The sequence below is a fragment of the Carcharhinus amblyrhynchos genome, chromosome 9, assembly GCF_965287045.1.
Source record: "Carcharhinus amblyrhynchos chromosome 9, sCarAmb.v2.hapA, whole genome shotgun sequence".
Lineage (NCBI taxonomy): Eukaryota > Metazoa > Chordata > Chondrichthyes > Carcharhiniformes > Carcharhinidae > Carcharhinus > Carcharhinus amblyrhynchos.
The window spans coordinates 2928358-3000446 of NC_137332.1; the positions used below are offsets into that span (position 1 = coordinate 2928358).

Consider the following 72089-nt stretch of genomic DNA (forward strand, 5'->3'; position numbering starts at 1 on the left):
ATGGAGAGGTGACAAAAGAGAAATCAGGGCTGTTTAAATTCACTCCCTCTGTCCATAACATTGTATGTTGATTGAGGGATAAGTATTGGCCAGAATTATACCCTGTTCTCCTTCAAAACTTTGCTATGAGATCTTTGATATCAACCTGAAATAGCAGATAGGGTCATGGTCTGATATCCTAAATACTAACAGAGGTGAAGGAAGAAATTGTTGAGGCTTCGGCCAAAATCTTTGTATCTTCTTTAGCCTTGAGCGGGATAGCAGAGGATTGGGAAATATCTAACATTGTTTCTCTGTTTAAGAAGGGCAGAAGAGACAAGGGAAATTACAGGCCTGTGAACTTTATATCAGTGGTGGGAAATTATTAGAGAAGATTCTTAAGGACAGGATGTACTCACATCAGGAAGAGAATAAGCTTATTAGCGATAGGCAACATGGTTTTATGAAGGGGAGGTTGTGTCTCATAAACTTGATTGAGTTCTTTGAGGAAGTGACAAGAAAAGTTGACCAGAGCAGGGCAGTGGATGTTGTATACATGGACTTTAGTAAAGCCTTCGATAAGGTTCTTCACGACAGCCTGATACAGAAGGTGAAGTCATATGGGATCCGAGGCGAGCTGGCAAGATGGATACAAAACTGGCTTGGGCATAGAAAGCAGAGTAGCAATGGAAGGGTACTTTTCTAACTGGAGGTCTGTGACAAGCCGTGTCCCACAAGGATCAGTGCTGGGGCCTCTGTAATATATATAAATAATTTGGAGGAAAATCTAGGTGGACTGATTAGTAAGTTTGCAGAGGATACAAAAATTGGGGGAGTTGCAGATAGTGAGGAGGATTGTCAGAGGATACTACAGGATATAAATTTGCTGGAGACCTGGGCCAAAAGATGGCAAATGGAATTTAACCCAGACAAATGTAAGGTGATGCAATTTGGAAGATCTACTGCAGAAGGAAAGTATACAGTAAATGGTAGAGCCCTTAAAAATATTAGCTTATAGAGGGAGCTGGGTGTGCAGATCCACAATTCCCTGAAGGTGGCAACTCAGGTGGACAAGATTGGCAAGAAGGTATATGGCATGTAGGCTTCATAGGTCAGGGAGTTGAGTAGAGGGATTAGAAAATCATGTTCCAGCTTTAAAGCTTTGGTTAGGCTGCATTTGGAGTACTGTGTACAATTCTGGTCACCACACTACTGGAAGAATGTCGATGCATTGAAAAGGATGCAGAAAAGATTTACCAGGATGTTGCCTGGTTTGGAGGATATTGACTCTGAAGAAAGGTTGAGCAAATTTGGATTGTTTTCATTGGAGGATGGGGGGGGGGTGGTGACCTGATAGATGTTTACAAGATTATGACAGGCTTGGATAGATTGGATAGTCAGAGTCTTTTTCCCAGGATCAAACGGCCAATTACTCGAGAGCATAGGTTGTAAGTGAGAGGGGGAATGTTTAGAAGAGGTGTAAGGGGCAAGTTTTTCACACAGAATGTGGTGAATGCCTGGAACGTACTACCAGAAGGAGAGTGGAAGCAGATTCTATAACAACGTTCAAGAGGCATCTGGATAGATACATGACTAGGCAGGGAATAGAGAGATATGGACCACATAGAGGCAAGAAAATATTAGATTAGAGAGGCCTCTATGTTGGCAGACTTGGTGGGCCAAAGGGCCTGTTCCTGTGCTGTATTGTTCTTTGTTTGAAAGATGGCATCTCTGATGGGTTAGCACTCTACTGCACTGGAGCATAGCCTTGATTTTTGTCCTCAATTCTAGGAGAGGGTTTTGAATCCACAAGTTCTAACGCAAGGATAAGAGTTTTATTAATTCAGTTAAATCTGGAGGTTGTGAAATTATAAAAATGCAGGCCTTACTTTTTTTTGACCATCTTCCCACTCTCACCGCCTTTAGCTCAGTGTCAATATTTGATGTTTGTAAACCTATCTTTCCACTTACCTGATGAAGGAGCAGCACTCCGAAAGCTCGTGATTCCAAATAAACCTGTTGGACTTTATCCTGGTATTGTGAGACTTCTTAACATTTGTCTTAGTACGCTCCTTAAAGAGTCTTTGAACATTTTATTATACTAGGAGCACTTTTCAATGCAAATTATCATTGCTGATGAATATAGTGAGAATGCAGGCAAGAAGGCAGAGGGTCTATCCAGGGACTGTAATGAACAACATTTCCATCTGTATTGTATATCATATTGGGTGAATCGATTTCCTCTTTACTGACAGTTTAGTGCAGTGGTTAATACTTCCATATTAAATTTGTATTATTTAATTGCAAGGATAAAATATGCTTCAACAACTGCATTAACCAATCAGCACTTTTTTCTCATTCAGTATAAATTATTTTCTCCTTGTCTTGGTATTCTTACACAGTGTCCTGATGAGTGCAGGGTGAAAAGCTTTGGCACGTCTCTTTTTATACCAATACTCAACTTCTCTACAACCAAACAACTATTCATTAAATTTAACTCATAGAGCAGAACTAGTTTAATCCCCTGCTACTTTTATTCCAGAGACTTTTAATTTTGCAAATATAGAAATATAGAAAAGGATCCATTGTGAAGCATCATGTCACAGCATATTGCTGACTTGGATAATAACTAAACATTAACCAGCACAATCAAAGCAGCTCATTGTTCTCCTTAGTGCTATCTATGGGATGGGACTGTGCAAATTAGTTCCTACAATCTGCGAGGGAAACTCTCTGGGATTTCCTTAGAAATTGAAAGGTTTTGCATCAGATCATTGAATTCCACAGCACAAAAGGGGGACATTCAGCCCATACTGTCTGTGCAGGCTCTTTGAAAGCGTCAACTAAATCTTTCCACTTCCCCTGCTCCTTCTCTAGTAACCCTGAAAATTAACCTTCAATGCAACTAATGATCAATTCCCTTTTGAAAGTTATCATTAACAGTTGCTCGATAGTGAAAAAACTTTAATATTGGTGAACAGGGAGACAAGTTGCCAAAGCTTTCCATCTTGCAGTCATCAAGACAAATGCAAAAAAGTTCTGGTGCAATGCCACCATCCCAATCATTGGCTGATCGAAACAAACAACATGTTAGGTGTTTGTAATAGGCAGAGAACTGCCCACACTCAATTAACTTGCGCTTGCAAAACACACAAAATCTACTGTTAGATTCTGCAATGGTGCAGCGTGTGATGAATAACCCTGAGTGTGCTGATAGTTACATTAATAACTAATTTAAGATAATCAGTCCAGCTTGTAGCATGGTTCATTTATGTATGCTAGAAGTGACATACATTCACATGCAGAGATTCTCGGCAAACAAAAGAAATGTGTTCAAACCTTGTACAATTTTTGCCTTACCTGGAGCTTGGGGAGGTTTAGAATTTCCCATGGCAACACTTCAGTCAGAGTCAAATTGCCAACCAATCAGCACTCTTTTCTCCTGCAGTGTACATTGTTCTGGTGCTTTGAAATTTGACATTAATGTGTTTATCCTGAAAAGTTATTGTTCAATCCATCAGCAGTTCAGGCAACATATTGCAGTTCACAAGTAACTGGAAAATATATTCTCATATTCCTCCTGGATGGTTTCTTTTATTGTATCCCAAATGGAAAAATTTGGGCAGCGCAGTGATTAGCACTGCTGCCTCACAGTGCCAGGGATCCAGGTTTGATTCCCAGCTTGAGTCACTGTCAGTGGGAGTCTGCAAATTCTCCCCGTGCCTGCATGGGTTTCCTCTGGGTGCTTTGGTTTCCTCCCACGGTCCAAAGATGTGCAGTTTAGGTGGATTGGCCATACTAAATTGCCCCTAAGTGTCAGAGGGACTAGCTAGGGTTAATGCATGGGGTTACAAGGATAGGGCCTGGGTGCGATTGTGGTTGGTGCAGACTTGATGGACCAATTGGTCTCTTTCTGCACTGTAGGATTCTTTGAAATATGGAAAAGAGAGCAGATAGATACGGATAATGTTGTTGCTGTGGTGTATATGGATTTTCCAAAGGCATTTGATACAGTGCCACTCAACAAATTTCTAGCTCACTGAATACAAGACAAAGTAGACACTTGGATAAGAAATTGGACAAGTGACTGGAGAGAGTTGAGATAACGAGTCGGTTTTTAGATTGGAGGAAGGTTTGTAATGGAGTTCCTCAGAGGTCAGTGTTGGGACCATTGTTCTTCGTGATCTATATTGATGACCTGGAGTGATACTTTTCACCATCTCCAGCAGTGGAGGTAGCTTGCCATTGGCTAGCGATGGGAACTTCTGGTCATTGTTCATTGGTTGCACTGCCAGAGAACCCATCATTCAGCTAATGGGAAGGGCCAGAAAATTCAGATTGTGATGTGCTGGAACACAGTCTCAAAACTTGCAGATGATACAAAGATTGGAAGCATTGCCAACTGCAGGTCAGTCTTGAAATCCAAAAGGACATAGAAAGATTGGTGGATTGGGCAGACAAATGGCAAATGAAGTTCAATGCAATAAAGTGTGAGGTGATTAATTTTGGCAGGAAGAATGCGGAGAGAGTTTAAAATCAAGGGACAAGCTCTAAAGGAGGTGCAAGAACAAAGGAACCTTGTTGTATATGTACAGATACCATTGACGGTGACAGGGCATGTTGAGAGGGCAGTGAATAGTATTTTAGGTTTTATTAATAGGGGCATTGAGTACAAGAGTAAAGATGTCATGTTGAACTTGTAAAAGATACTAGTTAGGCCTCATTTGGAGTATCAGTTCTGGGTGCCAGGCTTCAGAAAGATGTGAAGACATTTAAGAGAGAACAGAGGAAAGTCACAAGAATAATTCTAAAGATAAAGAATTGTAGGCATGAGGATAGATTGGAGAGGTTGGGTGGCATGGTGGCACAGTGGCTAGCACTGCTCACAGTGCCAAAATCTGGGTTCAATTCTGGCCTTGGATCCCTGTCTGTGTGAAGCTTGCGCATTCTCCCCATGTCTGCGTGAGTTTCCTCCGGGTGCTCTGGTTTCCTCCCACATTCCAAAGATGTGTGGCTTAGGCTGATTGGCCATGCCAAATTGACCCTTGTGTCAGGGGATTACCAGGGTAATATGCGGGGTTACAGGAATAGGGTCTGGATGGGATTGTAGTCAGTGCAGACTCAATGGGCCAAATTACCTCTTTCTGCATTGTAGGGATTCTATGATTCTATTTTCCTTGGAGAAAAGAAGACTAAGAGGAGATTTGATAGAGATATTTAAGATCCTGAGGGGTATGGACAGGGCAAATAGTGAGAAACTGTTTCTTCTCTGAAGAGCAGCAAGAACTAAGAACACAGATTCAAAATAATGGGCAAAAGGAGTAGAGTTTTGTGAGAAAATATTTTTTCACCCAGAGGGTGACTGGAGTCTGGAATGAACATCCTGAGAGGGAAGAGGCAGATTCCATCCAGGTGTTCAAAGGGGAATTGGATTGTAATGTGAAAAGAAAAAATATGCAAGATTATTGGGATAAGACAGGGGGCCTGGGACTAAATCAAATGGTCTTTCAGAGAGCCAGTGCAGACTGGATGGGACGAATGGCCCCTTCTGTACTGCAGATGATTGTGAAAAGTGAATGTCCATTTATTCCAAACCGGTTTTGCAAGAATTCCCTCGCTTAGAAATGAATGCGAAGGTCCTGATTTATCAAAATGAGTGAGGGTAGTTTTTAATGAGGCTGATGTTCCAGATGTTGACAGGTTTGCGGCCACATGTGGACTATTTCTCTGTAACTTGCCCATGTGTGGGTAACGGCTCCTTGATGGACATTAATGTCCCTCCTGCATTGACCTGAAGGGCAGCTGCTGTCCTGACTGACCGGCCGCCACCTGCTGCTTGACCAGCGACTCACTGACCACGCGCTGGGCACGCGCCCTTCTCCGCGCCTTCCTATTGGCTGCTTGACCAGATCCCTGTCCGCGCGGACACTGACCACACCCCCCCCCCCCCCTCCGCTGGGCACGCGGCCGTTGCCCGGGAGACCCCGGGCCGCCTGTCCGGCCGCCCTGACCGCTGCAGGCAGGACAATGCGGGCAGCCAGAATCCAGCTAAAGAAACCCCCTGGGCAAAAAGGAAGCAGCCACTCAGCAAGATGAGGAGTTGTGTAGGTTATGGTCTTGTGGCGGTTATGGTGTCGTTTAGGACGTGGTCTTGTTTGGGATGGTTAACCAGTTTTGTATCTAAAGATGCTCCAAGTGAGAATTTCCTCCCCCTGCCGCCCAACTCTATCCAGACTGGAAACTGGCACCATGAGTGTTGGAGCTTGAAAGATTGAACACTCATTCCCCAGTTCCAAACCCAGGGCCCTTCAGCGTGGAAATGTTTTATAATTTGACTTGCAAATGAATATTTCTGAATTACCTCAGTAATAAATGCCTCAAACCTCACTCCAGGAAACAGAGGCCATAGCCCAGGCTGGCACCTCTATTCCTGCTCCCTGCCAGAACCAGGATAGCATCCCCTTTGTCCTCACTTTCCATCCAACCAACCGCCAAATTCAAAGGATTATCCTCCTCTATTTCCACCACCCCACTTTCCCCTCCCCATATTCTACCCTGGCCGCCTCTTCCCTCCACGCACCTCCCCCCCCAGTACCTCACCCCCAGCACCTCACCCCCTTCCCTGACAATCAAAGGAGGGTAATGGTAATAAGAAGTCTCACAACACCAGGTTAAAGTCCAACCGGTTTATTTGGTAGCACGAGCTTTCAGAGTGCTGCTCCTTCATCAGGTGAGCCAATCAAAGGAGGTATATCACCTGTCTCTTTAACCTCCTCTCTCAGTGTCCGAAACCCCCAAACACTCCCTCAAAGTGAAGCAGAAATTTCTTTCCACTTCTTTCCATTTAGTTTACTGTGTTCGCTGCCCAGAATGAAGTTTTCTCTATTCTGAGGAGACCAGACGCATACTGGAAGACCACTTTGCAGAATACCTCTGCCCAGTCCATAAGCATTGCCCTGAGTTTCTGGTCGCTTGGCATTTTAGTTCCCACCTTGCTCTCACTCTCACAGTTCTGTTCTTGGTCTGCTGCAGCGCTCCAGGAAGCTGGAAGAACAGCACCTCACCTTCTCAATAGGCACTTCACAACCAAGTTCATGTTTTTCATACATTTGCTTTCACGTGGAGTTGTCCTTTATTCTGCTATTCACATTCACTCTGAACAAATGTTTTGTTTCTTTACCTACAACCGTCACCACTCATTTGCCTTTGTTCCATGGTATCTTTGTCATTTAATCCCTCCTGCACTCTAACCTTTTCCAGGCCTTTCCTTACATTGTTCCTTCCCTCCCTGTCTCAACTGAATAAAACCCAATACAATTCTACTTTCCTTCAGTTCCAAACAAGAATCAGTTTGATTCAAATTGTTAACTCTGCTCTCTCTGTAGTTTCTGCCAGACTGACTGAGTACTTTCAGCACTTTGTTTTTATCTCTTAGTTCTGAGGGAGTGCCGCACTGTTAGAGGGTCAGTACTGAGGGAGTACCGCACTGTCAGAGGGTCAGTACTGAGGGAATGCCGCACTGTCAGAGGGTCAGTACTGAGGGAGTACCGCACTGTCAGGGGATCAGTACTGAGGGAGTGCCGCACTGTCAGAGGGTTAGTACTGAGGGAGTGCCGCACTGTCAGAGGGTCAGTACTGAGGGAGTGTTGCACTGTCAGAGGGTCAGTGCTGATGGAGTGCCGCACTGTCAGAGGGTCAGTGCTGATGGAGTGCCGCACTGTCAGAGGGTTAGTACTGAGGGAGTGCCTCACTTCAGAGGGTCAGTACTGAGGGAGTGCCGCACTGTTAGAGGGTCAGTACTGAGGGAGTGCTGCACTGTCAGAGGGTCAGTACTGATGGAGTGCTGCACTGTCAGAGGGTCAGTACTGAGGGGGTGTTGCACTGTCAGAGGGTCAGTGCTGAGGAAGTGCCGCACTGTCAGAGGGTCAGTACTGAGGGAGCGCCGCACTGTCAGAGGGTCAGTACTGAGGGAGTGCCGCAGTGTCAGAGGGTCAGTAGTGACGGAATGCTGCATTGTCACATGGTCAGTACTGAGGAGTACTACACTGCCAGAGGGTCAGTACTGAGGGAGTGCTGCACTATAAGAGGGTCAACACTGATTGGTGCTGCACTGTCAAAGGTGCTGTCTTACAGATGAGATATTGAATCAAGGTCCTGTCTGGTCTCCCAGATGGATGAATGTTGGGACTCTACAGCACTCTTGCAAACAAGAGCCGATGAGCTCTTTGTCCCAGGGGCAACATTACTGACACAAATCAACTGAGCAGCATCACATTGCTGTTTGTGGGACTTTGAACATCAGAAATGTGTCAGCCAAAAGTAAATACTTCATTTCATGAGCAATTCATCAGCTGTGAAGCACTTTGTGACATTCTGAGGTCACGAAAGTTACTGTGTGAATGCAAGTCTTTATTTTCTTTAACATCATGAAACACATTTGCAAATTGGTAAATGACTTCATATTGTGGACCTGTGCTGAATTTTAAGGGTTTAATTACTTGAATGAACCACTTTCACTGCACGCGTTAACAATTAGCCTAAATTTCTGTCTGTACATTGTTTTTAACTCAAACCTTGACTGTTTAAAATGAACAGTTTAACCTCTATATCAAGTTTAGCTTGGTCAGAGATTCTTGCCAAAGGTTAACTAACCACAAATGCATACAGAGGAAGCAAATGCACTGCTCTTTGCATCCAGACCTTTCAAGCAGTTTGTTGAAAATCCAGGGAACTCTAAGCCAGATTGTCTGAGAAATCCTGGGAAGGCTGAGGAACCCATACTGACAAAGTTTGGGATGTTGGCTGCAGTGACTGAGGTAGAAAGAGCACTCTCTGATGAAGATTAAGGAGTGTTGTGAAATATTTATACAATTTCTTCAATAGCAGTTTTTAACTATCTTGGTGTCAAGACATGAGAGTAATTTCTATTCCAATATAGATCTGGCTATCTTGCATTCTGTCTTCTTGTTTATATAATATTCATTTGCTATTATTTACAGTTATGGAGCAAAGCACACAGGAACTTGAGAAGCAAAGACTACAGTACTGGCTGAGGACCACGCAGATGTGGATCGAAAGTGCTACGGGGCCACTACTGGACAGTGAGTGAAATTACCATGTGACATGTTTATATAGGAATTTATGATAGAAAAAAAATTAACAGAAGCGTAACAGAAAGATTTAGAAAGAGGGAGAATGAAAGAGACTTAGCTGTAGAATGTGTCCCATTAGACAGTCCTTTGATTACATAAAAAAGTCAACTAAACAAAGATAAAATGTAAAGAAAGTTATTTACATAAGAAAAGCAAGAAATTTAACTAAAGTTAAAGTTTATTTATTAGTCACAAGTACAGCTTACATTCGCACTGCAATGGTGAAAATCCCCAAGTCACCACACTCTAGCGTCTGTTCAGGTACATTGAGGGAGAATTTAGCATGGCCAGTGCACCTGACCTGCACACTTTTGGACTGTGGGAGGAAACTGGAGTACCTGAAGGAAACCCATGCCGACATAGGGAGAATGTGCAAACTCCACACAGACAGTGACCCAAGCCAGGAATTGAGCCCAGATCTCTGGTGCTGTGAGGCAGCAGTGCTAAGCACTTGCCACCATGCTGCCCCAGAAAGGAGAAAGGTGGAATTTGAACCTCCATAGATTCTCCCTCTGTAATATCAACACAACTGATTCAAAAGTGTTGACAATGAGAATGAAATGAATGCAAAGATATAGTGATGAAGGAAAAGCTATAAATTTAAGTCTTTCATTACATTTCAGAATGCTTTGTAATGAGTTACTTTGAAACTCAGTGACTGGGTTATGTCAACAAATTAGCAGCCGTTATGTGCACAAGGTGCTCCCACAGTGATGTGATGAATCAAAAATCCAACCTCTTCTGTTTTTGTTTCAGATTCCAGTATCTGCAGTGTTTTAGTTTTATTTTAGTGATGTGACGAATGACTGATCAACTGGTTTGATTTGAGTTGTGAGCTTTTTGGTGATAAGCCTTTAGTTTCAAGCAATTTTCTGGTCTAGAAACATCTAAGACTCTAGGGATGGACAATAAATGCTGGTCAGCCAGTGACACCCATGTCCCATGAATGAATAATAAAAAGATGTTAGAATTGCCATTATTCAAGAACCCTTCACCCCTGCTGGATTGCGGTAGACCCTATCCTCTTTGCAACACCTCAAGGTATTTGATCTCCTGTTAACGATTACAATCCAACCCATCCAGCCATCTTGATATTATCATCGTCATTTTACTCCCATAAATATGTATATCAATTCCTGCAACAACCCTGCCTGATATTTGATCTGCAACTCTCCATGGAGTACCTGTAGGTCACAATCTTTCTACACAAGAAATAATTGAAAATAATTTGCAGTTCAACACTACTGTTCATCGCCTCAGATCATCCCAAGGTACCCTAGAACCAAGTGTAGTCATCATTATAATGTAGGAAAAGCAGAAACTAACTTCCCACAGCAAGATCATGCATCAGTAATCTGATACTGACCAGATAATCTGTTTGTGGGACTTTGATTGAAGCGTACATAATTTCCAGCACACTAGAAAAACCAACCTGTTCCACTTCAAAATAGAACCATTGGATTTACATTCACCGAGGGGTTAGACCGGTTCAGTTAACAAAAATCACAGTACAGCACCCCCAGAGCTGACCCGCTGACAGTGCGGCACTCCCCCAGCACTGACCCTCTGACAGTGCGGCGCTCCCTCAGTACTGACCCTCTGGCAGTGCGGCACTCCCTCAGTACTGACCCACTGACAGTGCGGCACTCCCTCAGTACTGACCCTCTGGCAGTGCGGCACTCCCTCAGCACTGACCCTCTGACAGTGCGGCACTCCCTCAGCATTGACCCTCTGACAGTGGCTCACTCCCTCAGTACTGACCCTCTGACAGTGCGGCACTCCCTCAGCACTGACCCTCCGACAGTGCGGCACTCCCTCAGCACTGACCCTCTGACAGTGCAACGCTCCCTCAGTACTGACCCTCCGACAGTGTGGCATTTCCTCAGCACTGGCCCTCTGACAGTGCAACGCTCCCTCAGCACTGACCCTCTGACAGTGCGGCACTCCCTCAGCACTGACCCTCCGACAGTGTGGTACTCCCTCAGTACTGACCCTCTGACAGTGTGGCACTCCCTCAGCACTGACCCTCCGACAGTGCGGCACTCCCTCAGCACTGACCCTCCGACAGTGCGGCACTCCCTCAGTACTGACCCTCCGACAGTGCGGCACTCCCTCAGTACTGACCCTCCGACAGTGCGGCACTCCCTCAGCACTGACCCTCCGACAGTGCGGCACTCCCTCAGCACTGACCCTCTGACAGTGCGGCACTCCCTCAGCACTGACCCTCTGGATTAAGGGCCGGATCAGTGGGAACTTCAACCCAAAACCGTCTGCAGTGGGTCGAGTGTTTCGCGGCGGGACTCTGGCTGCCTCCCTGACTGTATCTGCGAGGATATCCGCCGCCCCTTTACACTGCTCTGCGTCAGTCTCCTTTCCACTCAAACCCGGGGATTGTCTTTTAAACAACGGTGTCTTTGGACAAGAAGAAAATTAAATTGAGCTGTAATTTAGCTATTAGCTGACAAGGGGTCTGAATTTGAGATCAGCCCCTTTCCTTTCAGTTGGGGGGGGTGGGCGGAGATTCGTTTCATAAAAATAGAGACGAAAATACCGCGAGTGTTGGAACATGAGAAGAGGCAAATTCTGGAGGAGCTCGAGTTAGTAGGTGGATGGTTTCTGTCCGAATCCCCACGAAAGGTCATCCATCTGAAACGTTAACTCTTGTTTCTGTCTCCACAGACGCGACCGGAAAGGCTGAGGTTTTCCAGCACTTTTCTGTTGATTAATTTTTGACTGGAAACACAAAAAGGAAAAAAATAAATCATATTTCTCGAATTGAGGTGTTAACGCGGCCACAAACCGTTAGCTGACATTTCCAAGCGGTCCCTATCACTCGATCCCCGTCACTGGAACTCTCTCATTCAGGCACATCCCCTGAAAATTGGAGTCTCCAGGTCCCCAGAGCAACCCCCCCCCCTCCCCACCGCGCCTCTGCCGAGGGGTTTGTTAGCCCAAGAAACGCAATATCTGGCGGTGATGTTCCGGGATCTGTGCCCGTGTTAGAAAGCAAATTAGTGCGGATGCTGGAATCTGAAACCTAAAGAGAAAATGCTGGAAAATTTCTGGCAGCATCTGGTCAAAGGGTCTGGAAGCGTCAGCTCTTTTCCCTCCTTACAGAGGCTGCCAGACCTGCTGAGATTTTCCAGCATTTTCTCTTTCGGTTTCTGTGCCCCTCGTGTACATTGTGGAACACAAACTGGATAATAAGAAATCGCGCCAACAGACCCCTCCCCATCCCTCCACACACACACAACATTCACACACGAACTATTCTTCTTAAAACTATTCCCTTTCGTTGTTCCCAATCTCAGATCATTGCTGGGGAGAGGGAGTGGGGTGGTGGGGGTGGCGGTCGATGATGAATGTTGAACGCTGCTTTATTCAGCATCAGTCTCTGAGAACATGTCACAGGCACCAGGCTGCTCCAGAGCCTTTCCCCCCGCTCTTTAAATCACCTAAACAAAACCATTACAAATTGGGGTTTAAACTTGTCTCACCTACTGTAAAAATTATACTTTTACCAACACATCATCAGCCGACGATTCCGTTTAAACTGCACCGAATTAACCCGGGTTTACCGATGAGTGGGAATAACATTCAAAATACGAAAAAAAAACAGGTTTTGTTTAAAAATGAACATAAAAATTTCACTGAATTTAAGAGAACAAAAATAGGGAAGGCGGTTAAATTTATCCTTTCAGTGAATTCCTGGAGAAATATCGAAGGAAAAGCGAAACTGCGAAGGGAATATATTTAAAAATAATATATTCAATTAAAATAAGTTTGCGAATAGTGAGGCCACTTTTTTTTAATTCACTCAAATTGCGAAACGTTATTCCATTTAAACCTTACATTTTCCGGGAAGTGTAATCCGAAATTGGTTTACATGAAAACGGTTTTGTTTTTTAAAAAAAATTAAACCGACCGTAGTTCTTCCAAAGTAAAGCGGCAGAATGTATCCTATATGTCATTCAAAACGCAGGCCAATTTTAGAATCGATTAAAAAGTCACATTTAAATCGTCCGCCCCGTTTAACATTTACCGCTGGATTGGTGCTGCTGTCAAATCGAAATTAAAGTATTATTTCCACAGCACTCCTCTGAACTGAACCTTCAATAAATGCACGGTTTAAAACGACACCCAGTACATTTAAAGTAATTAAATCAGCAAGGTTAGTAACTGCGCAACTAACTGAATCTTAATTCATAAGCAAATTCTCAACAACTGATTTTCCTCACAGATTCAATTCCAGTTTCCACCACCCCCCCTTCCCCCCAAACCCCAAACTGGGTCAGTTCGCTCCTGTCCATCGACTGGAGTTTTTGAAATTTGGTAGAAAATAGTTTGAAATGACAGAACCGGTCCATGGAAAATGTCAGTAAAGTTCTTTAAAATACATATACCTAGCAGAAAGGTTAAAGTGTCGAATGTGGTGAAATGTAACTCAGCCAGGGAGAATAGGCTGGGGTTACAATCAGACACAGAACAAACCGGAGAAAAAGAGTGATCGAAAAGTTACATTTCAAAAATAAACCTCACAAAGCGCAGGTTTCACAGTATCGCCCTAACGATAAATTGCGGATACTAAAGACCAAATATTTTCATAAAATCTAAAGGAATTTCGTTGGCGTCTCCGTTCCCGAACAATAATTTCCCCAAAAACACACAGCAGATCTCTCAAAAGGCGAACATATTTTCACGCATTTCAGTGAGGGCAGTAAAACATCCAAAGATGTACAAGCGAGACAGACAAGCTCCTGGCTTCTCCAATCGAACCGTGTAATCCGAATAAATGCCATTTTCCGACCGTATGAAAATCATTGGCGGACTGTCCAAAAATAAAATCCCCCTTTCCAAATCTTCTTCATCCCGTTTGGTTGAGGAGAATTTGTTATTGTTTCGACGGCCGCTTCTATAAATCATCCTCATATCAAAGCTCTCTCTCTCACACACACACACACACGTACACATGTCGCTGGTATTACGTTTCAAATTGATTTTTTTTAAAAAATTCGCCGATTTGCGATTTAAGAGAAAACTTTGTAGTTTGGAGACATAGTCAGTGAAAAGTTAGCTCAGCAGTAGCAATGCTAGTGATCGAACTCACTCCCTCCTGCAGTTGTCGTTCGTATGGCTAAAACTTGCAAATATTATTGCGTTTATACCATTCCCGCTGATTTGAAACCCCTGTTTCGGACGCTGCTGGATTTAGGAAAAAGGTTGCTTACATCCGTCTTAATCTTACCACTGTCAAATCCCAAGTGTGGCAAGAATATCAATTCCACCTTCTCTGGATCCTGGCTGTAATGATAGCCGTTGATAAAGCTCTTTCCACTCTGCCAAATATTTCAATAAATTTAAATAAAAATGCCCCCAAAACAGTTTTAATAATGATCGGCCTTTGTGCTCCCAGAATGACTCTCTCCTCAGCGGCAGACAGCTGGCCCGTTCCCGCTCCTTCACTCAATTTAATTGCACCAGGGGGTATTAGATTAAACACAATCATTACTCCTTTATACTTTCTTGGCCCCAAATTGTTGCCGAAATGTGAATTTTCCAGCACCGTTAACAATTAAATTAAAACCCCGATTCATTTTTATTTGCAAAAAAAACCCCAAAATGTGATCTTGCAGCTTGGTGCCTGATTTATTCCGGAGTTTAAAGGAAGCATTATGGAGAACCAGCCTGGGTTATTCTTAAGAATCGTGTGAAATAGGAGGGATTCAACCTTCCCCAACATAGCGTGGTTTCAAACCATATCAAACTGTAAGAAAATTCTGCCATAACGCAGATAACGTGGCCATTCGGTCCATCATTGCATGCGCCAAGCCCCGTCCTATCCCCCTCTTTCCCTGGAAATGTCTCTTTTCTCGCTACATGTGGCCAATTCCCGTTTGATGTCGCTGCCGAATTTACTCAACCGTCTCGCATTAGAGCAAAACAAAGCTTGGTGTATTTGCCAAACCTGTTCCGCCAGTGAGAACAGTCTGAGAGTTTTGATAGAATAAATATCATGGACCATTCTTCAGGAATTGCCAAATACCATGTGAGACGCTAACATTCAATTCAGTTTGTTAGCAATATGTTCGTACAGTAGAATATAAATATCTACATGCATTGTCAACCAGAACAACTCCTGATACTGGTTGGGTCAGAAATTATACATGTGTGTGTGTGGCTGACCCTATATCTATATGAACGGGTGATTAACTATCTATGTACATACGAAGGATTGTTTTTGTGTGCGCGTCTGAGAGTGACCAACTTTATCTTATATTGTGTGTGACTGATCCTATAGAAACAGGTATGTGTGTGTATATAACCAACATCGCTTCGCATTTCGGGGAAATGTATGAATGCAGCATTTCACCTGTCAGATATTGACCACGAGCGATCCATTGAACCACTCTCTGGTTCCAAACACCACATAATGTGAGCAGCGGAGAGAAATCCCAATCAGGGCAGCGAGTACCAGTGTCCGTGTTATATAGCGCTTAAACTACTCCAGGTGTGTCTGAACAGACGGGAGAATCTGTCAGACACAATTGTAAAGTAAAACAGGTTTTTTCGTTTAAATATGGGGGGGAGGGTGGAGGTGCGACTGTGTTTATGGAGACTTGCCATTTTAAAGAGAAAGCCCCATAATTTATCATTATTAACACTCGGTTCCTCGTGGGCATTATTTCAAACTGTCATGATTAAAATATGGTTCAGATGCTTGTCAGGTATTGATGGAAAGTTACTAACCACCAGTCACTCACACACTAATCTGCACCCAAGTATTCAGAGGAAACCAGTGTCCTCTACTCCTCCCCCCGCCCCCCCGAGAGGGAAAAAAAGAATAACACCCAGGGAATATGGCGTGCAGCCACTGTAAATGTTTGTGTTCGGCTTGTTTCCCTTGTAAAGGCTGCGGGACGTAACGTGAGTCGGTGTTTAGATTTCAGTAGACTGGTGTAACTGATGAAAGATAAGGGCTTCATGAGATAATGCTTGTTGTTAGTTGGACAGCAGAGACGGGAGGGGATCAGATCCCTCAGAGCTACCCTCTGTGTGAACTAAAATTCTTACTGGTCCCCTAAGGGCTGTACCTCGGTTGAAGAGGTGTGGTTAACGAAAAAAAAATAAACTTTTTTTTAAAAAACGAAGTTCTATCCGCCAAGGTAACCTTTTGTTCAATCGACGGGAGCCAGTTGAAAGTCGGGACCCGGGAAGGAATCGAAGAAGGAACATTTCTGAGCACCCCCAAGCAAGCACCCCCCCCCCCCCCCCCACCCCGAAAAAAAGGAAACAAGGAAGGTTTTATTTGTGTATGTTATGTGAGCGGAGTACGCGTTCTGAATGCAATGTACTGGAGAAGTACTGAGCTGCTAGTGTATCGCATGGAAGGCAAACAGACTCACACTACCGGTGCCTGCTTCCAGAAGGTGAGAGAAACTGCCTTTTAAACTTTTTAATTACAGCTTTATTAAACCCGGACACGACCTAGAATCTGAAGGGAAGGAAAGGGAAGGGGGGCGATGTGCTGAGTGTCAGGTCCCTTTTCTGTCAAATGGATCGACGTTTCTCCCAAAAGAGAGAATCGCCCAGGCGGCTGCTGGAATCGATGTGGTTAAGGAGTCCGTCATGAGCGGATTAAAGACCCCCAAAACCACCGAGAGTGAAATGACCAGAGTCTCCAGATTGATGCGGGTTCGACACCAACTTCAGGAGGGCTTTTTTTTTGGGGGGGTGGGGGGCAGTCCTTTATGTGTAGGATTAGCGGGAGAAGCTGGCCTATTAGTGTAGGGTTAATGGGTGTGGAGTTTTGTGTAGGGTTAGTTGGTGGGGGGGGGGGGGGGGTGCGTGAGGAGGGGGTTGCGTTGTTGAATAATTGTTGTGAATCGTATATTCCGGGTAGATATCAGGGGTTTAATGTAGCCAAGACATTGTTTTCTGGTTAAATTGTCTTTCAAGCGATTTGCTAGTTAGGCAGGCAGCTTGGTTCCGGATTGAACCCGGTACAAAAACCCTAATGGGAGCGGGGAGCTTGTTCACATAACCATTCTCCCCAGTGAGAGCTCAGAATACTGCTTCCCCCAGCCTGACTTAGACAGGGGATTATGTTTGGCTGGGGCTTCTGGTGTTGAACCTTAGAACATTATCCCCTTGTGTGTGTGTTTTTTTCCTCTCTCGGGGTGGGAGGGGGGGGGAATCTTGTCGACTTTGTAACCCGGGACAGTTAACGCGAATCACCTGCGCTGCTAATTGTCCCTCCTTTTCTTCAAATTGTCAATCGAACAGTCCTGAACCGGAGTGGACTAAGCTGTAATTATCTTTCAAGTGTCCCCATTAAACCTCTTCACCTCTAGGTTACCCTTTCAAATGCGTTCTGGATAGAACAAGGGCTGCTTTAATTGTTGAGGAGAAAAAAAAATCAATTTTCCTTCTCTTTTCCCCCCCCAATCTGATTTGACCTGGCGCTAGGAATTGGTATAAATGAAAAGCTTTGTGCAAGTTGAAGGGAAGCGGAGTTGCTCCAAACATTTGGACCACAATAACCCCTGACACGGGAGTTGAAAGCTAAAGATTCACCCCAGTACCTGCTCTGCTTTCTGTAAACCGAATGAAGGGTATTTATCCAAAACACATCTCTAATGATTATCAGCGTTGTCACGGCGAGTGGGGTTAATACTTATTTTTGAGGGGGCGGGGGCTGAGAAATATTGTTGATGTTAAAAGACTGAGGCAGGCAACTAGTTCAGAGAACGTGCTAGAAACTCTCCAAATCTCTGCTCTTTTTACAGTTTCTAACCATGTCGAGTGACCCAGAAACTATCTTCTCCATTCCCTTGGGAAGAATTCGGAAGCCAAGAAGCTCTTGCAGTTTGGTACCCGGCCTCTATCGCCTTATTTATATATAAAAAAAAATCTCCATGTATTGGAATATCTGTTTGAGATGCTCTGTTTAGCCGTGGGCTGATTGTGTGTGTGACTTGTTTTGTTCCCTTTCTCAGACTAATTCTGATCGAGTTGTGAAAGAAGATTCCTGTTCCCCAGCCACGCCGACCTCGCCGCCGTCCTCCCCTCAGTCAATGGTCTCCAGAAGCGGGAGGAATCTCTGCAGCAGCTGCGGGCTGGAGATTGTGGATCGGTACCTCCTGAAGGTGAGAGCGATAACTGAGCACCCCCACCCCCCACCCCCCCGCCAAAAAAAAATCCAGAACCGGCCCAAGTGACCAGAGACGGGACAGTCTGAATGTCCAACACGCAGCCTGGACGGGGAATGGCACGAACTGGTTTCGGCTGCAAGGACAGTGGCGAGGGGGTCATCGATCTGAACAGTCCAGTGTAAGGTTTGCTGTTAAAGCAGCCTGTATTTTGGAATTTTTAATTCTGGGGGGTGGCAGTCTCTCCTCTGGATCAGGAGGCTGTGTTCAACGAAATCCTGACCCAAGTCTGGGTTATTGACCCATTCCCTGGCCCTTGGTTAAACCCGTTAGTGTTCCGTGTTTGGGAGAAGTTCTGACCAACATTTTATCCAACAACCTTAATACAAATCAGGTCAGATAACCTGTTCATCTCAGTATCTCTTATGGGAGCTTGCTGCCCGCAAATTGGTTGCTGCCATTTTCCGTTACAATAAATTGTCCAGTTTTTGTTTTACTTCCTCGTATTTCAACACTGAATTTATCTGGGTAAAAGCAAATTACTGTTGGAATCTGAAACCAAAAGAGAGAATGCTGGAAAATCTCAACAGTTCTGGCAACAGCTGTAAGGAGAGAGAATAGAGCTAGCGTTTCCAGTCCAGGTGACCTTTTATCAATCTGTCTGGTTTCCATAATTCTGTGTGGGATGTTCATATTTGACAATGTTAGCTCAGGGGGTCAGGTCGTGTCTGCATTAAAACTCCTGTAAACGCGTTCCCTTGATGCTCTCTGTAGTGTCGGCCTCCCTTGCCTTCTGCAACCCCCGCCCCGCAACCTGGTTAATCTTTTTAAACTCTTTCCTCTGGTCCACAGACTAGTAGTCGGAGCGTGTTCCGTCCCATCTGACCTTTTTGCAAACATTCGCCAGACTGGGGACTGTATGGGCATTGTGGTCTAATGATTTAAATATTACTGGACTAGTAAACCACACATCTGAATTAAACCCCACCGTCAGTAGTTTGGGAGCGAAATAGCCGTTTTTTAAAAAGTGTCTCTGAAGGTCTGTTCATTTTTAATCCAACTGATTCAGGGATGTCCTTTTTTTTCCTCTAGGAAGAAAATGTCAGCCATACCGGGTTAGGGGGCTACATGTCATTAACTGCTCCCCCAGTCCTGGCCAATTGCTACGGCGAAATTTAACAGTTCAAGATCTCTCGCCACTCCCTCGGGGCAATTAGGATGAGATGAATCTGTGGTGCCCACATCCCAAGATGCTGAACCAAGGCTCTGCTTGGATAATAAAAGATTTGGATATTTCAAAGGGAACATTTAGAATCATGGGGGCAAAATGCGAGTCATGAGGCCGATTTCGCTAATTCCATTGGCCCTGCACTTCCTCTAGGGTTCCCCCAATTCCCCCCTCAAAGTTGTTGTTGAATCTGTTTCCACCGCGTTTCAGGCAGCGCACAACTGCGTAATTGTCTATTTCCCAGTTATTCTGCTAGTGACTTTAAAACCAGTTATTGGCCTTATTTATTGTAATACTTTAAACGTCGGGCGCGATCTGAATGCGGGTTCCTTTCGGTCTCTGGCCCTGGTGGATATAACCACTCGAATGTTGCTAGTTCCAGTATGGGCCTCTTCCCATTTGAATCCATGTCCCATCCAGGGCCATCCAACTAACTTTGCGTTTTCTACCTGTCCAGGTGAACGAGCTATGTTGGCACGTCCGGTGTTTGGCGTGTAGTGTGTGTAAAACCTCCCTGGGCAGACACACCAGCTGTTACATTAAGGATCAAGAGATATTTTGCAAACTGGATTATTTCAGGTACCGCTTTTTAAATAACCGCATCGGGTTTTTCTGAAGGTTGGTACCGACCAGTTTAACTCCGGGACTGTGTGGCAAACCTAACTCCAGTTCGCGGGGAGAAGTGAGTTATTGTAAATCCCAAATGCAGCATTTCGAATAGGAGAAGTTTCCGAGCTCAGGGAATTCTGAAATATCCCTAGAACTTTCAGACTGAAGAGGGGCTCCACAATTCCTTTCGGGCAGGACTTTGTTTGATTTTGTGTGTGTGTATACTGGATGACAATTGTACTGGGTGGCGTCTGTCTCGTTTCAACTTCACGCCTCACACTGCCGATTAGGCACAGTCGCCTTTGTCCCAGATGACCATGGGCTGTGCCCCTTTTTGGGGGGCGGGGTGCTGACTGGTGGTGATTTTTAACCTGAGGATTCCCTCACCTCAGGCGAGGGACAAGGTTGAGAAGGCAGGGGGGTCTTCATAAATAACCTCAGCCGGTACGGGAACTGAACACACTGCTGGCTCCGGTCTGTATCATAAGCCAGCCAACTGAGCTAACTAACTCTCCTAACGCTACCATCTACCACACAGTGAATAGCATTGTTGGAAATGGGGAGTTTTTTTTCCTCTAGAAGGCTATCCGTGCCCTCTTTAATAATCCCTGTGTCCATCCACATTCCAGGTGCCCCTACACGCGCGCACAAAAAATTGATGCTGGATTGAATCTGACATTGATGGTATTCAGGGATATTGGCCAAAGGCAGGTACTGGGGTTTGGTTAAAGATCAGCCATAATCTGAGTGGCAGAATAGATAACTCCCTCCAATTAACTGTGTGAGGAGTTGTCTGTTTCCAGTTCTGCATGTGTAGATTTGAACTGGGGCAACCTGAGTGAACTGCATTGCTGTATGGTTGTGCACACACAGCCTTATTCTATGACTCACCTGAAACCCAATAATTGAACAATTTGTGTGACATTTCACTGTCATAACACCAAATCTTCACCTTGGGTCCTGAGGAAAAAAGGCCCCCTCCATAGATGTGAGCACATGGCACTGATGGAGTGCTTTGCTGTTGGAGGTGTTTGCTGGGAATGTTAAACTAAAGCCATGTCTGCTCTCAAGTTGAGCGTAAAAGATCCCATGGCACTATTTGAAAGGTGGATAGATGACTTCTTACTGTCCTGATGTCCATGTTTTATCCTTCATCTGACATCTGTAAAATAGTTATCGGGTTATGTCACATTGCTGGGAGCTTGCTGTGCACAAACTTGATGCCATTTCCTACATTACTACAGTGACTATGCCTCAATAGCACCTCATAGCTGGAAAGTGCTTTGGGATGTCCAGAATTAAAGAAAGATGCTATAGAAATGCAAATCTTTTTGCTCCCATTCTTTAGAATGCAGCAGTTGGGTCTCAATAGGAGAAAGAAGTACCAACTGTTTTATTTGCAGAGTTTAGTGACTTATTGCACCCTCTTAACTTGCAGCCCAACTCGATCCTGTTTGTTTTAACAGGCGGTATGGAACTCGTTGCTCTCGCTGTGGCAGACACATCCATTCAACAGACTGGGTCCGGAGGGCCAAAGGCAATGTTTATCATCTGGCCTGTTTTGCTTGCTTCTCCTGCAAGAGGCAGCTGTCCACTGGGGAGGAGTTCGCTCTGGTGGAAGAAAAAGTCCTCTGTCGAATACACTATGATTGCATGTTGGACAACCTCAAGAGGGCAGCTGAAAATGGTAATTTTTTTGAAACATTTTGACTATTTAGTAATGGCAATTGCTAAATCTGGTTGGATATATTCCAGGAGACTGCCTTCAATTATTCTTCCCAGATCAGAACTTGTGCTGTTGGTTGCCAATACTGTCATCATCAGATGGCCAAACTTCCCATGGCCAATCTGAAAGTGAGCATTCTCAATATCATTGGATGATCCTTGATTCAATCAAGCTGCCCTTCCCCCATCTCTGATTCTAATAATGTGTAAATCAGTTTGCACTTAAAACAAACTGCCCCTTTCATTATTTTTCCTCAAGATGCTCATATCAGAAGATTGGATTTTAATTCCTGGAGACTTGATTCTGGCATTAGCAACCAAGATCCCTTAAGGGCAAACTGGGAGCTTTCTACTCATTCCAAGACTTGATGACTTTGTGGTAATGGAAATCTTGACTTTAGTAGTGGCCAGAACCAAAAGGTTGTGGGTTCAAGTCCCACTCCAGGGACTTGAGCACAAAAATCTAGCTTGACCTCTAGGTCAGCACTGAGCTAAGGGAATGCTACACTATTAACAGTGCTGTGTTTTAGGCCAGATGTTGAATTGGGCTTCACCTACCCTCGTTGGATGTAATAGAAATCCCATGGCACTATTTTAAAGAAGAACAGTTGAGTTATATCGTCTTGATACAGTTATCCCTCAGTCAATGTGGGGGATTACTGCAATTCTGGCTGTGGAACGTTGCTGTGTGCATATTTGGTTGATGCATTTCCTACCCTGCAGTCATTTACTGTAGGTTGTTAAATGTATATAAATATCCTTTTTGTATGTGGATGTCACTGACAAGACTAGCATTTATTAAAGGTATTGGTGAACTGTCTCTTGAGCCATTGCAATCTGTGAAGATTCTCCCAGTGTAGCATTATCACCAAGTTGGAACAATATGTTGAAGTTGGTAGTATTCCTGTGCCTGCTATCTTGTATTCCAATTGCTTGATGGTGCTTTGAATGAGTGATCACAATATGGTTGAATATCTAGTACAGATGGAGGGTGAGAAAGTAGAGTCCCAAACCAGTGTCCTCTGCTTGAACAAGGGGGGAGTACAATAGGATGAGGGTGGAGTTGGCTAATGTAGACTGGGAGTGCAGATTAGTTGGTAGGACAGCTGAGGAACAGTGGAGGATTTTTAAGGAGATTTTTCTCAGTACTCAGCAAAAATATATTCCAGTGAAAAAGAAGGAATGTAAGAAAAGGGATAACCAGCTGTGGATAACTAAGGAAGTAAAGGAGAGTATTAAATTACGAACCAATATGTACAGAGTGGCCAAAATTAGTGGGGAATTAGAAGATTGGGAAAGCTTTAAAAATCAACAAAGAACTACTAAAAGCAGTAAAGAAAAACGATGAAAGTAAACTAGCACAAAATATAAAAACTGATAGTTAAAAACTTTTACTAAATATATAAAACAGAAAAGAGTGTCTAAAGTAAATGTTGGACCCTTAGAAGATGAGAATGGGGATTTAATAATGGGAAATGATGAGATGGCCAAGGCCTTAAGTTGTTTTTTGGTCTTCACAGTGGAGGACACAAATAGCTCACCAATAATTGACAGTCATGGGACTGTAGGGGGTGAGGACCTTAAAACGATCACTATTATTAAAGAGGTAGTGCTGGTTAGGCTAATGGGACTAAAGGCAGACACATCCCTGAGTCTGGATGGAATGCATCCCAGGGTACTGAAAGAAGTGGAGAAGTAATAGCAGATGCATTAGTTGTCATTTATCAAAATTCGCTGGACTCTGGGGAGGTGCCAGCTGATTGGAAAACAGCTAATGTAACGCCATTGTTTAAAAAGGGAGGTAGACAAAAGGTGGGTAACTAAAGGCCAGTTAGCTTAACATCTGTAGTTGGGAAAATGTTGGAATCTATCATTAAGGAAGAAAAACCAGTGGATGTGGTGTTTTTAGATTTCCAGAAGACATTCGATAAGGTGCCTCTCAAAAGGTTGCTGCATAAGATAAAGGTACATGGAGTTGGGAGTAAAGTGTTGGTGTGGATTGGCTAATTAACAGGAAGCAGAGAAGGAATAAATGGGTGCTTTTCCGGTTGCCAATTGGTGATTAGTGGGGTGCTGCAGGGATTGGTGCTGCGGCCTTGACTGTTTACCATATACATAGACGATCTGGAGGAGGGGACTGAGTGTAGAGTAACAAAGTTTGTGGATGACCAGATGAGTGGGAAAGCCAGTTGCGTGGAGGACACAAAGTCTACAGACAGATTTGGATAGGCTGAGTGGGTGAGGTTCTGGCAGACAAAGAATAATGTTGGCAAGTGTGAGGTTATCCACTTTGGAAGGAATAGTAGTAAAATGGACAATTACTTAAATGGTGAAAAATTACAACATGCTACTGTGCAGAGGGATCTGGGGGTCCTTGTGCATGAATCACAAAAACTCAGTCTGCAGGTGATCAAGAAGGTGAATGGAATGTTGGCCTTTATCACGAGGGGGATGAGTATAAAAGAAGGGAGATCTTTGCTGCAATTGTACAAGGTACTAGTGAGGCCGTACCTAGAGTACTGTGTGCAACTTTGGTCCCCTTATTTAAGAAAGGATATATTAATTTGAGAGGGTGCAGAGAAGGTTCACCAGGTGGATTCTGGACATGAGGGGGTTAGCTTATGAGGAGAGATTGGGTAGACTGTACTCGTTGGAGTTTAGAAGGCTGGGGGGAGATCTTAGAGACATATATAAGATAACGAAGGGGCTAGACAGGGTAGAAGCAGATTATTTCCATTTACAATGGAAACAAGAACTAGAGGGCACAGCCTCAAAATACTGGGGTTCAATTTAGAACAGAGTTGAGGAGGAACTTCTCCCAGAAGGTAGTGAATCTCTGGAATTCTCTGCCCATTGAAGCAGTGGAGGCTACCTCGTTAAATGTGTTAAGTCACAGATTTTTGACCAATAAGCGAATTAAGGATTTTGGGGAGAAGGTGGTTAAGTGGAACTGAACCACTATCAGATCAGCCATGATCTCATTGAATGGTGGAGCAGGTTCAAGGGGCTAGATGGCCTACTCCTGCTCCTATTTCTTAAAGGCCTTGGAGAATTGCAATGCATTTTATAGATAATGAACACTGCAATCACTGCTCCAGTATTTGATGGGTGTAAATCAATTGGCTGTTCTGAAAATTAGCTGCTTGAATTGTATTCATCCAGACAAGTGGAGGGTATTCCTGACTTGATTCCCATAAATGGTAGACAGGTTTTGTTCTTATTACAGTATTTTTGTGGCAAGTCCAGTTAAGTTTCTGGTTAAACTTCTTTAAGGCAAACTAACAATTTGGTGCAATTAATTTCCAATTTATTTTGATGCCCTATAGTTTAGTCACTTCTGTTTGCTGATGCCCTGCTTTTAGATAATTTGAGCCCAATTAAATGCACATTGCTGTGTTTTTAACAATCTTGTAGGATACAGGAAGTGGTGTTTAGATGGCTGGATCTACTTGAGGTACAGGCACAATGGGACATTGCTTTCTGTGCTGTATTTTGTTTTTATCTTTAATTGCTTAAATCGTTTGCAATCCATGGCCAAAAATATTGAATTTCTGAAACCGTAATTGGGGCATTAAATTCACTCTAATTTCTCTATTAAACTTTTAAGATGAATACTTGATTCACTTCAAAATACCCTCAGCAAATATCTTTATTTGGATCATGAGCACTTGGGTTTTTTTTTGTTTGACTTTATATAATGCCACCAGCAAAAGATTTTTACTGTTTTGTGGACTGAACAGTGAAATAGGAGAAGTTGGTTTTCATTAACCAAAACCTGGGTACTAAAAATCCATGGAATATCTATGAAACACATTGTAATTCAATTAACTTTCTGGATACGCATCTTGCATTTTTCATAGTAACTATAAAAGCCTTTAGCAATCTTATTACGTTTTAATAAACTTTGTTCTCATTTCCAGTCCCAGGAAGGTTGAGAATGGAGTTTGTAATGTGAGCACATGCATATTTGAAAGCTCTTACAGCAGTGATTTTTCTTTTGGTGATTGGTTTATGATCAGGTTACAGTGTGACTTCCTTTCCTGCAGCAATTTGGATGTGATATTGTGCCAACATTAAAGGATTTAGCATAGGAAAGACTGGGCAGGGGTAGAGGTAATTGAGAGCTGAACAATTGCATGGTCAAGAATGGGAGTCCTTTTACAAGCTGCCATTTAAGTTGGTGATTTAAGACAGCTGTGCCACTTGAATTGAGGGGAGAAACGCTAAGCCGTGTGGGTGCATGGCCATATAACAGCCTAGACTTGTTCTATATCTCACAAATGCTTAAAGGGACATTGCCACGAACTTGTGTGCAGCTAAATTTTAAAGCAAACCTGTCAGGAGTGGTGTGACGGAAGGGGGCTGAAGTTGTAAGGACAAGAGATTTGCCATAGCAACAGCTGTGCTGAATGTCTGTTCAAGAAACTCGTGTAAATCAGGCTTTTGAACTGAATTTTGGGTGTGAATGTGGGTCTTGCACACTGATTTTCATTCTCACGTGCAAAGTTATTTTTAGATATTCTTTTTGATTTGCACAATTTTGAGACTGCAACTGAATTCTTGTAGGGAATGGAGTGACTGTGGAAGGAGCATTACCAACAGAACAAGATGTGGTTCAACCCAAACCAACCAAACGAGCACGGACCAGCTTCACAGCTGATCAGCTCCAGGTAATGGAACATTTCTTCACCCACTCTGACCTGCTTCTCTAACTAGTTTCCTTATTGAATCCTAGGGCCTTGTAGCACACCACCTTCTGAGTGTTTTGTTTGAAAGAATAGAATATGGTTCCAATAAAAACAAATTACTGCAGAAGCTAGAAAATCCCATGTCTGACAGTACCTGTAAAGAGAGGGAGAGTTGTTTTTTGAGTCAAAGCAAAATGTGAGCTCTTCTCTCCTTACAGATGCTGCCAGACTTGCTGAGATTTTCCAGCATAGAACTGGGTTCTATTGTACTTGGGTATCCAATGCAATCAATGAGGTGTACCATGATTTGTTTGCAAGATCCATTGTTGCTCAATGGGGTTGTGAACAAAGAAAATCACAGCACAGGAACAAGCCTTTTAAGCCTGCACCAAGCATGCTGCCTGACTTAACCAAAACTCCCAACCCTTCCAGGGACCATATCCCTCTATTCCCATCCTATTCATGTATTTGTTAAGATGCCCCTTTAAAAGTCACTATTCCCCCCCCACCCCCACAACGAGTTCCACGCACCTACCACTCTAATATCTGCCTCGTATATCTCCTTTTAAACCTTGCCCCTCGCACCTTAAACCTGTGCCCCCTAGTAACTGACTCTTCCACCCTGGGAAAAAGCTTCTGACTATCTGCTCTGTCCATGCCCCTCACATCTTGTAGACTTCAATCAGTTCTCCCCTCAACCTCCATTGCTCCAGTGACAACAAACCAAGTTTCTCCAACCCCTCCTCATAGCTAATGCCCTCCATACCAGGCAACATCCTGGTAAACCTTTTCTGTATTCTCTCCAAAGCCTCCACATCCTTCTGGTTGTTTGGTGACCAGAATTGAACACTACATTCCAAGTGTGCCCTCACTAATGTTCTAATAAAGCGTCAACGTGACCTCCCAATTTTTAAACTCAATACCCCGGCCAGTGAAGGCAAGCATGCCGTATGCCTTCTTGACTACCTTCTCCACCTGCATTGCCACTTTCAGTGACCTGTATACCCAGATCCCTTTGCCTATCTATACTTTTAAGGGTTCTGCCATTTACTATATATTTCCTATCTGTATTGGACTTTCCAAAATGCATTACCTCGTTTGTCAGGATTAAATTCCATCTGCCATCTCCGAGTCTTCAACCAATTTACATCTTGTATCCTTTGACAGTCCTCATTGCTATCCGCAAATCCATCAACCTTTTGTATCATCCACAAATTTACTAATCAATCCAGTTACACTTTCCTCCAAATCGTTTATATATATATATATATATATATATATTACAAACAGCAAAGGTCCCAGCACTGACCCCTGAGGAACACAGGTTGTCACAGCCCTCCATTCAGAAATATACCCTTCCACTGTTATCCTCTGTCTTCTTTGACCGAGCCAATTTTGTATCCATCTTGCCAGCTCACCTCTGATCCCATGCGAGTTCACCTGTGGTTGAAGATGTTTTAAGACCCCTTGCTTGTCCAGTTTGAAAAATACAGCCCAACTTCAACCTGCTCAGTTAAATCTTGGCCAGCAGTTGGATATTAAATAATTTTATAGGATTCTGTTGCCCACTACTTTGGTGACTAGATTGTTTGAAACTCAGTAAATGGCTTTTGTAGATTAGCAATGCGTCGAGGAATACTCTCATCGTGCTTCAGGAGGTCACAAGAAGCACTTTTTCTTTTGAAACATTCCTAATTGCTTTGATCTGAGTGGCTTGTGTGTTTGTGCAAACCCGAGAGTTGGGCCAGTGAGGAAGAAAGAACTTGTAGATTTATTACATATTTCATATCTGGCAATTCTGAAGGTGCTTCAGAAATATAGTTGCTGATCCTGTGTTGGAAGCGTGCATTGCAAGCTTCCTCAAACACCAAATGAGAGGGGTATATATTTACTGTGTCACTGGGGGAACAGAATATTTTCTGTACACCTGTGACAGATGTGGGAGGAACCATTCATCTGTGAGATGGCACCTCCAGTACAGCATTAGTGTGTCAAACTGGGTTACGCATTCCAGTTTCTGGAGTGAAGTCTGAACTCGACCTGCTGATTGGGAGGATACTAAACCACAGCTGCATTTAAACAAGTGGGAGGGCTGGAGATATTGGCAAAAATGAGAATAGCAGAAAGCATCAAAAGAGATGAGATTAAGTAATTGCAGAAGGTGGCCACTTGGTCTATCATGTTAGTACTGGCTCTTGTGGTTAGTCATGGCACACACCAACCCCGGCCTTCCAGATTGCTTGAACCCAATACAGTTCACATCACAACAGGTCCACCAGATGCTATCTCCTTGGCTGTACACCCAAATCTTGGAACAAATGGATAACAAGGACACTGTCAGACTCCCATTTATTGATTACAACTCAGTCTTCAACATAATTCCAACAAAATCCATCTTCAAACTCCATGGCCTGGGGCTCTGCTCCTCCCTCTGCAACTGGATCCTCTACTTCCTAACCCATAGACCACTATCAGTAAGGATAGGTAATGACACCATCTCCACAATTATCCTCAACACTGGTGCCCTGCAAGGCTGTCCTCAGCCCCCTTACTGTGATGACTGTGACCAAATTCCCCTCCAACTCCATTTTTCCAAGTTAGCTAAGGACACCACCTGGATCAAATCTCAAACAATGACAAGATGGACTACAGGAAAGAGAATCTGATGTGACAACAATAATTTCTCCCTCAATGTCAGTAAAACGAAGCTAGCCATCAACTTTAGGAAATGTAGTGAATAACATGCCCCTATCTGCATCAATGAGGATGAAGTAGAAGTGGTCAGAGCTTCAAGTTTCTAGATGTTCAGATCACCAATCTGTGCTCCCTTCCCCACCCTCCGGACACTAGAGTTAAGCCCACCAACACCTCTACTTTCTCAGGAGATTAAGGAAATTTGGTATGTCAGCTGCTACTACTCCGCAACTTTTTATACATGCACCATAGAAAGCATTCTTTCTGGTTGTATCACATCTTGGTATGGCTCTTGTTCTACCCAAGACTGCAAGGAACGTAACCCAATCCATCATGCAAACTAGCCTCCCATCTGTTGATTTTGTCTACGCTTCCCACTGCCTCAAAAGCAGCTAGTGTAATCGAGGACCCCCCACACCCTGGATATTCTCTGTTCCACCTTCCATCGGGGGGGAAAAAAGAGACAAGTTGGGTCATATGCCAACAGACTCCAGGACAGCTTCTTCCCTGCTACTCTCACCATTTTGAATGGTCTTATCATGTATAGAAACATAGGATAGGAGGAAACCATTTGACCCTTCAAACCTGCTCTGTCATTCATGATGTCTGATAATCTAACTCAATAGCCTCATCCTGCTTTTTCCGTATAACCTTTGGTCCCATTTGCCCCAAATGCTATCCAGCTGCCTCTTGAATACGTCCAATGTTTTGGCATCAACTAATTCCTGTGGTAATGAACTCCACAAGCTCTCCACTCTTGGGTGAAGAAATGTCTCCTCATCTCTGTCCAAAATGTTCTACCTTGAATCCTGACATTCAGTTGATCTTTATCCTCATCCTATTGGCAGTCTGCACATATTCCTTTTATCCCCTTTCTTTCTCCCCTATGTACTCTATGAATTGTATGCTTTCTGCACAGCATGCAAGAAGCAATGCGGTTCACTTTATTCCAGTACATTGACAAATGCATGCCTCTGCATGTTGTTCTATACAATTAATTATCTAATGCCTCCTTAATGGTTCCAATTGAACCTGTCCCCATCGCACTTCCAGGCAGTGCATTCCAGACCTGAAACCACTTGTTGCTTTGTTTGCAAATCACTTTAAATTTGATTTATTATTGTCACATGTATTAAGATACAGTAAAGGTGTTGATTCTTGCGCACAATGCAGACAAAGCATACCATTCATAGAAGGAAACGAGAGTGCAGAATGTAGTGTTACAGTCGTAGCTAGGACGTAGATGAAGTTCAATTTAATGCAAGATAACTGCATTCAAAAGTCTGACAGCAGCAGAGAAGAAGCTGTTCTTGAGTTGATTGGGCTCAAACTTCTGTATCCTTCTTCCAGAAGAAGGTGGAAGCGTGTTCGGAGTGTATGGGGTCCTTGATTATGCTGGCTGCTTTGCCAAGGCAGTGGGAAGTGTAGACGGAGTCAATGGATGAGACATTGGTTTGAGAGATTGATTGGGCTACATTCATGACCTTTGCAGTCTTGGCAGAGCAAGGTTTCTATGGCGCATCTGTAAAAGTTGGTAAGTTATGGCTGACATGCCAAATATCCTCAGTCTCCTGAAAAAGTAGAGGGGTTGATGGGCTTTCCTAACTATAGTGTCGGCATGGGGAAACCAGGAAAGGTTGGTGATCTAGACACCTAAAAACTTGAAGCCCTTGACCCTTTCTACTTTGTACCTATTGATGTAGACAGAGGCATGTTCTCCTTTTTTATGCTTGAAGGCGATGACAATCTCCTTTTTGTTGACATTGTAGGAAAGATTATTGTTGCTGCACCAGTTCACCAGATTCTTTCATTGCTGGACTTTATTTTGTCATTGTTTGCTTGAGATCTGACCCACTACGGTGGTGCCGTCAGCAAACTTAAATCAAATTGGAGAGGATTTTGGCTGCACAGTCTTGCGTGTAGAATAGGGGGCTGAGAACACAGCCTTGTAGGGCACCAGGGTTGAGGAGAATCATGGTGTTATTGCCTGTCCTTACTGACTGGTCTGAGTTAGGATGTTCAGGATCCAGTCAGAGGGAGGTGCTAAGTTTGGAGATGTTTCGTGGGAATAATAGTGTTGAAGGCTGAGCTGTAGTCAATAAGTAGGAGTCTGGCAGGTGTCCTTGTTATCTGTGCCCTCTTGATCTTGATCCTTTTGCAAGTGGGAACAGTTTCTCCTTGTATAGGCTATCTTCATTATTTTGAACACTTCTATCAAAATCTCCTCTTGGCTTACCTTCAATGATTAGAATTTAGAATAGAATCTCATCCCTACTGTGCAGGAGGCCCTTTGGCCTATTGATTCTGCACCCACTCTCCAACAGAGCCTCTTAGCCAACCTCTTTCCCCTTCGTGTGCCATTGTGGTTAGCACTGCTGCCTCAGCACCAGGGACCCAGATTCAATTCCAGCTTGGGTCACTCTCAATATGTGAAGTTTGCACATTCTTCCCATTTCTGTATAGGTTTCCTCTTGCAGTCCAAAGATGTGCAGGTTAGGTTGATTGGCAATGCTAAACTGACCCTAGTGTTGGAAGTTTAGCAGGATAAATATATGGAGTTACAGGAATAGGGCCTGGGTGGGATTGTGGTTGGTGCAGATTTGATGGACCGATTGGCATCCTTCTGCATTGTTAGGATTCTATAACCTCAGTAATCCCCAGACATCTTTGGACATTAAGGGGCAATTTAGCATGGCCAATCTACTACTGTGCTGGCCAGTGATGGCATATGCAGTATAATGTGGACAAATGAGGCTATCCACTTTGGTAGCAATAATAGGGAGTGAGACTATAACTTGAATAGGTATAAATTTTGAGGTGGATACTCAAGAGACCTTGGGGTCCCTGTGCATCAGTTGCTGAAAAGAAGTGTGCAGGGACAACTGCCTTTAAAGAAGGCAAATAGTATGTTGGCCTTAACAAGAGGATTTGAGTATAGGGATGGAAATGTTTTGCTGCAATTAGGGCATTGGTGAGACCACACCTGGAGTATTGTGTACAGTTTTGATGTCCTTATCTGAGGAACGATGCCCTTGCTCATAAAGGGAGTGCAGTGAAGATTTACCAGGCTGATTCCTGGGATGGCAGGTCTGTTGTACGAGGAGGGCCTAAATCAGTTAGGATTATATTCACTGGAGTTTAGAGCAAGAGTGATCTCAAAATCTTATACATTTCTAGGATTAGGGTAGATTCAAAGTGCTACCAATGGTGTGGGCATCCAGAACTCGGTCAGAGTTTGTGGATAGGGGGTAAACCTTTTTCAACTGGGGTGAAGAGAAATTTCTTCACCCAGAGGGTGACGAATGTGTGGAATTCACTACCTCAGAATATAGTTGAGACCAAAATGGTGTGATTTCAAGAAGAAATTAGATTCAACTCTTGGGGCTTGAAGGCTCAAGGGATATGTGGGGAAAGCAGGGAGCAGGATATTGAATTTGATCAGCCATGATCAAAATGAATGGCAGAGCAGGCTTGATGGGCAAAATGATCTACTGCTAGTTTCTACACTGTCCTCTTCAGTTTACAAACAGTTTTGCATCACTTGGAAACTTTAAAATTGTCCCCTCCTCACCAAGATCTAGATCAATATATATCAGAAAAAGCAAGGGTTCAGAAGATGGTCAATAAGGTGCCTCAGAAGGTTAAGTAGTAAGAACCTGGGGTGTTGGAGATAGTATATTGGAAAGGAAACCAGCATGTAAGGATAAAGCTGGTGACCTGCCACCAGTGGGATTCTGCTGGGACCACAGCTTTTTACAATATATATTAGTGACTTAGCAGAAGGAAGTGAATGATCATAAATTTAACAGACTACACATGGGTGGAAATGCAAGAGGGATGCAAACAACTTACCAAGATATTGAAAGTGAGCAAAAAGTTGGAAAGTTTGCTCATTTCAGAAAGGAGACAAAAGAAGTAGAAAAAGTGCAGAAAGCTGCAATAGATTTGGCAGAATACGTGCATGAAACATGAAGCTATCACAGGTGCAGCAGATAATTAGAAAAACTTGTGGAATGTTGACCCTGTTTTTGAATGGGGAAGTCTTGTTGCAACTGTACAAGAAACTGGTGAGATCTGAATCCTGGAAACATCTGGATCCTGAAAACCATTTTGGTCCCTTTAAGCAAAAATATTTTGTTGGAGGCAGTTCAGAGAAGGTTCACTGGGATGATCGCCAGTGTGGCAAGCAAACATTAAACATATTCAGATTCTAAAGAGGAATGATCTCACAGAGTATATAGGATTCTCCAGGGGCTTGATAGCGTAAATGCTGAGACGATCTTCCTCTTGTGGGAAGAGCGTAATATGGAGATGCTGATGTTGGACTGGGGTAAACACAGTAAGAAGTCTGACAACAGGTTTAAGTCCAACCACTATTTGATAGTAAACTCACAAGCTTGCGAGGTTTCCCTCTTCGTCAGGTGAATGGAGAGTTCTGGCCTCAGAGCATATAAAGCACAGATAGTTTACAGATTACTGATTAGAATGGAAGTCTTTACACCTAACCTGCTATTCAAGTCTTAAAGTGGCCGACAATGTGAGTGGAAGGAGCATTGAGCACAGGTTAAAGAGATGTGTATTGTCTCCAGACAGTACAGTAAGTGAGGTTTTGCAAACCCAGGCAAGTCATGGGGGTTACGGAGAGTGCGACATGAACCCAAGATCCCAGTTGAGACCGTTCTCGTGTGCGGAACTTGGCTATCAGTCTCTGCTTGGTGACTCCACCCTGTCGTGACATGCTGGATCATCAACATGGATGATGACATCACACATGAGAATACCATCCACCAGGTACATGGTAAATACTCTTGCAACTCGGCCAACGTTGTCTACCTAATACGTTGCAAGGAAGGATGTCCCGAAGCATGGTACATTGGGGAAACCATGCAGACGCTACAACAATGGATGAATGAACATCGCTTGACAATCACCAGGCAAGACTGTTCCCTTCCTGTTGGCGAATGCTTCAGCGGTCACGGGCATTCGGCCTCTGACCTTCGGGTAAGCATTCTCCAAGGTGGCCTTCACGACACGCAACGCAGAATTGCTGAGCAGAGACTGATAGCCAGGTTCCGCGCACATGAGGACGGTCTCAACAGGGATCTTGGGTTCACTATCTTAACCCCCGTGACTGGCTTGGGTTTGCAAAACCTTGCTCACTACTGTCTGGAGGCAATACACATCTCTTTAACCTGTGCTCAATGCTCCTTCCACTCACATTGTTGGCCACTTTAAGACTTGAATAGCAGGTTAGGTGTAAAGACTTGCATTCTAATCAGTAATCTGTAAACTGTCTGTGCTGTTATATGTACTGTCTGAGGCTAGAATTCTCCATTCATCTGATGAAGGAAACCTCGCAAGCTTGAGAGTTTACTATCAAATAAATTGGACTTGCACCTGGTGTTGTCAGACTTCTTACTGGAAGAGTGTAGGACCAGAGGGCATAGGCAAAGAATAAAAGGGCACCAATTAAGAGTGAGATGAAAAATTTCTTAAGGGCTGCAAGTCTTTGGAATGGAACATGTCAGGGCTGAGCCCTTGTTTACAAGGCTGAGAAAGATAGATCCTTGAACAGTAAGGGAATTGAGGATTACTGGGAAAGGACAAGAATGTGGGCATGAGGAATTTTGGATTAGCCATGATCTTACTGAAAGGTGGAGGAGGCTGGAAGGGCTGAATGGTCTACCCTTCCTATTTCTTCTCCCAACCTCTAGAGAACAATGCAAATGTTTCTCCAGCCTGAAAAATGTCTATTGACCATTAATCTCCGCTTCCTCACATTCATATTTTGTATCCACATTACTACTGTCCCTTTATCCCATGAGCTATAACTGCAGCACTGCTTCATATTTTCCTTCTGAAAGTCAACGTATACCTCATCAACCCTTCCTGTTGCCACCCCCCAAAAAAAAAAGGTTGAGCATAATTTCTCTTTAGAAATCCATGCTGGCTCCTAATGATCCTACATGTTTCCATTGTTAAACTGGTTTGTAATTGCTGGGGCTATCCTTATGACCCTTTTTCAGTACAAGGGCTATTTGACACTTATCAATTTCAACATTTCTAGGAACAATTTTCTCCATCACCCTGTCCTGGGTAAGATTAACTTTCCATTGTAAAGATGGATGCAGTGTTCGTTTAATATCTCTGCCATGTCTCATGTGTAAAGTCTCTAATCAGTCAATCCTCCTCTTGCCATTTCTAAGCCTATAGAAGACTGTGGCAGCCAACATTAAAAAGGGCTCCCAGTCTCTTCTCCCCATGTCTCTGCCCCTGCACCTCACTTCTCATGTGATTTTTTTTTCCACCTCCCCTCTGAACCTTCTGTATTCCTTGGTTCTCAACTGTGTTTTCCACGCCTGACACCTGTCATATGCAAACTTAATTTATATCTCTTCTCATCTGGGGAACTTTGGATTTGTTTGCCCTACCTTTTTAAGGGAATGAACCTGGACTTATATCCAGACCATTTCTGTTTTGAAGGTAGCCCATTGTTCGACTTTTTCTTCCGGTCTACCTGGCCTACCCTGTTCTTGCCCCACTCTCCCTCAGTTGATTTACTCTGGATTGCCTATTTTCTTTCTCCTATTGTTATCCTAAACCTTATACAATGATCACTGTGTCAATGTCCCACTTCCTTTCCAAGAACCATGTCCAACAGTATATTCTGTTAAACTAAGGACATACTGCTATCAAAAACTCTGGAGACAATCTAACGATTTTGTCCTGCTCTGCCCTTTGCGCTACTACTGTTCCAGCCTAGTCCTGCATTATAACCACACTTTTATGTTTGCATCTCTGAATTTCTCTGCAGGCTTGTCGCTTGTTGGTGGTCTATAGACCATGTTGTGCATGTAGTTGCATCCTTTAACTCTAGCCAAATTGATTCTGTCCTTGAAGATATCTTCCTTTCTCCAGCATTGTAAAGTCCTTTCCTTTTGTGTTCTAAACACCTTGTATCTGGGAACACTTAACACCAAGTCCTGTTCTTGGTTTGAATGAGGTTTCTGTTATTGCCACAATATCATTTCTACAATGCAATCTGTGCCACAGTAGTTGACACTGCTGCCTCTCAGCATCAGAAACCTAGGTTCAATGCCTGGCCCCTGGTCACTGTCTGTGTGGAGTCTGCATGTTCTCCCTGTGTCTGTGTGGGTTTCCTTTGGATGTTCCAGTTTCCTCCCACAAGCAGAAACTCAATTACGCCTGTGTACCTGAACAGGCGTCATAGTGTGGTAACTAGGGGATTTTCACAGTAACTTCGTGGCACTGTTAATGTAAACTGCCTTGTGACTAAAACTTTTAATATACTCTTGTGCTTTCTCTGTCTGTATTTTGTGAATCAGTTCCATTTCTAATTTGTCCCTTGACTTCCACACCCTTGCCAAGTTAGTTTTAAGCCCTCCTTACAGCACTTGCAAAATGCCCTGCAAGGAAATTAAGGGTCGCCTTTTCTACTTGGGTTGTGCATGTTTCTGTGAAAGCCAACAGCTGTCTTTATTGGGTTTGAGGTAGGCTTGAAGATGTTTCCACTTCTGACAGGGACTAAAGCTAGGCTCTATAAATACAAAGGGAATCAAAAAAAGAATTTGGGTGAAACTATGGAGAATGTGGAGCTTGGGAACACAAAAAAAAGGTGATTATAGAAAGGTGGATTGGTGCATGAGGAAGAGGGAGAGAAAGGTTTGTGTGGAGGGTGTGGGCCAAATAGCCTTGTAATAATCTGTAAACTATTGCAGTAAACATGGAAGTGAAAGATTTTGTGCAGCCCAATTTGAGATTTGCTAACAGATAAAGGGAGTATTTGAATCCTTATTGGACCCATAGTTGATCACCAGGCATAGGATATACACAGGGCTTTGCAATTTGAGCAGAACAATGATCATGCTACCCTCTGTTTCAGCTTTGTTGGGATAGTTTGAAAATTTATCATGAGGCACAGATGAAAGGATTAAACAGTAAAGTGTAAACTAGAATATGTAAAGCGGCTTTGAGCTAAGCAAGTAAAAAGTGATAAGATATTCTGTTGCACAAGTTGAGGATGTGATTCACAAGGACAATGTGAATTCTTAAACTCTTGTGCAAACCTCACATCCTTTAGCTATCTAGATCCTAAGCTTTGGAACTCCCTCCCTAAACCTCCACAAACTCCCTTAAAATACTGACTAACTCTCAGGGCACCTGTTTGTATTATTTCCTCCTTGTTATGGACACCTCCAGTAGGACAATTTCCCCTTGAAGGTGATGAGCTACCACCTTGAATATGCCTCACTTTGCCATTTTAGAGGGCAATCGAGAGTCAACCTCATTGGTGTGGGGCTGGTGCCACACGTAGCCAGTGAGGTTGGTGGATTTCCTTCCCTAAAGAATCAGATGGGTTTTAATAATCAGAAAGTTTATGGTCACAATCATTGAGATCAGACTCGTTTTTTTTACTTAATTTGTCATGCCAGTTGAGTGCTTTTAAAAGAAAATCCCGCAGCACCTTTTTAGCGTAGGAGTATTCTCCCTAATGTCTAGAGCCAATGTTCATCCTTTTGAAGAGCTGAATATAACAAAAAAAAACCCTTGTCTGGCGGTGCACAAATTGGTTACCTTGTCTCCTGCTTTGTGACGATGACGCCCTTAGCTGTAAAATGCTTTGGAATGAATTGAGGCTGTGAATGCACACAAATTATTTCCCTTGCACATCAGGCCACACTACAGATTGAGAGAAAAGTATTTGCATTGTTATCCTAGATTGATGGACTACCAGCTGCTTAGTGAAATAATAATAAATACTGGAAATACTTGTAGAGAAAGAATTGATGTCTTGGGTCAACAACCTGTCATCATAAATGAGAATTTTATTAGAGTTGAAACTGTTTAAGCTTGTTCCAAAGATCAACTATTTCTCCCATGTGCTGCAAGACGCCTTGAGTATTTACAAACTGTTTTTGCTGCCCAGTTTTTAAATTCACTCAGCAATGCTGCACCAATTACTAAAATACTTTAACTTTTTTTTTGTTTTCCAGATCATGCAAGCACAATTTTCACAAGACAACAATCCAGATGCACAAACCCTTCAAAAACTTGCAGACAGAACTGGTTTAAGCAGGCGTGTTATACAGGTGAGGCATTTCCCATTGAAATGATCTTGAGTTAAAAGGCTTTAACTTGAGAGTTGAGTTCATGGGCTTCTCTAATCCCTTGTATCCTGGTACCTAAATTTGAATTACTTATTGTGATTCTGGTGTCTGACTGGTGCATTGGTTGGACACTTGCCTGGATCAAAGCTGTGGATTGAGTTGCATTCTGAGGACTTCAATAATAATCCAGGCTTGCAGATGGGTAGGGAACTGAGGTTGTGTCAAGGACGTGCTTCTGTGAAATGTTGGTTGAGTGAGCAAAAATTTGACCCTTGGAATCTATAATGCAGAAAATGTAAGTGTGATGAGAATAGAAAATTGGCAAATAGAGATTGCAGAACTGAGGTACCGAGGGATCTGGCTGTCTGGCACATGAATCAGGAAAAGATGGTATGCAGATACAACAAATGGTGAGGAAGATGAATGTTGTCATTTTATTGCAAGGTGAATGAAATATAAATATCAGGATGTTGTGTGCAGCCATGGTGAGACCACATCTGAATACTGTGTACACTTTGTGTACTGTGTACAGTTTTTTTATCTTAAAGACTATAAAATACATTAGCAGTTCAAAGGAGGTTTGGTCAACTAATAGAAATGTCTTCATCCCATTTGAGGCAAAGTTGGAGAGGTTGAGCTTGTATCTATTAATGTTTTGAAGAATGAGGCAGCTCCACCTAAGCTCTCAACATCTCCCCAGTATCTCTTTGCTCTTTCACCTTTGATTCCACTGCCCTTGGCCCTCCTTTGAATATAAAAATCTTCCATGTTCTCACGATTGCCCCCACTTTTGGGGCAGATAAAATTTAATAAACTTCCTATAGGACTTCCAAATCATACTCTCCTTTGAAATTTAACAACTGGAAACAACCCTTCTTTATCTCCTAGATTTGATAAATTCTGTAGACAATTCACTCACTATTTCTAACAGAAGAGATTGAGGGTCAGTGGAAGAGAGACCACGTTCTGACTAGCCACAATATTACTGAATGGGGTCAAATTACCAACTGTATATTTTGATCATCCCTCTGAAGTTTGTTCAACACTCCTTTCTTTCCCTTTTCAAAACCAAATGAAGCGCACCCAGCTCCTTTGTTTCACAGTTGGTGGCTGTGCACTCAGCTCACTGGCCTCTAAGCTCTGGGATTTCATGTTCCCTAATATCACCTTTTTAAGTGACCATAAGACATGGGGCCAGAATTAGGCCACTCAGCCCATCAGGTCTGTCCCACCATTCAATCGTGGCTCATTTCTTCTCATCCCCATTTTCCTGTCTTTTCCCTCATAACCCCTGTTCCCCTTCTTAATCAAAAAGCTATCTATGTCTTAAATACACTCAATGACCTGGCCTCCTCCAGCCTTCTGCAGCAAAGAGTTCCACAGATTCACCATTTGAACCCAACATCAAGCTATCCCACTCCCTATCATTCTGGTGTGCTCCATGTGCCTATCCAATACTGCTTGAAAGTTCCTAAAAGTGTCCAACTCCACTATAACAGCAGGGAGTGTATTCCACACCCAACCACTGTCTGAAGAATCCACCTCGGACATCTCTCCTACGTCTCCCACCATGAACCTTTATAGTTGTGCCTACTAGTAACAGCTTCATCCACCCAAGGAAATAGTGGATGTGCAGAGACTATCTATTCCCCTCATCTCATAAACCTCTTAAGTCGCCTCTCATCCTCCACTGCTCTAAAAAGAAAAGTCCCAGCCCTGTCAACCTTTCGTCATACCAGTATGTGATGGGAGAAATGTTGCAGGAGGGTGGGTTTCAGATTCCTGGGGCTTTCTGCAAGGGAGTCAATCATCACACCTGCCTGCTCCATCATTGAGATTTATGGCTGATCTGACTGGCCTCACTCCACTCTCCTGACTCTTTGCAGTCTCTCCCCACTCCAGTAATCCTTTTGGTTGATGGACAAAGGGAGTCAGTCCAAATCTACACCACCCCCCCCCCCCCCCCCCCCCCACTTTGGAATTCTTTTCCACAGACTTAACAAAAAATTCTCCCCTCAACTGAGACTCCTTTTTAAATGGTGTCCCCTTGTTCTAGTCTCAAATAGTTGAGATTGGCTGCAGGAGCACAAGTATGCCTTGTCCCAGACTCCAGCATTCCCAAGTATGTCCTAACCCAATGACACTGTGGTAAATGGGAGGAGGGGAATGATCCTGGGAATCTGACTCCAGAGCTCATGGCATAATCTCAGCATCAAGTCAATCTGTCACCTACTGTCCTCCCTCAGCTGATGAATTAACTTTCCTCCATGCTCAATAGTACTTCTGTGTTGAGGGTGGCGTAGGCATAGTACTCTGGGTGGGGGACTTCAGTGCTCATCAAGTTTTGAAGATTGTCGGTAAGAGAACCAACAAGATGGGAAAAACTTGCTTTGAATTTCTCCCTCACCAATCTACCTGTCACTAATCCATCTAAATCTACCTAACTCTGGTGGAAGTGACCATTGAGCAGTCCTTCATCATAGGCACAGTGGGGCAGATTTTGAAGGTATCATAATGTGACGTGATCAGCAGGAGTGTAAGTTTGCAATTTTTGTTTTAAAATTCACAACGTGATGTTTGCAGGTTTGGTTCCAGAACTGCAGAGCACGTCATAAGAAGCATGTGAGTCCAAACCATCTGTCCACTACCCCAGTGACAGCAGCACAACAGGAGAGAGTCTCACCACCAATGCTGGATGAAATGACTTATTCTGCCTATGTAGCACCGGATGGACAGATGTTGACAGCCTTACACACCTATATGGAATGTAAGTTCTTAGAACAAGTGTGACTAGGTTATGGTCTAGTGGGCACCTTGGCTCATTGGATTGCAGCGTCTTCTTGAGCCACTCTTGAGTAGAAACTTTTGAGTACAACAATCCAGGCCAACTCCCAGTGTGGAGTGTTGTGCTATTGGGAAATGATTTTTTTTTTAAGATGAGATTAAGGGGAGGTGTTACGTGGTATCAGAGATTCTATCTTATCCTTGAAGAGCAAGACATTCTCCGATTGTCTTGGTCAATATTTATCCCTCAAACTATATTGTGCTGTTTCAGATTTATTCTTTCAGAGGATAAGGGTGTCACTGGAAAGCCAGACTTTATTGCCTATTCCTAATTTCCCTTGATGTGAAGTTGCCAGCATTGGACTGGGGTAGGCACAATAAGTGGTCTCAACACCAGGTTAAAGTCCAACAGGTTTATTTAGTAGCACAAGCTTTCAGAGCGTTGCCCCTCGGGCAATGTTCTCAAAGCTCATGCTACCAAAAATTTTTAACCTGGTGTTAAACTTCTTACTGTGCCTAATTTCCCTTAAGTGATGGTGCGTTGCTGCCTTGAGCCATGCAGTCCATGTGGTGTGGGTGGACCTGTGGTACTGTAAGGGAGGGGGTGCGCCGGTGAAACAGCGATAGAATTCCAAGAGTGATTTGGATAGGAGCTTGCAGGTGATAGTGATCGTGATTCTGAGCATTTGTTACCCTTGTCCTTTTTTGAGGTTGTTTGGAAGGTGCTGTTAAAGGAGGCTTCAGTTGCTGCAGTGCCTCTTGTGTGGATGGTGTACACTGCCACTGGGACAGGAAGCAGCTGATGCAATGGATCTAACAAGGCAGTCCTGTTGTGGAATTTGGGTATAAGGGGGTTGAGGGATTAGGGAACTGAGGTGGGAAACTTTCCAGAGGCGATAATGTCTGACGGCCCTGGAAGCAGTGGGCTTGATGTTTGGTGGGGTTGTGGCCCAGGGTGAGGTGGGAGGGGGAGTCTGGGAGTTGGCACTCAGGTTCTGAGGTGAAGTTTAGTACATCAAGTAACAACAGTACAGCTCCTGTCAGCAGGTCTGATAAATCAGGATTGGACTTGAGTGGACAGAGTGCAGCAAGTTCAGAAGAAGACAGTTTGGAGTGGGTGAGAGGGGCAGAGATTGAAGTGGTTGATGTTGTGCTGACAGTTCCAGTGGAAAGGTTGAGCAGGAAGGAGGTCCAGGTAGAAGGGGGGTGGTGGGGGGGACTGGAGGCAGGTGAAAGGATCTTTTCTGCTGTCTGTTGTAATCGGTGCTCTAGTGTAAGTTGCTTCTGTTCAGCATTCTAGTTGTCCCAGTTGTAACATTGCCAGGTTTGCCCTTTTTTTTGAAGGGTATATCTAGTGCTGTTCCCCAGCAGGCCCCCATATAATCCTTGTTCATTCAGGGTTGGCTCCCTGACTTGGTAATGATAGTGGGGCACATGCCAGACCATGAGGTTACAGATTGCGGTTGTATACAATTCTGCTGATGGCCCACTGCACCTCCATGGACGCCCAGTTTTGAGCTGCTGAATTTGTTTGAAATCTATTATTGTTAGACTAGCTGAGTTTCTGGATTCAAATCCTGCCAGGGTAGATGGTGGGATTTGAATTCGATAAGAATCTGACGATGAAACTATTGTCAGGAAAATCCATGTGGTTTTCTAATATACCTTAGGGAATGAAACCTGCTGTCTTTACCTGGTGTGGTCTACATGTGACTCCAGACCCACAGCAACATAGTTAACTCTCAACTGCCTTCTGACAGCTAGGAATGGGCAATAAATGCTGAACAGCCAGTGACGCCCATCTCCCATAACTGAGTACCAGTCATCTTTGCAGACACTAGATCTGAATTATAAGCTAATGGAATTTAAATTCTACCAGCTACTGTGATTGGATTTGTAGCCTCTGCCCAGAACATTAGCCTGAGCCTCTGGATATCACTATCACCATCTCTCTGCTATTCATAGTCCACCAGACCTGCTGGTGGATGCCCTAAGGGGCACAGTGGTTAGTACTGCTGCTTCACAGCACTAGGGACTTGGGTTCGATTCCTGGCTTGGGCCACTGTGTGGAGTTTGCATGCTCTGTGTCTGCATGGGTTTCCTCTGGGTGCTTCACTTTCCTCCTACAGTCCAAAGATGTGCTGGTTAGTTGCATTGGCCATGCTAAATTCTCCCTCAGTGACCCTGAACAGGCAGTGGAGTGTGGTGACTTGGGGGTTTTCACAGTAACTTCATTGCAGTGTGAATATAAGTCTACTTGTGACAAACATTAAGTTTTGAGCTGCTAGATCTGTTCCGATCTATCCTGTTTAGCACAGTGGGTGATATTGTCCATTGTGTTGTGCCATCTTCCAAGTGAAGATGCCCCTCCTGACAATATTGTCATGGATAGATCTATCTGCAACAGGTAAATTGAGGGGAAGAGCAGGAAGGTTCTTCCATTAGCTGTTGCTGCCCAACCTGGTGAAATGTCCTTTAGAATTCTGCAATAATGCTATGGAACCACTCCGGAAATTTAAATCACCCTACCCAGAATGCAATGTGTCCTTGTCACTCTTAACTTCCACAAGTGTCCAGTTTGGACAGCCAATTCATTATCTGAGGGGGAAGGGTGGTAATCAACAAGGTGTTCCTGTTCCCTTGGCCCAAGTTTGGCCTGATGCCATGTGACTGCACTACTGAAGACTCCCCCCTCACTCTGCTGCCACCTCTTGCTGGCTTTGCCGTGCCTGGGATAGTGGTGCTGTCTGATCGTACCAAACTGTGAGGTGTTGCTTGATGAGTCTTTGGGGTCATTCTGTCAGTTTCAGCACAAACTCCAGCTATCAGTCAGGGGCATTTACAGGGTCTCGGGGTCAATGTTAGTTGGTCCATCTGGTTTTATTCCTTTGCCTCTGCAACTCTGTGACATGTTAGGACTTTTCAAAGAACACTTACTAATCAACTATGATCCAGAGTCACTTGTAGACGAGGCAGAGGTGGCAAATTTTTAAATATCCTTCTGATGATTACCATAGCACCTCCAGTACCAGGGAGCCAGGCTCCGTTCCTGTCTTGGCTCATTGTCTACAGAGTCTGCACGTTCTCGTTTCACCACCAGGTGAAACACCCTGACAAGCCCCTTAAGAATCCTAAATGTTTCAATAAGGTCACCTCATTCTTCTAAATGACATTATTCTGTTTGTTTCCTTGTGAGATTCACTGCATACTGGAGATCATCGTGAACATTCTCTGAACAGTCTCCAATGAAATAAATAACCAGACCTTGTGCATTTGTAGTAAGACTTCCCTAAAGCCAATGCTCTGTTAGCCTTCCTGATTTACCTCCTGCACCTTTTTGTTACATGAACAAGTACCCCCAGGTCCCTCAGTTGGGACCCAACTGATTAACAGGTCAGCAACCTGAAAAGAACCCCTTATTCTACATGCTGTTTCCTGCCCATTAGCCAGTTCTCCATCTATGCCAATGTATTGCCCTCCTACACCATGGGTTCTTATGACTTAGCCTTTTGTGAGGTACCTTGTCGAACACCTCCTGGAAGTCCAAATGCAACATGTTTACTGGTCCCTCCCTCTGCATCCAGCAACATTAGAGCACTTTCCTCCTTGCCCTGTGACATCCCCTGACCGATTATCACTTGATATGTATCAGACATTGCTGTCTGCAAATTGGTTTGTGTTTCCTTTACTACAACTATGATTAAATATTTTGTTGCCTTGGCTTGTCTTTTGAGCTTTTTAAGTCTCAACAAACTGTTCATGAAGTTAGAATCTTTTTTACGTTGGGTTCCTCAGCTATTTCAGTTCTGCACGTTGCAGGGTATGGTAGTGTTTCTGTCACTGCAGTTTCTAAATCAATTTTAATTAAACTAAATCTGAAAATAAAAAGCTTGTGATCATGAAAGTGAGACCCAGACTGGTTCATCAATATCCTTTTATGGTTCTTGGTCTCAGCCTCAGTGACTCCAATTCTATGCCAACATGACCACCATGTAAGGTGCCCAGTGCATCACTAAATTGAATATCTGGAAGTTCAAGAAGGGATATCTCCAATTTCTCGTAATTAGGGATGGATATTAAATGTGGGCCTGGTAGCTATATTTGCTTGGAACTATGGTTAGGAATTCCAAGATTTTGAATTAACACAAATTTAACTTCATATCTGTAATGTTGGAAGATTTTGGTGCATTTCTTTCCCTTCAATATTTTCTAATATACCATGGTGATTCATTATGGTGGTACTCAAACATTCTTAAACAACAAAATCATCTTTTATGGGCAGCACAATGGCTAGCACTACTGCCTCACAGCACCAGGGACCTGGGTTCGATTTCAGGCTTGGGTCACTGTGTGGAGTTTGCACATTCTCCCCGTGTCTGTATGGGTTTCCTCCAGATGCCCTGGTTTCCTACCATAGTCTGAAAGACGTATTGGTTAGGTGCTTTGACCTGAACAGCTGCAGTGTGTGGCGACTAGGGGAATTTCACAGTAACTTCATTGCGATGTTAATGTAAGCCTTACTTGGGACGAATAAACTTTTTTAAACATGATGCCAGGTCTGGCAGCACCTGTGGAGAGAGAAACAGATGCTGCCAGACCACCCTGCTTTTTTCCAGCATTTTGTAATTTCAAATTTCCAGCATCTGCAGTATTTTGTATATTTTTAAAGACTTAATTGCTTGCAAAACTTCACCAATGGGACAGGCAATTTGTTCCTTTCTGATTTAAAGAATGATCAAGAGGTGGAGAAGAAACAGAGTGGTAAACTTGATCAAATATTTTGTTTTGACCTTTTGTCTTGAGTTGGAATCAGTGATTTTTTTCCTCATGACTGTTCGTGAGTTCCTGCACTTTGGGGCCAGGGGAATAGACCACACAGTCCCTTCTGCTTGTTTTGCCATTCAGGTGACTAGTAGAACCGGGCCAAGTGGACTAATTCTGCTCATGTCTATAATGGCCTTAGGACAGGCTTGAAGCGCTGAGTACCAACTGCTTTTGAGACCATGTGAGACATAACAATTGGAATGTGATGCAAGTATTTTGCACTCAGCCTTGATCATCTTGGGTTTGAGGAACTTTGCCAACTTTTGCTGAGAAAATGGCTTGCTCTGATTTTATTAAAGGGGGTAAATTGGACTGGTAATCCAGTGATTGAGGTTTGTGTTTGGGAAACATGAGTTTCCACCACAGCAACCGGTAATAAATAACCAGAACGTAAGTTAGTTTCGGTAATAGTAACCATGAAACTCTTGTAGGTTGTAGTGGAAAAAGTCCATCTTGTTCACCAATTGTCCCTTTTTAGGGAAGGAAATCTGCAATCTCTACCTGGTTATAAATGTGAGGTTATCTGCTTTGGTAGCAGTAATAGGAAGATAACCTTGATCAATTGGGCCAGTGGGCTGACAAATGGCAGATGGAGTTTAATTTAGTAAAATGCAAGGTGATACATTTTGGTAGATTGAACCAGGGCAGGATTTACTCAGTTAATGGTAGGGCATTGGAGAGAGTTACAGAACAAAAAGATCTAAGAGAACAGGTTCATGACTCCTTGAAAGTGGAGTCACAGGTGGACAGAGTGGTGAAGAAGGCATTTGGCATGCTGGTTTCATCGAATCAGAACATCGACAAAACGTCCCAATTCCTGTTTTCAAAGTTGTACAACACATTGGTGAGGCTACACTTGGAACACTGTGTACAGTTCTGGTCACTATTATAGAAAGAATATTAACGAGAATGCAGAAAAGATTTACTAGGATGCTACTGGAACTTGATGGATTGAGTTATAAGGAGAGGCTGAATAGACTGGGACTTTTTTCTCTGGAGCGCAGGAGGCTGAGGGGTGACCTTATAGAGGTCTATGAAATAATGGGGGGCATAGAAAAGGTAGATAGTCAATATCTTTTCCCAAAGGTAGGGGAGCTTAAAACTAGAGGACATAGGTTTAAGGTGGGAGGGGGAAGATACAAATGTCCAGAGGGTGGTGAGTGTCTGGAACAAACTGTCAGTGGTAATAGTAGAAGCAGGTACAACTTCTTAAAAGCATTTGATAGTTACATGGGTACCATGGATGTAGAGAGCTATGGGCCAAGTGTGGGCAATTGGGATTAGTTTAGGAGTTTTTAAAAATAAGGTATCATGGACAAGTTTGGCTGAAGGGCCTGTTTCCATGCTGTAAACCTCTATGACATTATTATTTGAACGGGTGTAAATTGAGAGAGGTGGATATTCAGCGAGACCTTGAGTCCCTGTGTATCAGTCGCTGAAAGTAAGCACTCAGGTACAGCAGGAAGCAAAGAAGGCAAATGGTATGTTGACTTTCACAATGAGACAATTTGAGTATAAGGATGTTTTACTGCAATTGTATAGTGTTGGTGAGGCCACACCTGGAGTATTGTGTGCAGTTTTGGTCTCCTTTTATCTGAGGATGCCTTTGCAATAGAGGGAGTGTAGGGAAAGTTTCAGACTGACTCCTGGGATGTCGGGTCTGTCATAGGAGGAGACTAAGTTGGCTAGGATTATATTCATTGGAGCTGAGAGAAGGGATCTCGTGAAACTTATAAAATTCTAACAAGTTTAGAAGGGGTAGATTCAGAAAGAATGTTCCCAATGGTGGGGGAGTCCAGAACTAGGAGTCATAGTTTGTGGATAAGGGGTAATTCACTGCCACAGAAAATCTGAGGTCAAAATGTTTCCTGACTTTGAGGGGGGGAAAAGAATTAAAGCTTTGGAGCCCTGGGGATCAAGGGATGTGGAAGGAAGGTGTGGGGTCAGGATATTGAATTCCCTCATGTATGGTGGAGCAGGCTTGAAGGACTGAGTGGCCTACTCCTGCTTCTAGTTTGTTTCTAAAGTCTAGTCTACATGTGATTCCAAACATTCAGCAATGTGGTTGACTTTTAAATGCCTTCTGAAATGTCTGAGTAATATTCAGCTCAAGGGCAAGTAGAGATGGGTCCAGCCAGTGAAATGTCCATAACATGAGCAGTTTTAAAAAGGTTTGAGATTTATATTGGCTTGTTTAAGCCAGATGTGTTTTTCAAATATAGTTAATTGTGTTGGGAATATCAATCAATTTATGCACAATGAGTTCCCACAACAGCATGTTGTAAAGATCTGTGTTTTCAGCCAAGTTGGTTTTGAGGCAATTTGTGCCAAATGGGAGGAAGCTTCCCTGCTCTTGAGTAGTTTTCTGGGACCTTTTAACATCTCCCTAAGGGGGTACAAGTTGGCTAAAAGCAACACCTCTCCTTGCAGTACTCCAGATGGATGTAAAATAAAAAATATGGAGCCTGAAGCCTGGTCCATTATAGTTGGCCCTGGATTTGTGCACCAGTTTCTGGAGTGGAATTTGAACTTAACTTTCTGACCCTGAGGAGTTCTGCCCATCAAACCACAGCTCATGCAGTTGAAACTAGCAGCAACTCCCCAGGCACATTGGAGAGACTGACCAAGGACCTGCCTTGGTCCAGATCCTGGAACTGCCTCCTGAATGATGCTTTGGGAGTACCTTCACTGCATAGACTACTACTGTTCCAGAAAGTTGGTCCACAACCAATGACACCACATCTCATGAAAGTAAAACATTTGAGCAGATCTGGGCAGTATTGGCACTTCCTGAAATTACTCATCTGAATTTATGTTCTAATTTTTGTTGAAAGCTTAAAATATTCATGTAAAAACTTAATCTCATCCTGTTAACAGCTCATTCACCAACATCACTGGGACTTCGACCTCTTCCACCTCATGCAATGACACAACTCCCCATTGGCCACGCTTGATTTCCCTTCAAATCAGCTGTTGATTTTTGCTGAATATTCAGGTTGGCAGATGAATGCAAAGTGGATCCATCTTCTGCATTTCAATCCACTTTTGAAGAGTGTTACAGATGAGGAATTTTTCCCCAATCCCTCATTTTTCTTATTTATTGGCGTCTAGTGGAGCACTTTTGATCAATTTAAAATCCTATTTTGGTTACTAATGTGCCAATGTTTACAAGCTTGACTGTTGTGTAAATGTTAACACTAGTTTATATTGGTAAATTATTGTTCGAGTATATCGAGTGTTTGAAACCCTACCTGTTTTATACAGTTCACTTGATTCAAGGAAAGGAATTTGTAAGAAGCCCTGTTATCTGTTAGTAGTTTCTGTTGCACCGATGTTGAATTCTGGACTAAAGAAAATAAATGTTTGCTACTGATACTCAAGACTCCATCTTTATTATAACAGCCTTGGTTACAAGCAGAATCAGTATAATTACTGAGGATAAGGTGTGATTCTATTGATCACAAAACTTTTATTAAAACGTTATTTAACAATGCTGTTAACTTTTACCAATTGGAATACTTGAACATGACTAGCCTATCTTAGTTCAAACATAAGTGAGATATCTCAGAAGTAAACTCTCCTTCCGAAGTTAGCAAACAGTAAGAAGGCTCATCAAGTTAAAGGCCAGCAGGTTTATTTGGCATCTCTTTCAGAGTGCTTTACTTCATCAGATAGTAGGTCGATTTATAGGCAATCTCCTTGGTAATCCTCTCCATGTTGACCTGGTGGTTTAGGGTGTCAATGGTAGCCCTGATATAGAGATGCTGGCATTGGACTGGGGGGTGGGGGGGCCCCCCACAGTAAGAAATCTCAACACCAGGTTAAAGTCCAACAGGTCTGTTTGGAATCATGCACTTAGAGCAACACTCAGACAGGTGAGTGGCACACCTGATGAAGGGGCAGTGCTCTGAAATCTTATTCCAAATAAACCTGTTGGACTTTAACCTGGTGTTGAGACTTCTTACTGTGCCCATCCCAGTCCAGTGCCAGCATCTGTATGTCAAACTCAGCAAATGGGTTTACAAGCTGGTATGTGAGTTGTTAATCATCTTCTAGCCTCCAGAACACCCCTGGAAAGAGACCTATTTTCTAGCAGGTACCAAACAAAGTCTCCAGAGAGAAAGGAATTCCTGCTCCTTACTATTCCAAACAAAAAATGCCAGCATGGCTCCTCCATTAGCACATGATTCAGCCTCTGGCAATCTGCCTAATTAAATCCTACTCTCAAATCCAGACAATAACACACAAAATAAACAACTGCATTAGCTCAGATTAAAACCAACACCCTAGAATCAATTATTCCTGCACAACCTCAGCATGTGAGATGATACGTTTAACTTAAAAGGTACAACATTATCACAGGTATCTAGCTTCTCAAATGTTCTGAATATCATTTTGGGTAGAGGAATTTGTTTAGTGACTCCCTCAATTGTATCAATTGGTCATTGTTGTGTGTGTATTGTTACATTGGTTCTTCTAAGCATGAGACAGAAGCCTTTTAAATGACTGGGGGGTGAGTCCTTCCTGATCGCCAAGCATACAATGAGCTGCTTGTTGTGGCTATTTCCTCCATTTCCAGTTCTGTTACTACTACTACTTTTGACTCTGGCCCTTGTACATGTCTTTTTATTATTATTGCCATCACCCAACTACTGGCCCCAAATTACAGAATTCTCTCCCTAACCATTGCTGCCTTTACCACCTCTCCTATCTATTGACCAGCCTTGGTGATATCTCCTTGGCTCTTAAATATGTCCAGCTACTCAATGTTTTTGAGCAGATATTTATGTTAAAACCTCACACAAGGGTGGAGGGGAGAAAAGGAGAGAATTTGTAAAGGGGAATTAATGTACTTTTGAATGAAAAAAGATGGTTAACCTCAGGCCCTTCTCTGAAGTAATGGGGATCAAGCTATGGGAAGTGGGTGGGATAGTTAGTTGGGGAAGGGAGGGGGGTGAGATTGTAAGTGGGCAGAGATGCTAATGCAAAATACAAACATGAATTTGGAGCATTAGTAGATCACTTGGTCCTTTTGAGCCCACACTTATCAAACATGATCATGCCAGATCTTAACTTCACATTCCTGTCTGCCCTGATTAATCTTTCATTTGCTTATCAAGACCCTACCTACCTCTGTTTAAAAATATTCAAAGATTCCCTCTGCTTCTGCTTTTTGAGGATGAGTTCTAAAGACAGACCCTCAAAAGTTCTTCTAATTTCTGTCCAAAATTAATCATACCTTATTTTCATCACTACTTTAGTTCTAGACTTTCCCACAGAAAACATCTACTCTGTCAAGACCCCTCAGATCTTGTTTCAATCAAGGCATTGCCCCCAGTGGATAGAAGCCTATCCTGTATAACCTTAGATACCTGCCCAATCTGCATATTAACATACCTTCCCTGAACTTCGTGTATTTACAGAATCACAATCTCTGGGCAAGAGGCCCTTCAACCCATCAGGTCTGCACCAACCTGAGAAACACTCAACCTACCTGCCTGATCCTATCTACCAATACTTGTCCCATAGCCTTGAGTGTTATGGCATGCCAACTGCTCATCCAGATACTTTCTAAAGTGTGTGAAGCATCCTGCCTCCACCACCCTCAAGTTTTTTCCCCACATCTCCCTAAAACCACCTACTTGCCTTGAACGTGTGAACCCTCGTGACGGACCCTTTAACTAAAGGAAACAGCTGCTCCCTATCCATTCTGCCCATGCCCCTCAATCTTGAGCTAGATCAGGTTGCCCCTCGGTCTTCTCTGCTCCAATGAAAGCAACCCAAGTCTATCCAACCTCTTAACTTCTCCAGCCCAGGCAGCATCCTGGTGAATCACCTCTTAAATAAGGAAACCAATAGTGCACACAGATGTGGTCTCACCAATGCTCTGTACAACTGGCGTATAACAAATTTATTGTCTTCATTTTGCTTCGCCCCCACCTCAGTAAATGATAAACCATTAGCTTTTCGTCATACTAGCACACTAAATCCTCTCTCTCAGAGATCTACAATCTCTCATCATTTAGCTTTTTTAAATTCCATATTTCAATCGTTTGGAGCAAGCTGAGAGGAGGATCAATTTGTGGCGGGAGTGTGAAGGTAAGCGATTGACTTTTTTTAGTTTTTTTCATGGGGTTTCTCTTTTCTAACAAGTTACTTTAACGGTAAAGCAGAAGTGGGCTGCAGGGTGACCTGGGAAGGGTTTTTTAGTGCAGGAAGTTTAAAAAGCAGGCCACACTATACAATGGGCATGGAGTGAGCAGGTAGCAGAGCGAGAGCTAAAGGTCTTTGGCTCAACAAGCTTGGGTGGAAACGGGAGAGGCAGGGTAGGATTAATTCTTAGTTTCTTTTTCTGTGCTCTTTGAAGAAAAGGGGAATTGAGTGTGAGGCCAGTCTGTTGTTCTCAGTGTCGGATGTGGGAGGTCCTGGAGTCTCCTGGCCTCCCAGATGTCTATATTTGCGCCGGGCGCGTCGAGCTGCAGTTCCTAAGGGACCGTGTTAGGGAACTGGAGCTGCGGCTCGAGGGCCTTCGTCTGGTCAGGGAGAGTGAGGAGGTGATAGAGAGGAGTTACAGGCAGCTGGGCACACCGGGGCCACAGGAGGCAGACAAGTGGGTCACAGTTAGGAAGGGGAAAGGTCAGGTGCCAGAGAGCACCCCACTGGATGTGCCCCTTCACAATAAGTACTCCTGTTTGAGTATTGTTGGGAGGGACAGCCTACCTGGTGGAAGCAGCAGTGACCGTGTCTCTGGCGCAGAGTCTGGCCCTGTAGCTCAGAAGATTAAGAAAAGGAGGAGGAAGGCAGTATTAATCAGGGACTCTACAGTGAGGGGGTTGGATAGGCGATTTTGTGGAATCAGACAGGAAACTCGGATGGTGGTTTGCCTCCCTGGTGCTGGGATCCAGGATGTTTCTGGTCACGTCCAAGAAATCCTGAAGTGGGAGGGAGAGGAGCCAGAAGTCGAGGCACATATTGGTGCCAATGATATAGGTAGAAAAAAGGAAGGGGTCATGAAAAGAGAATATAGGGAGTTAGGTAGAGAGTTGAGAAGGAGGAATGCAAAGGCAGTAATCTCAGGATTGCTGACTGTGCCACCAGAAAATGAGAGTAGGAACGGAATGAGGTGGAGGATGAATGCCTGGCTGAGGGATTGGAGCAGGGGGCAGAGGTTCAGGTTCCTGGATCGTTGGGACCTCTTTAGGGACAGGTGTGACCTGCACAAAAAGGACGGGTGGCACTTGAATCCTGGGGGACCAATATCCTGGCCGGGAGATTTGCTAAGGCTACCGGAGAGACTTTAAACTAGAATGGTTGGGGGGAGGGAATCAAAATGAAGTGACTGGGAGAGAGGAGGTTAGCTCGCAAATAGAGCTTGTCGACAGTTTGAGAGGGAGGATAGGCAGGTGATGGAGAAGGGGAGCACTCAGGCCAAAGGTTTGAGATGTGTCGATTTTAACGCTTGGAGTGTTGTGAACAAAGTGGATGAGCTTAGAGCGTGGATCGCTACTTGGAAATGTGATGTGGTGGCCATTACAGAGACTTGGGTGTCTCAGGGACAGGACTGGATACTTCAAGTGCTGGGTTTTGGATGTTTCAGGAGGGACAGGGAGGGAGGGAGGCAAAAGAGGTGGGGGAGCAGCACTGTTGATCGGAGATAGTGTCACGGCTGTAGAAAAGATGGACGCCATGGAGGGATTGTCTACGGAGCCTCTGTGGGTGGAGGTTCGGAACAGAAAGGGGCCAATTTGCTGGGTGTTTTCTATAGGTTGCCCAATAGTAACAGGGATTTTGAGGAGCAGATAGGGAAGTAGATCCTGGAGAGATATAATAATAACAGTTGTTGTGATGGGAGACTTTAATTTCCCAAATTTTGATTGGAATCTACCTAGGGTAAGGGGTTTAGATGGGGAGGAGCTTGTTAAGTGCATTCAGGAGGGTTTCCTGACACAGTATGTGGATAAGCCTATGAGAGGAGAGGCTGTACTTGATTTGGTATTGGGTAATGAGCCTGGACAGGTGTCAGATCTCTCAGTGGGAGAGCATTTTGGGGATAGTGATCATAACTCCTATCTCCTTTACATTAGCAATGGAGAGAGCTAAGGCCAGGCAAGTGAGGAAAGTGTTTATTTGGATTAAGGGGAATTATGAAGCCATCAGGCAGGAAATTAGAGGCATAAATTGGAAGGAGGTTTTCTCGGGGAAATGTACAGAAGTAATGTGGCAGATTTTCAAGGAATATTTGTCTGGAATTCTACACGACAATGTTCCGATAAGACAGGGAAGTTTTGGTAGGTTACAGGAACCGTGGTGCATGAAAGTTGTAATGAATTTAGTCAAGAATGTTCTTAAGAAGAAAAGAAAAGCATACATAAGAACATAAGAAATAGGAGCAGGAGTAGGCTATCTAGCCCCTCGAGCCTGCCCCACCATTCAATAAGATCATGGCTGATCTGAAGTGGCTCAGTTCCACTTTCCCGCTTTCTCCCCATAACCCTTAATCCCCTTGCCTACCAAAAACCTATCTACCCGTGTCTTAAATATATTTAGCGAGGCAGCCTCCACCATTTCAACGGGCAGAGAATTCCAGAGATTCACCACCCTTTGAGTGAAGAAATTCCTCCTCAACTCTGTTCTAAACTGCCCCCCCCCCCCCCACTTATCTTGAGGCTGTGCCCTCTAGTCCTGCTGTCCTTTCTGAGAGGGAAGAACCTCTCCACCTCTATCCATCCCCTTCATCATCTTATATGTCTCAATAAGATCCCCCCTCATCCTTCTAAACTCCAACGAGTACAAGCCCAGTCTATTCAGCCTCTCTTCATAGCTCACCCCACCTCAACTCCGGTATCAGCCTAGTAAACCTCCTCTGCACTCCCTCCAAGCCCAAAATATCCTTGCGCAAGTGCGGCAACCAAAACTGCACACAGTACTCCAGCTGCGGCCTCACCAGTGCCCTGTACGGTTGCTGCAAGACCTCCCTATTTTTATATTCAATTCCCCTCGCTATGAAGGCCAGCATCCCATTTGCCTTCCTGACCACCTACTGCACCTGTAGGCTCATGCACAAGGACCCCCAGGTCCCTCTGCACCGTAGCATGCTGCAGCTTTTCGCCCTGTAAGTAGTAGTCCTTCCTACTATTATTCCTGCCAAAGTGGATAACCTCACACTTGCCAACATTGTATTCCATCTGCCAGGTCCTTGCCCACTCGCTTAGCCTATCTAGATCCCTCTGCAGACTTTCCACACCCTCTGCACAATTTGCCTTTCCACTTATCTTTGTGTCATCAGCAAATTTCGACACCTTGCACTCAGCTCCCTCCTCCAGATCATCTATATAAATGGTAAATAGCTGAGGTCCCAGCACTGATCCCTGGGGCACTCCACTAGTCACCAACCGCCAATCCGAATAGCACCCATTGACACCCACTCTCTGCCTCCTATTTGACAGCCAATCCCCTATCCACACTAACACCTTACCCCCAACTCCATGCCCCCTAACCTTCTGTAACAACCTTTTGTGTGGCACTTTATCAAACGCCTTCTGAAAATCGAGAAACACCACATCTACCGGTTCCCCTCCATCCACCGCACTAGACACATCCTCATAGAAATCCAATAAATTCGTCAGACACGATTTCCCCTTAACGAAGGTTCAGGGAACTGGGTAATGGGATCTAGAGGAATATACGACTTGTAGGAAGGAACTTAAGGAAATTAGGAGAGCCAGAAGGGGTCATGAGAAGGCCTTGGCAGGTAAGATCAAGGAAAACCCCAGGGCATTCTACAAGTATGTGAAGAGCAAAAGGATGAGATGTAAAGGAATAGGACCTATCAAATGTGATGGTGGGAAAGTTTGTATAGAAATGGTAGAAATAGCAGAGGTACTCAATGAATACTTTACTTCAGTATTCACAGTGGAAAAGGATCTTGGTGGTTATAGTGCAGACTTGCAGCAGATTGAAAAGCTTGAGGATGAAGAAAGAGGATGTATTGGAGCTTTTGAAAAGCATCAAGCTGGATCAGTCGCCAGGACCGGATGAGATGTACCCCAGATTACTGTGGGAGGCAAGAGAAAAGATTGCAGAGCCTCTGCCGATGATCTTTGCCTCATCAATGGAGACGGGAGAGATTCCAGAGGATTGCGGATGTGGTTCCTCTATTCAAGAAAAGGAGAAGAGATGGACTCACTGGTCGATAATTTCCTGGGCTGACCTCAGTCGTTGGTAAGTTGATGGAGAAGATCCTGAGAGACAGGATTTATGAACATTTGGAGAAGTATAGTATGATCAAAAATAGTACGGCTTTGTCAAAGGCAGATCGCGCCTTCCAAGCCTGGTTGAGTTTTTTGAAGATGTGACTAAACACATTGACAAAGAGATATAGATGTGGTTTACATCTCACTACAGGGAGGATGTGGAGGCTATTGAAAGGGTACAGAGGAGATTTACAAGGATGTTGCCTGGATTGGGAGGCATACCTTATGAAGATTGGTTGAGGAAGCTGGGACTCTTCTCCCTGGAGAGACAAACATAGAACATTACAGCGCAGAACAGGCCCTTCGGCCCACGATGTTGCGCCGACCAGTTACAAAACAATGACCCACTAACCTAAACCAATCCCTTCTCGTCCATAAACCTATCCACGGATCTCTTCAACGCCCCCAAACTAGGCGCATTTACAACTGCAGCAGGCAGGGCATTCCAATCCCTCACCACCCTCTGGGTAAAGAACCTACCTCTGACATCCGTCCTATAACTACCACCCCTTAATTTAAAGCCATGCCCCCTCGTGCTAGATTTCTCCATCAGAGGAAAAAGGCTATTACTATCCACCCTATCTAAACCTCTAATCATCTTATATGTTTCAATAAGATCCCCTCTTAGCCGTCTTCTTTCCAGCGAAAACAACCCCAAATCCCTCAGCCTCTCCTCATAGGACCTCCCCTCCATACCAGGCAACATCCTAGTAAACCTCCTCTGCACCCTCTCCAAAGCCTCCACATCCTTCCTATAATGTGGGGACCAGAACTGCACACAGTACTCCAAGTGCGGCCGCACCTGAGTTGTGTACAGTTGCAACATGACGCTGCGACTCCTAAATTCAATCCCCCTACCAATAAACGCCAAGACACCGTATGCCTTCTTAACAACCTTATCTACTTGACTCCCAACTTTCAGGGATCTATGTACACATACACCTAGATCCCTCTGCTCATCCACACTATTCAAAGTCCTCCCGTTAGCCCTATACTCGACACATCTGTTATTCCTACCAAAGTGAATCACCTCACACTTCTCCGCATTAAACTCCATCCGCCACCTCTCGGCCCAGCTCTGCAACCTGTCTAAGTCTTCCTGCAAACTATGACACCCTTCATCACTATCTACCACACCTCCGACTTTGGTGTCATCAGCAAACTTACTAATCCACCCAACTATACCCTCATCCAGATCATTAATAAAAATTACAAACAGGAACCTTATCGAACACCTCGCTGAAGTCCATATGCATAGAACATAGAACACTACAGCACAAACAGCCCCTTCGGTCCACAAGTTGCTCCGATCATATCCATACCTACCAGGCCATAGAACTATCTGTAACTCCCAATCCCATTAAATCCCAAGTACTCATCCAGAAGTCTCTTAAAAGACCCTATTGAATCTACCTCCACCACCACCGACGGCAGCCGATTCCACTCACTCACCACCCTCTGAGTGAAAAACTTACCCCTGACATCTCCTCTGTACTTGCTTCCCAGCACCTTAAACCTGTGTCCTCTCGTAGCGACCATTTCAGCCCTGGGAACGAAGGTTGAGAGGCGACCTGATAGAGGTTTATAAGATGTTGAGAGGAATAGATAGGGTGGATTCTCGGAGGCTATTTCCCAGGGCTGAAATGGTCGCTACGAGAGGACACAGGTTTAAGGTGCTGGGAAGCAAGTACAGAGGAGATGTCAGGGGTAAGTTTTTCACTCAGAGGGTGGTGAGTGAGTGGAATCGGCTGCCGTCTGTGGTGGTGGAGGTAGATTCAATAGGGTCTTTTAAGAGACTTCTGGATGAGTACTTGGGATTTAATGGGATTGGGAGTTACAGATAGTTCTATGGCCTGGTAGGTATGGATATGATCGGAGCAACTTGTGGACCGAAGGGGCTGTTTGTGCTGTAGTGTTCTATGTTCTATGTATATGGACTTCAGCGAGGTGTTCGATAAGGTTCCCCCATGCAAGGCTTATTGAGAAAGTGAGTGGGCATGGGATCCAAGGGGACATTGCTTTGTGGATCCAGAACTGCCTTGCCCACAGAAGGCATAGAGCGGTTGTAGATGGGTCTTCTTCTGCATGGAGGTCAGTCACCAGTGGAGTGCCCCAGGGATCTGTTCTGGGACCCTTGCTCTGTGATTTTTATAAATGACCTGGATGAAGAAGTGGAGGGATGGGTTAGTAAGTTTGCCGATGATACGAAGGTTGGTGGTGTTGTGGATAGTCTGGAGGGATGTCAGAAGTTGCAGTGTGACATAGATAGAATGCAAGACTGGGTGGAGAAGTGGCAGATGGACTTCAACGCAGATAAATGCGGAGGGTGTAGAGAGTCTGCAGAAGAACATAAGAACATAAGAACATAAGAACATAGGAGCAGGAGTAGGCCATCCAGCCCTTCGAGCCTGCCCCGCCATTCAATAAGATCATGGCTGATCTGTCGCTGCTCAGTTCCACTTTCCCGCCCTCTCCCCATAACCCTTAATCCCCTCTCCTATCAAATACCCATCAACCCGCGTCTTAAAAATATTTAGCGAGGCAGCCTCCACCACTTCAACGGGCAGAGAATTCCAGAGATTCACTACCCTTTGAGTGAAGAAGTTCCTCCTCAACTCCGTTCTAAACCGCCCCCCTTTTATCTTGAGGCTGTGCCCCCTAGTCCTATTGTCTTTTTTGAGCGGGAAGAGTCTTTCCACCTCTATCCTATCCATCCCATTCATCATCTTATACGTCTCAATGAGATCTCCTCTCATTCTTCTAAACTCTAACGAGTACAAGCCCAGTTTATTCAGCCTCTCCTCATAGCTCAACCCCCTCAACTCCGGTATCAGCCTAGTAAACCTCCTCTGCACTCCCTCCAAGGCCAAAATATCTTTGCGCAGGTGCGGCGCCCAAAACTGCACACAGTACTCCAGCTGCGGCCTCACCAATGCCCTATACAGCTGCAGCAAGACCTCCCTACTTTTATATTCAATCCCCTTCGCTATGAAGGCCAGCATCCCATTCGCCTTCCTGACCACCTGCTGCACCTGCAAGCTGGGTTTTTGCGACTCATGCACAAGGACCCCGAGGTCCCTCTGCACCGTCACCTCCTGCAGTTTTTCGCCTCGTAAGTAATAGTCCTTCCTACCATTCTTCCTACCAAAGTGGACCACCTCACACTTGCCAACATTAAATTCCATTTGCCATTTCCTGGCCCATTCGCCCAGCCTATCTAGATCCTTCTGCAGACTCTCCACACCCTCCGCACAATTTGCCGTTCCCCCAATCTTGGTGTCATCAGCAAATTTCAACACTCTACACTCGGTTCCCTCCTCCAGATCATCTATATAAATGGTAAAAAGCTGAGGCCCCAGCACCGACCCCTGGGGCACTCCACTAGTCACCGTCCGCCAATCCGAATAGCACCCGTTGACCCCCACTCTCTGTCTCCTATTTGACAACCAATCCTCTATCCACGCTAACACCCTACCCCCAACTCCATGTCTCTCGACCTTCTGCAATAACCTCTTGTGAGGCACTTTGTCAAACGCTTTCTGAAAATCTAGAAAGACCACATCCACCGGCTCTCCTCTATCCACCGCCCTAGACACATCCTCATAGAACTCCAGTAAATTTGTCAGACACGACTTCCCTTTAATGAAACCGTGCTGCGTCTGCTCTAACAAGCAATTCCCTTCAAGATGCCTCGCAATTTCCTCCTTAATGACAGATTCTAACATTTTACCTACAACAGACGTTAAACTAACCGGCCTATAATTCCCCGCCTTTTGCCTGGCACCCTTCTTAAACAACGGCGTAACATTAGCCATTTTCCAATCATCCGGCACTTCCCCGGAATCCAGCGACGTTTGGAAAATAACCACCAAGGCATCCACTATCACCTCCGCCATTTCTTTCAGAACCCTCGGATGCATTCCATCCGGTCCTGGGGACTTGTCCACAATCAGCCCCTCCAGTCTGTCGAGCACCGCCTTTCTAGTAACAGTAATGTCATTAAGACCCTCCAGTCCTACCACCTTTCTATCGCTAACACCCGGCAAATTATTCACGTCCTCCTCCGTGAAGACAGAAACAAAAAAGTTATTCAATACCTTAGCCATATCCCCATCCCCTACCACTAGGTCCCCTTTCTCATCCTCTAAAGGACCAACATTCACCCTAGCCAGCCTCTTCCTTTTTATGTATTTATAAAAACTCTTGCTATCCTTTTTTATATTAAGCGCTAGCCCAGCTTCATAGTTTCTCCTACCCTTCCTTATCAACTTCTTTGTCAATCTTTGTTGACATTTAAACCTCTCCCAATCCTCTTCTCGCCCACTACTCTTAGCTACTCTAAATTCCTCCGCTTTTAGTTTAACACTTTCCTTCACCTCCTTTGTTATCCACGGCTTATTACCTCTCCTCCTACTATCCTTTTTGACCATCGGAATAAATTTCCGTTGAGCACCAAGAAAGATCTCCTTAAAGATCCTCCACTGCTCCTTAACAGACCCTCCCTCCAACGCGCTCTCCCAGTCCACATTCGCCAATTCTTCTCTCATCCTACCGTATTTCCCTCTATTCAAACAAAGGACGCGTGTCCGGGAACCCACTTTCTCCTCCTCCATCTGCACCAGAAACTCTACCATACAATGATCACTCTCCCCAAGAGGATCCTTCACCACAAGGTCCCTAATTCTATCCGCTTCATTACATAGCACCAGATCCAAGATAGCTCGCTCCCTCGTCGGCTCCAACACACACTGTTCAAGGAAACTATCCCGGCAGCATTCCAAGAACTCTTCCTCGAGCCCCCCACGTCCAACATGGGTCGACCAATCAATATGCAGATTGAAATCCCCTATAACTACGGCCGTCCCATTCCTGCACGCCGCACTTATTTGCGCGTTAACAGCCCGCCCCATCTCCAGATCATTATTCGGGGGCCTATAGACGACACCCACCAGCGTCTTCCTCCCTTTGCTGTTCCTAATCTCCACCCACAAGGATCTAGATAGGCTGGGCGAATGGGCCAGGAAATGGCAAATGGAATTTAATGTTGGCAAGTGTGAGGTGGTCCACTTTGGTAGGAAAAATGGTAGGAAGGACTATTACTTACGTGGAGAAAAACTGCAGCAGGCGACGGTGCAGAGGGACCTCGGGGTCCTTGTGCATGAGTCGCAAAAACCCAGCTTGCAGGTGCAGCAGGTGGTCAGGAAGGCGAATGGGATGCTGGCCTTCATAGCGAGGGGGATTGAATATAAAAGTAGGGAGGTCTTGCTGCAGCTGTATAGGGCATTGGTGAGGCTGCAGCTGGAGTACTGTGTGCATTTTTGGGCGCCGCACCTGCGCAAAGATATTTTGGCCTTGGAGGGAGTGCAGAGGAGGTTTACTAGGCTGATACCGGAGTTGAGGGGGTTGAGCTATGAGGAGAGGCTGAATAAACTGGGCTTGTACTCGTTAGAGTTTAGAAGAATGAGAGGAGATCTCATTGAGACGTATAAGATGATGAATGGGATGGATAGGATAGAGGTGGAAAGACTCTTCCCGCTCAAAAAAGACAATAGGACTAGGGGGCACAGCCTCAAGATAAAAGGGGGGCGGTTTAGAACGGAGTTGAGGAGGAACTTCTTCACTCAAAGGGTGGTGAATCTCTGGAATTCTCTGCCCGTTGAAGTGGTGGAGGCTGCCTCGCTAAATATTTTTAAGACGCGGGTTGATGGGTATTTGATTGGAGAGGGGATTAAGGGTTATGGGGAGAGGGCGGGAAAGTGGAACTGAGCAGCGACAGATCAGCCATGATCTTATTGAATGGCGGGGCAGGCTCGAAGGGCTGGATGGCCTACTCCTGCTCCTACGTTCTTATGTTCTTATGTTCTTATGTGTAGTGGTCCATTTTGGCAGGTCAAGTAGGATGATGGAATATAATAAGGGTAAGACTCTTAGCAGTGTGGAAGATCAGGAGGATCTTGGGGTCCAGATTCATAGGACTCCCAAATTGGCTTTGCAAGTAGAGGATCTAGTTAAGAAGGCGTATGGTGTACTGGCCTTCATCAATCGAGGAATTGAGTTTAGGAGTTGGGAGATAATGCTGCAGCTGTATAAGACCCTGGTCAGACCCCACTTGGAGAGGGGTGGGCAGTGGGGGCAGCACAGCTCAGCGGAGGGGTGGGGAGACAGCATGATGGCACAGTGGTTAGCACTGCTTTTCATAGCGCCAGAGACCCAGGTTCAATTCCTGGTATGGGTTGCTATCTATGTGGAGTTCGAATGTTCTCCCCATGTCAGTGTGGGTTTTCTCCAGGAGCTCCGATTTTGTCCCACAGTCCAAAGGTGTGTGGGTTAGGTGGATTGGCCATGCTCAATTGCCCCTCAGTCTCAGGGAGATTAGTGGTTAAAATATTTGGGGTTGTGGGGATGGGGCCTGGGTGGGATTGTTGTCGGTGCAGGCTCGATGGGCCAAATGGTCTCCCCCAACACTGTGGGGATTCTATGAAAGGGCTCTTGCTCCTTGTGCTGTTTTCTGTTTCTGTTTGTGAAGAATGCAGCCTCTGGTAAATGATCAAACCGTGTCCTCTGGGTGGTTGGTTTGTGTTGACTTACTGCTCCTGGTTCATTCTGATAAAACTGTTGCCCATCCATAGATTTAACCAACACCGAGTTTCTGATTTCCACCAGCAACACTTCACCAAAGCAAATTAACATTCCATTTCCAAGCTTCTGTGGAATATTATCACCTGTAGAGATCAGTTGGGCTGGTTCTGATATGTAAATTGTGTGGGTTACACTATCAAAGTTCCACTTCAATAATAGTTCTAAATATGAAAAAATAGCAGTATCTTCAGAATTGCCATGAAAACAATCTCACCAAAATTGTTAAGACAGACGGTTGTGTCTGAGCCTGGAATACACGGAGCGGTGGTGCTTCAGACTCCAGTGAAAGTGATGGATAAGGGTTCAAATCCCACTCTCGGAACTTGTGTAAAATATAGACTGCACTCTGAGCACAGAACTGGGCTATGGGAATGTGTGACTATAGTTAGGATTCTGGACCCGAACCTCAAGGTATATTCTGAAACCAGACTAGACCCCAAGAACGTTTCCATTTTGGCATAAATGTGAGGATAGGATTCTTCCCTCCAGGTGTAGTTTCACTGACAAATTAGGGACTTTTTAAAATTAAAACAAGCTTTATTTGTAACACAGTTTATGTGTACCTCTAACAAAATCATAGAATCATAGAAAAACAAGTTGTGCCGATCATATCCATACCTACAAGGCTTACCTATAACTCCCAATCCCATTAAATCCCATGTACTCATCCAGAAGTCTCTTAAAAGACCCCAGCGAGTTCGTCTCCACCACCACCAATGGCAGCCGATTCCACTCACTCACCACCCTCTGAGTGAAAAACTTACCCCTGGCATCTCCTCTGTACTTGCTCCCCAGCACCTTAAACCTTCGTCCTCTCATAGTGACCATTTCAGCCCTGGGAAATAGCCTCTGAGAATCTACCCAATCAATACCTCTCAACATCTTATACACCTCTATCAGGTCACCCTTCATCCTTCGTCTTTCTGAGGAGAAAAGACCGAGCTTTCTCAACCTATCCTCATAAGGCATGTTCCCCAATCCAGGTAACGTCCTTGTAAATCTCCTCTGCACCCTCTCAATGGCTTCCGCATCCTTTCGATAGTGAGGCAACCAGAACTGAGCACAGTACTCCAAGTGGGGTCTGACCAAGGTCTTATAAAGCTGCAGCATTATCTCCCGACTCCCAAACTCAATCCCTCGACTGATGAAGGCCAGTACACCATACGCCTTCTTGACCATATCCTCCACCTGTGGCCTTTTTCTGCATGAAGCAGCTTAACTATTATCAATTGAACAATCTTCAAAAATGAAATGAAACAACTCTAATTCCTAACATATCACTGTTTCAGTTCCAAATTATCAAAATTCTTCTTACAAACTTAAATCCTACTTTAAATATAGTTAACAAACTCAAATATACTTGCTATAATGAATGTAGACAACCTTGGAATTTTCAGACAGGTATAGAGCTTTCAGAAACCTGTAAAATTCTCCTAACAAACCAGAACAGCTAAATGCCAACTTCATTCTTTCAAAGCCTGTTTCTTTCTCAGCTATGAGCAAAGAACAAAGAACCAAAACAGCCCGGGAAACAGGCCCTTCGGCCCAACGAGCCCGCGCTGCCATTTAATATTACCAGTCCACCACCACCCCCCCCCCCCCCACCCCCCCACACCACCCATGACCCTTAGCTATTGTTTTATGACAATCCACATTCAGGGAAACTAATTTAGGGACAATTTATTACTTCCAATCAGCCTAATAGCACATCTTTGGGGTGTGGGAGGAAACCGGAGCACCCGGAGAAAACCCACGCAAGCACGGGGAGAATGCGCAAACTCCCACAGACACCGGCCCAAATCCATGTGTCTGCACAGCAATCAGTGATAGTCACTGAGCTGTCGTGTTGCCCAGTATCTGGTCCAGTTTAAGTACACACTATGGATCCAGGACTGCTCATAAACCACAACATCACGTGATCCTGTCCATTACTCCAATCTGAAATTCCGAGGGGAACTTAAGTAAATAAAAGTCCATTAACTCTATTTAATATAACCACCTGTGAGGTTGATGTGTAATTATTCTGCTCTCCCATCATCTGAACTGTTCTCCAGCCCAACATACTGACAACCTGCGGAAAAAAGCCGAACATTCTCCTGAAACATAAAAAAACACTCAGTTCTGGTCACCTCACTACAGAAAGGATTTGGAAACGATTGAAAGGGTGCAAAGGAGATTTACAAGGATGTTGCCTGGATTGGGAGGCATGCCTTATGAGGATAGGTTGAGGGAGCTCGGCCTTTTCTCCCTGGAGAGACGAAGGATGAGAGGTGACCCGATAGAGGTTTATAAGATGATGAGAGGTATTGATCGAGTGGACTCTCGGAGGCTATTTCCCCGGGTTGAAATGGTCGCTACAAGAGGACACAGGTTTAAGGTGCTGGGGAGCAGGTACAGAGGAGATGCCAGGGGTAAGTTTTTCACTCAGAGGGTGGTGAGTGAGTGGAATCGGCTGCCGTCGGTGGTGGTGGAGACGAACTCGCTGGGGTCTTTTAAGAGACTTTTAGGTAAGTACATGGAACTTAGTAAGATAGAGGGTTATGGTTAAGCCTAGTAATCTCTAAGGTAGGGACAACCACCAAAGTTGTTTGGCACAACTTTGTGGGCTGAAGGGCCTGTATTGTGCTGTAGTTTTTCTATGTTTCTATGTTTAACACACCACAATTTATACGCTTCCGTCACACTACACTTCCAGAAAGAAATCCATTCATTGTAAAGTGCTTTCTGATGTACTGAGTTCATGAATGACTTAGTTGGAAAGTAATCTTGTTACAACAGTCACTCTAACCCTCATCCTTCTAAACTCCAATGAGTACAGACCCAGAGTCCTCAACCCATTCCTCATACGACAAGCTCTTCATTCCAGGGATCAATCTCGTGAATCTTGTCTGGACCCTTTCCAAGGCCAGTGCATCCTTTCTCAGATATGAAAAGCTTTGATTCTTACAAACATGCCATGGAATGGTTTTGGATATCTGTCATTCTCTGCCCTTTCTGGATGTTTTGCATATCCACATTTATTGTTTCCTTAGAATGTAAGTTTTTTGTAAAATGACAAGTTTTTTAAAATCTCTGTTCTATGGGCAGAGAGCCAATGGTGGTGAGACCTTTCCTGGTTCTGTTGGTTGTGTTCTGACTTGTGCAGGTTATTGCCGAAATCCGAAGATCGTTCGGCCAGGTGACAATGAGCCAATGGATGGAGAATTGAGAAGTGGGATACGCACTCACCAATAGCAAGCTCCAATCAGCAAAGCCCTAAGCATGATTCTTCCCTCATTATAACCGTGCACCTATCACTGTATATTTAGAAACATAGAAAAACTACAGCACAAACAGGCCCTTTGGCCCACAAGTTGTGCTGAACATGTCCCTATCTACTAGGCTTACCTATAACCCTCAATCTTACTAAGTCCCAAGTACTTATCCAAAAGTCTCTTAAAAGACCCTATCGAATCCGCCTCCGCCACCACCGGCAGCCGATTCCATGACCTTCCTGTTCATTCTACCAAAACCTGGAACCGCATATTTATCTGGGCGTCGCTGGATATTCATGAGCCAGTTGGGTTTTTGTCATAAGTTAATGATCAGTATTGCTGACAGTGAAGGGGGGAGAGGTGTGAGGGGGATGATGGTGGGGGTGGATCGGGAGATCCGGGCTGGGTGGGGTTCAGAGAGATGGGGGTTGCTGGTGGAGGTCCAGGAGGCCAAGGATCGGGGATGAGGGATGGTCATGGGACTGGCCTCGATTTGGAGGCTGGCAGTGTGGGCCCACTGTCCATGCGCTGTCATTGGTGGGATTTGAACCAGTGCCCCTCGAGCCTGGGCCTCTGGATTATTGCAACAATTACATCCATGATTCCTCTGGTGCCCTACATCATTTCAACATCTTCCAGTTCCCTGGCTCTAACTGCCCTCTCTTCACCATGGAGGTCCAGTCCCTCCGTAACTCCATTCCCACCAGGAGGGTCTGAGGCCTCCTTGAACAGAGGCCTGAACAGTTCCCATCCACCATCTCCACTCTCCTCCATCTGTCTGAACACTCAACAATTTCTCCTTTAACTCGCCTCACTTCCTCCGAATAAAAGGTGTGTCTGGAGGATCAGAGAGTGGGGGTTAACGGGTGCTATTCGGATTGGCGGTTGGTGACTAGTGGAGTGCCCCAGGGGTCGGTGCTGGGGCCTCAGCTATTTACCATTTATATAGATGATCTGGAGGAGGGAACCGAGTGTATGGTGTCGAAATTTGCTGATGACACCAAGATTGGTGGAACGGCAAATTGCGCGGAGGGTGTGGAGAGTCTGCAGAAGGATCTAGATAGGCTGGGCGAATGGGCCAGGAAATGGCAAATGGAATTTAATGTTGGCAAGTGTGAGGTGGTCCACTTTGGTAGGAAGAATGGTAGGAAGGACTATTACTTACGGGGTGAAAAACTGCAGCAGGCGACGGTGCAGAGACCTCGGGGTCCTTGTGCATGAGTCGCAAAAACCCAGCCTGCAGGTGCAGCAGGTGGTCAGGAAGGCGAATGGGATGCTGGCCTTCATAGCGAGGGGGATTGAATATAAAAGTAGGGAAGTCTTGCTGCAGCTGTATAGGGCATTGGTGAGGCCGCAGCTGGAGTACTGTGTGCAGTTTTGGGCGCCGTACTTACGCAAGGATATTTTGGCCTTGGAGGGAGTGCAGAGGAGGTTTACTAGGCTGATACCAGAGTTGAGGGGGTTGAGCTATGAGGAGAGGACACGAAAGATCAGCCATGATCTTATTGAATGGCGGGGCAGGCTCGAAGGGCTGGATGGCCTACTCCTGCTCCTATTTCTCATGTTCTTATGTTCTTATGTGTCCGAGATTTTCCTGTCTCTTTGTGAATATATGGAACATTCTTTGACCCAGTCCTACCTCTGCCCACCTCTCCTTTATCAGTGGATTGGTGATTATTCTGGTGCTGCTCCACACTCTCATCTGGTCCTGGAAAAATGTATCAATTTCACTTCCAATTTCCACCCTCTATCACCTTCACATTGTCCATCCCTGACACTGCCCTTCCTCGATAATCTGTCTCCATTCCTGGTGATAAACTATCCACCAGTATCTATTCCAAGGCCACCAACTCCCACAACAGCTCTCCACACCCACACCCGGGGAGGACTCCATCCCATTCCCTCAGCTCCTTCATTCCTGCCACATCTGTTCTGATGATGTCACTTTCCAAGACAGCATTGCCGACATGTCCTCCTCCTTCCTCAATCTTTGTTTTTCCACCCGCTGTGATTGACACGGCCCTCAACTGTGCCTGACCCGTCCCCCGGGCCACTGCACTCACCCTCTCCCCTCCCTCCCAGAACCAGGATACAGTCCCCCCTTCTCCTCATCAGTCTCCGCACTCCGTCCTCTGCCATTCCCACCAAGCCCAGCCACGACTCAACACACCTTCCCCTCATTCCGCACGTCAGTATCCCACAGAGACCGCTGTCTCCAGGACACCCTGGTCCACTCCTCTACCGCACCCAACCTCTCATCCCCTGCCCACGGCATCTTCCTGTGCAATTGTAGAAGGTGCAACACCTGCCCCTTTACCCACCCCCTGCTCACTGTCCGAGGTTCTAAACACCCCTTTCAGGTGAAGCGATGTTTCACACTCACCTCCCTCAATCTGCTCTGTTGCATTCGCTGCCCCCAGTGCGGTCTAATCGGAGAGACCCAATGCAGACTGGGTGGCCGCTTTGCTGAAGACATTCAGTCCATCCGTAAGCGGGACCCAGACCTTCCTGCCGCTTCCCGCTCTCCTGTCCACATTGGCCGTCCTCGGCTTTTTGCAATTTTCCAGCGAACCCCATCGCAAACTGGAGGAACTGCACCTCATCTTCCGATTGGGCGCTTTACAGGCTTCCCAGTTTGAACATTGAGTTCAACAACTTCAGGCAATCAACTCCCCGCTTCCCATCACCTGTTTTTTTCAATTTCTATCCCTTTATTTTCATTTCTTACATTCAGTAATTTTTCCATCTCCAGGACTGAGGGAGTGCCGCACTGTCAGAGGGTCAGTACTGAGGGAGTGCCGCACTGTCAGAGGGTCAGTACTGAGGGAGTGCCGCACTGTCAGAGGGTCAGTGCTGAGGGAGTGCCGCACTGTCAGAGGGTCAGTGCTGAGGGAGTGCCGCACTGTCAGAGGGTCAGTGCTGAGGGAGCGCCGCACTGTCAGAGGGTCAGTGCTGAGGGAGCGCCGCACTGTCAGAGGGTCAGTGCTGAGGGAGCGCCGCACTGTCAGAGGGTCAGTGCTGAGGGAGCGCCGCACTGTCAGAGGGTCAGTGCTGAGGGAGCGCCGCACTGTCAGAGGGTCAGTGCTGAGGGAGCGCCGCACTGTCAGAGGGTCAGTGCTGAGGGAGCGCCGCACTGTCAGAGGGTCAGTGCTGAGGGAGCGCCGCACTGTCAGAGGGTCAGTGCTGAGGGAGCGCCGCACTGTCAGAGGGTCAGTGCTGAGGGAGCGCCGCACTGTCAGAGGGTCAGTGCTGAGGGAGCGCCGCACTGTCAGAGGGTCAGTGCTGAGGGAGCGCCGCACTGTCAGAGGGTCAGTGCTGAGGGAGCGCCGCACTGTCAGAGGGTCAGTGCTGAGGGAGCGCCGCACTGTCAGAGGGTCAGTGCTGAGGGAGCGCCGCACTGTCAGAGGGTCAGTGCTGAGGGAGCGCCGCACTGTCAGAGGGTCAGTGCTGAGGGAGCGCCGCACTGTCAGAGGGTCAGTGCTGAGGGAGCGCCGCACTGTCAGAGGGTCAGTGCTGAGGGAGCGCCGCACTGTCAGAGGGTCAGTGCTGAGGGAGCGCCGCACTGTCAGAGGGTCAGTGCTGAGGGAGCGCCGCACTGTCAGAGGGTCAGTGCTGAGGGAGCGCCGCACTGTCAGAGGGTCAGTGCTGAGGGAGCGCCGCACTGTCAGAGGGTCAGTGCTGAGGGAGCGCCGCACTGTCAGAGGGTCAGTGCTGAGGGAGCGCCGCACTGTCAGAGATGCTGCCTTTTGGATCACCTCTGAGGGTGATGCAATTTAAAGTGGGACAGGGGGATTTTCCCACATTTCCTTCAACATCACAAACACAGAGGATCTGAGTGTTAGTTCGTTGCTCTCTGAGGGATCTTGCTCTGTGAAAATTGGTTCCCTTTCATTTAATTGTTGATGAAGTGTTTTGGGACATTAACACGTGGTGCTATAGAAATGCAAGTTCTTTCTTTAAGGTATTCTGCTATTTGTCAGACCGCTGCCCCCTGGAGGAGAATGCAAAGTCTTGCTGTTAAATTTACATCAAATTTCACCTCAGAGAAGCTGGAGATTGAAGGAGCGTTCCTGATATTTAATCATTCAAGTTCTTCCCTAATGCCACTGTTAACAGTTTAAAAATGTCTCATTTTCTACCATCTTTTTATTGAATTCCATTTCTCTTTGCCGTTCTTCATAAAACACTCACTAATAAATCCATTCAGGAGAAACCTCCTGACCCACAGGGAGCGGGGGGAAATGTGGGACTCGCTCCCACGGGGAGTGGGGAGAATGTGGGACTCGCTCCCACGGGGAGTGGGGAGAATGTGGGACTCGCTCCCACAGGGAGTGGGGAGAATGTGGGACTCGCTCCCACGGGGAGTGGGGAGAATGTGGGACTCGCTCCCACAGGGAGTGGGGAGAATGTGGGACTCGCTCCCACAGGGAGTGGGGAGAATGTGGGACTCGCTCCCACGGGGAGTGGGGAGAATGTGGGACTCGCTCCCACGGGGAGTGGGGAGAATGTGGGACTCGCTCCCACGGGGAGTGGGGAGAATGTGGGACTCGCTCCCACGGGGAGTGGGGAGAATGTGGGACTCGCTCCCACGGGGAGTGGTTGAGGTGAATGATCTGTTGAAGAGGGAAGCTGGAGGGAGAATGGAATAGCAGGAAATGCTGATAGGATGATGAAGAGGGAAGGGGAGGAGTTTCTTTGGAGCAGAAACACCAGCACTGAGCCGCTGGGCTGAATGGCCTCTTGATGTTGTAGAATCAATGTAATATTTTGAATGGGTTATGAGTCACAGTTCAATCGTGAACTGTCCAAATACTCATCACAGTGATTCCCAAGATGCAGCACCATCCAGATTCTTATCCTGGATAGTTTGCTGCCTAATAAGTTAGAACATAGAACATAGAACACTACAGCACAAACAGGCCCTTCGGCCCTCAAGTTGCGCCGATCATATCCCTACCTACCAGGCCATAGAACTATCTGTAATTCCCAATCTCATTAAATCCCATGTACTCATCCATAGAACAATGAGAGGCAAACATAGTGAGACACATCGGATTCTCAGGAGGTTTGACAGGGTCGATGCTGAGGGGCTGTTTCCCCGTGTGGGAGAGTCTGGGACCAGAGCGCATCATCTCAGAGTGAGGGGGTCACCCAGTGAAGACAGAGATGAGATGGAATTTCTTCACTCAGAGGGGAGTGAACCTGTGGAATTCTTTCCCGCAGAGGGATGTAGAGGCTGGATCATTAAGTGTGTTAAAGGCCGAGACAGACAGGTTTTTAATCAGTAAGGGAATCGAGGGTTATGAGGATAAGGCGGGAGAGTGGAGTCACGGATTATCACATCAGATCAGCTATGATCTCATTGAATGGCGGAGCAGGCTAGATGGGCTGAATGGTCTACTTCTCCTCCTACCTCTTATAGTCTCCTGGTCCTGAACATTTCCCTGGTGTTCTGTCTCTCCTCCACAAGGACGCGCGGTGGAGCAGTGACAGGGGGAGAGGGATAACGATGATACTTCATCAGGAATGTGGCTGCCTCGAGGGAGAAGCTCTTTGTGCCCTCGTTCAAAACCCAGGAGCAGAAAACAAAGAGCTCAGACACCTTAATTATTCCTGAAAAAGTTTATTAAATGTAAATATTTCAATGCATCGTCATCACTGCTGTTGAGTAAAAGACAGCACGGTAAGGAAATTGGGAATTACATCGCTCCGAGAGACAATACATTGCATCAAATACCAAACATTCAAAGTTAATCACACAAAATATTTATGGCAAAACTGGTCAGGTTTCTGCACAGCAGAGGCACCGGTTAGATTTTAAAGCTTCAAATTCTCATGCAAATTATCGGTAACAGTACAAATAAACCGACCTGTTAATAATATATTTATAAAACATTGGTAAGATTAGCAAGTTAGAATAACAGAGGCCTGAAGACCTGAATTTAGCCCCTAATAATGAGGACTAGTTATGTCAGCACATCAC

The 72089-nt window shown here is 44.9% G+C and overlaps 1 protein-coding gene across 1 annotated transcript; it reads left to right on the forward strand.

Moving 5' to 3' along the window:
• Positions 1-16477: 16477 nt before the first annotated feature.
• Positions 16478-49013, forward strand: LOC145347552 (LIM/homeobox protein Lhx8-like). The gene is made up of 8 exons (XM_080195086.1): positions 16478-16558; positions 18128-18277; positions 19966-20087; positions 21584-21804; positions 26409-26512; positions 38239-38334; positions 40936-41119; positions 48838-49013. The coding sequence occupies exons 1-8, from the start codon at positions 16478-16480 to the stop codon at positions 48912-48914; spliced, it is 1035 nt and encodes a 344-aa protein (XP_080051212.1). The 3' UTR covers positions 48915-49013.
• The last annotated feature ends 23076 nt before the right edge of the window (positions 49014-72089 follow it).

Bases quoted from the DNA above. Each gene is read 5' to 3' on its own strand.
- LOC145347552 (XM_080195086.1), top strand. From the start codon at position 16,478: ATGTACTGGAGAAGTACTGAGCTGCTAGTGTATCGCATGGAAGGCAAA. The intron at 18,278-19,965 runs GTGAGAGCGATA...CTACCTGTCCAG, and splicing joins TGGATCGGTACCTCCTGAAG to GTGAACGAGCTATGTTGGCA. The intron at 38,335-40,935 runs GTGAGGCATTTC...TGATGTTTGCAG, and splicing joins TAAGCAGGCGTGTTATACAG to GTTTGGTTCCAGAACTGCAG.